General features: G+C 34.8%; 3 protein-coding genes across 6 annotated transcripts; 1 reads left to right on the top strand and 2 right to left on the bottom strand.

Moving 5' to 3' along the window:
- Nucleotides 1-5100: 5100 nt before the first annotated feature.
- Nucleotides 5101-8316, bottom strand: LOC113774160 (protein FAR1-RELATED SEQUENCE 5-like). The gene is made up of 6 exons (XM_027318727.1): nt 6199-8316; nt 5995-6075; nt 5756-5827; nt 5483-5590; nt 5301-5369; nt 5101-5172 (listed from the first exon to the last, which is right to left on the bottom strand). Exons 1-6 carry the CDS (start codon nt 8314-8316, stop codon nt 5101-5103), a joined length of 2520 nt encoding a protein of 839 aa, XP_027174528.1.
- Nucleotides 8317-16224: 7908 nt separating this feature from the next.
- On the top strand, nt 16225-27958 carry LOC113775304 (ABSCISIC ACID-INSENSITIVE 5-like protein 2). 3 transcript variants are annotated; one of them, XM_027320121.1, is made up of 7 exons: nt 16225-16312; nt 17373-17466; nt 21182-21319; nt 21625-21719; nt 21932-22931; nt 23014-23085; nt 27637-27958. In XM_027320121.1, exons 5-7 carry the CDS (start codon nt 22080-22082, stop codon nt 27715-27717), a joined length of 1005 nt encoding a protein of 334 aa, XP_027175922.1. In that variant the 5' UTR covers nt 16225-16312; nt 17373-17466; nt 21182-21319; nt 21625-21719; nt 21932-22079; the 3' UTR covers nt 27718-27958. The 3 variants fall into 3 exon arrangements, with proteins under 3 accessions (XP_027175922.1, XP_027175921.1, XP_027175924.1); XM_027320120.1 differs by lacking the exon at nt 21182-21319; XM_027320123.1 differs by lacking the exons at nt 17373-17466; nt 21182-21319.
- An 11395-nt stretch (nt 27959-39353) lies between these two features.
- LOC113776322 (mediator of RNA polymerase II transcription subunit 11) lies at nt 39354-44256 on the bottom strand. 2 transcript variants are annotated; one of them, XM_027321452.1, is made up of 5 exons: nt 44067-44256; nt 42201-42365; nt 41391-41475; nt 41188-41304; nt 39354-39808 (listed from the first exon to the last, which is right to left on the bottom strand). In XM_027321452.1, exons 3-5 carry the CDS (start codon nt 41460-41462, stop codon nt 39632-39634), a joined length of 366 nt encoding a protein of 121 aa, XP_027177253.1. In that variant the 5' UTR covers nt 41463-41475; nt 42201-42365; nt 44067-44256; the 3' UTR covers nt 39354-39631. The 2 variants fall into 2 exon arrangements, with proteins under 2 accessions (XP_027177253.1, XP_027177254.1); XM_027321453.1 differs by having other exon boundaries at nt 41391-41456.
- Nucleotides 44257-72089: the final 27833 nt, after the last annotated feature.

Here is a 72089-nt window from a genome sequence, read left to right as displayed (position 1 = left end):
GGGCTAGGCTGAAGATCGTGGAGTCACAGAAACCAACGAAGGGGTTGCTGTACTTCTATTGTGAAGGAAAAACTTGTGCTTTTTTCGCTTGGTGTCATCCAATAGGGAGGAATCATGAGCAAGTTCAGGCTAACTACTGCCCTCCCTCACCGAATCGACAAGCAATAAGTAGAGAAAGCTCCTTCGACAGTCCCGGAACAGTGCAAAATGAACCAAACTCTTTCCCGTATCATGTGCATCGAATCGAACAAGATATTCGACAAATGAAAACCTTCATGATGATATCGGTAGCGGTCGCCTTTCTGTTGATCGTAATAGCAATTTTTCACTGACAGCACTTTCAATTTTTCGCCCCATATGATATAAACTTCGCCTGTAGTTTGTCGGAGATGTATCCTTCATAGGCAAAGTTACACTGACATCCTAGTACTGTTGACTTTCCATTTTGGCAGGTGATCTAGAAGATAGAGTAAACAGTAGATCCAGTCGTATAGTTGTATGAAACTGGTGAAGTCACACTATTAGTTTTTTGTGGAGTTATATGATTGCTCTTTTATCTGAAATCACCTGTGTTGTTCAATTGTTTTGTGTTAATGACTCCAACTAATTAATTGTATAATGATGCACAAATGGTTACCTTAATTGTAAATTGTTACAATTCGTACGTTCTTACTTACAGCTTTGTTCGTCCTAAGTTACAACATTCAGTGAATTAGTTGTAAAATTGAAAATCTTTAATAAAGCATCAGGAGCAGAAGGAGGTGCTTATTCAGGTACTATCACATTGTGGGTCATTGAATGACCAACGCCATTCAGTTTTACACATCTGACTCTGGGCCAAAAAACTGACATTCATTGTGAGATTTTGTGCACAATATTTTGCGTATTACTGTGTATGCACAATGTCAAAATTAAGGTCACTAATGTGTAACTCAGTATTCACATCGGTACCCTTAATGTTGCAATACAGGTCTTACCATGATAAAAATTGCCCAATTGGTATTTTATTTTCTGATGCTGATTAGTGACACGACGTAACACTTATTATTTTATGTATCGATACTAAAAATATAGTTCAACAAATTTTGTCCATACGATTGACAAACTGTTCATATATTGTTACAATTCGTAAGTTATTATTTACCTCTTTGTTCGTTCTGAGTTACAACATACATAAAATTTCTGGTCGAATTTGAAATCTCCTATAGAGCATTGGAGCAGAAGGAGGTACGAACCGCTCATAGAGGTAGTAAATTTGGGTCATACACCGACCAAGGTCATAGAGTGTTACACATCTGACTCTTGGCCAAGAAACTGTTGCATAATTTGGGCTGTCATACCTCCCTTTGACAGTGTAACTGTGCATGCACACAGTGAAATGTACATGAATCTAAGGTGTAACTCTGTATCCACGTGACTCTTAAAAGTTGGTGGACAGGACCAAAACATGATAAAAGCTGCAAACATGTGTTGAAGTCTGTAAACGATTGGCAACAGCACGTAACACGTATATTCACTGTCGGTACAACAAATCTGGCCTGGAAACGTAACAAAACTTATCCGACATGGTTCAGGCACTGCATGTGGGTCTACAGTCTCTTCTCCCGTGATGTACTAGTTGCCCTCATATGCGTTCGTGAAGATCTCACTATTTTAATGAGATGTTCGAGAAAGTCTCGCTACGCAATGTTTTGGGGTTCGAAACGATCATCGTAACTATTCTCAATAGATACTTAATAAAGTGTCTAAGAAATTTAATGTGTCAGTGGGAGGAATTATCGTTTCTACCAAGGGCAATAGCACAAACAAGAGAAGAGAAAAGGTTCATCGAATATTAACTAGTTGTATTATCACTAGTTGTAATATCGGGGAATATTTAGTTGGAATATTATTCAGTTTTAAATAGAGCAAACGAAAAGCTGCTGATTGCAAATTCATTAGTTATAATAAATTGTAACACACAGCTAACTGGTTGTAACGCAATCCGTACATAGTGAAACGTACAGGTCACTGATGTGTAACTGTTTATCCACATGACCCTTAATATTGGTGTACATGTCATTTCATGACAAAAGCTGCAAAATTTGTTTTATTGTGTGAACAGAGAACCACTACAATTCAATGGCATGCATCGAACTCTACAGCTTCAACTGCAACGACAAAATTGTTTGGCCTGGAATGCGTTGTCCAGTGATATTTTACCACATTGTGAGGGTCCTGCGGAGTATAAAAGGGGGCGGTTGCAGAAGTATATCCCTCAACAACAAAAATTTTCCTGTCCACCTTTCATTACTACACAAACATTTTCCATTTTCAATAACTTCACACTTCCCATTTCTTTCTACTGAAGGGTGGCAATAAACCCGTGCATGAAATTTATTATTAGTATTTTCCAACCCTCCTTTAACCTCAATTGCAGTGTCATCAATAGAGGGTTCACACAGAAATCAAGTTCTTGGGTGCCAAATAGCAGCCAGTAGGTTGCATGATGTTCGAGAAGATCTCGCTAATTTAATGAGATGTTCGAGAAGGCCTCGCTACATCAATTATTTTGGGGTTCGAATCGACCATCTCTATATTCTCAATAGACACTTACTAAAGTGTCTAAGAAATTTTATGTGTTAGAGGGGAGGACTTTTTGTTTGTGCCAAGTGCAATTGCACAAACGAGAGAAGAGGAAAAGTTCATCAGATATTAACTAGTTGTAGTATCACTAGTTGTAATATCAGGGAATTTCTAGTTGTAATATCAGTAGTTTTAACTAGATAAGACGAAAAACTGCCGATTGCAAATTCATTAGTTGTAATGAATTGTAACAAATACATAACTGGTTGTAACTCAACATGTACATAGAGTAATCAAAATTTGTTGCATTTTAAATATTAGTTACCCTACTTTCAAATTACTTGTCCCAATGAAGTATCATGTTCTTCTGCGAAACTGTTACTTATTATGTGGTCATGTGGAACCAAACCAAGCCGCAAATTGTAAGTTCATTTCTGTACTGAAAGAGTAATACCTATTGAAGTGCCTGTAATACTATCTGTAATACTTATCGTTAATATAATTGTAAACAAATTGTCTAAATTTTAACATATAGGTAAATGACAAGGTGCCTGTACAAGCACATCAATAAGCGGTAACAGCTTATTAACGTCCTGTAACGTACATATGCTAGTGGCAACTTCTTGTTACACTTGAAAAGTAAGGTGACTGACGAATAATTGGAAATTCACCTGAACCAATTGTTGTTGGAGTACAGGTTATGACCCAATCAAATTAAACCATTATTTCATCCACACACTATACATTTGACTAAACGTTGAGTCTATTCTCTCGTTAATAGGTGGTTGTCATGCCTTCATCTAATCACCCAGGAGTACTATCCCATGGAGAACAACATGAAATGACATAGCAAGCAGTTGGTCAAGTTACCAGAAGAAACCATTTACTATGTATGGTCTCAAATAGGTGCTCTGTTAAAAATTTCTACCTCTTTTTTTCTCCCACCTAATTCTTTATCAGTAGATACTTCTAACATCCAACCAAAAAGCAGTAGGTATTAGTATAGTCATGCAATCCACAAACGAAGGATCTCATACAAGTTTACCATCAAATGTTCGGTAAAAAAGACGGAAAGTATCGTTGGATCCAACAAATGCCATAAGCAAGTACGAAACACCAGATGGGAGGGTTTTATATGGTACCAAACGCGAGTTCAGGAACGCTCCACTTAACACCAACAACTCTCTGGGACTAGCTGGTCACATTTTTAAAAATACCGTCAACGATCATCTACCGTCTGGCTATTTCGTTATGGACCATGAACCCATATGGGAGCCTGTTCGTGAGCGAAGAATGGAATTAGAGGTATTTTGTCGCTGGCATGGCATCCGCGTCCCGAGAACAAGGTCAGCGGATCTTGTTATAGGACCACAAGCCAATGATGCCAGCGTATTACATAGACTACAGCGAGAAGTTATGCAGATGGAGCGTAGGCTTCACAGGTTCCACGAGATCCAGACCGCAAAAATACATGGTATTGGAAAATATTTTGATGTTCAACACATTTTAGCAGATCCCATGCTTATATCGGACCCGGACCTATCTGACTTTACTGAATCAAGCGACGATGACTTTCAAAGGTACATACCCCATTGTCTAATGCATGACGGCGTTCCCAGGTGTTGTATGGGATACAACTGATAACAAGGGATGTAGTTCAATGTTTGTTAGGGTAGCGGTAAAACTATACTCATTATAATCTCTACTCAAATAAATTGCTTACCATATTTGGATATTAATAATGCCTGTTACTCAGTCGTAACTAGTTGTAACGTAACAGTAACAGATCCCTAACTGGTTGTAACCCATTGTGTACTGTTCGTTATTCCTTTTTGTTGCATTGTAAAACTTCATTTTAACGTTACAAATTAGTTCTCCAAGGAATCATTTTCTTATGCGCACCTATTACCTAGACGTGGTCGTGACCTGGTTTGATCATAATTTAATTAACCTAAAAACTTGTAATACCAATTGATGTGCCTGTGATATATCATGTCAATGGTGCACTAAATTCGTCAAGCGATGCAAAACAAATGGCCTAAATGATAATGTTTTATAAAAATAGCCCAATAATAATTCGAATTTATCATCATAACAAAATCAAGACAATTTAGACTTTAGATTGTGTTATCTTATACATCCTACCTTTGACGGTGCGATCTATGCCAATAAATATGTTATTAAGCTATGCAATTGAACGTAGTAGAATGATATACATATCACGACAACCATTCAACTGTTATGGTCGATTTAGTGAAAAAAATCCGATCACAAAAAACACGTTCAATTCTATTGTAAAATTGTTACTTCAATTTTCTACCAACTTTATAATTTTTTAATTGATGACTACTAACACTAGATGCGATTACAATTGTAATCCACTTGTCTAAATTTGAAAAGAGTGAAACATCAATGGTGCCTGTATAACCTCGTCAATAAGTTGTAACAACTTATTAACTGCTTGTAACGTACATATGCAACATTCTCAGGTTGGGACAACCACTTAATGTCTCGTTGAAAATATATAGTTACACATCATTCATCAACCTCATTCTGGGGGGAGGCGACGTCAACGCGTAGTTGCAATCCCTGTGTGTTATTTCTTCCCTGAAATGGGTAACGATGGAAAATCAGCAAATATTATTAATAAAACATACGATTAATGATATACGATGTCCAAGTCTCCAATTAATAACATTACATAAATATGTGCTGTAACGATAAAAGTTTATCACCTGAGGTGATGGTGCAAATACATGATATGCATCAACATCACAGTGTGTTGAAATTGCCCCACGCTCCTCCTACATTATATAGTATAAGTAATCGACTGTCAACAAATCATTACCAGTGCCTATATTGCTCACTTATAAAGTTAAATTGGACTAGACATTATAACAAAAATGATATATCAGACCATTAAGACATCTCTGATGGAGTTATGCTTGGAAAAAATAGGAAATCTGGGATGCATCCATTCTGTAGGGACACTTGCAGGAGGCCCCTGATTAGCCAAACGGTGGATCTTGAAATAATAAAAAATAATACGTTATTAAAGCGAGCATACGTTAACTACATAATTTGCATGATTTGACAGCCTTCGGGAGCCCACCGTTACAATTAAAGAAAATAAGGTAGCTCTACTACATGAACAAGAAGGTTTTATTTTAACTACTAAATGTATGCATACCGTTTGACTTTCATCGATATCGGGAGCAACAACATTTGGAGGACCGTTCACTGTCTGACTCATTGAATGCGTCTACAAGTTTCGTATGGGCCAAATCATTGTATAAGACAAACAAAATACGTATATCAGGAGGGATGACGGCCGTAACAACATTATCACACAATGTAACATCAATGTAACTATTTATGCTATTAGAAACATCCAAATAAAAGTAAGAGTCATGTCCATTTTATACTAACCGAAACAGAGTCAGTAGATGAACGGCATCCCATAAACATGTATTCCTCAAATGAAACCGATGTCGGCTCCGATTCTGAGACCTACAGTATTGACACGGCAATAATATTATTTCATAATGAATGTTACCTAAACTTTAGTTAATAGTACAACAATAACTTAGTTTTAGCATAAATGTTCCCCAAGTACCAAAATTTGATCCATACCGTAGTCTGTGTAGTTCTTGATAATCTAGATTTTCTTTTTACTCTGTCAAATTTATCGACCCAACTTCGCATCACTCTACTTTTCTTCCCACCGCCTCGTTTTTTAATGCCTCTTGCGACTACTGCCTCCCCCATTTCATTTACAATTTCAATTTTATCTCGTTCCTCCATATTCAGATTTTTTTGATTTTGCAAAGGTTGCTCTTCGCTTTCTGAGAGGAGGAGCTCAACTCTCTTTGACAAATCGGATATGACAGTGATTGCTACTTTGCTGGTGTCCTCCGACATTGCTGCTCGAGTTGCGACCTTAATCATGGCTGGAGCGAGCTCCCGATAACGAGTTGAAATCATTACTTTAGGATCAGCCACAACTTCCTGTCCTCGCCGATCAAAACAGTCTCCAGCCCGAGCTCTTTTTGTCCATCGCCTCTTAATGTATTCAGGAGGAATTATTTTTATGCCCACGGTATCAAACACCTTCAACGCGTGCCCACATAAAATGCCTTGATTCTCATATTTTTTGCAACTGCAATGTACACTTAGATCATTCCGATTGAATACTACTATTCTTTCAAGTCCTCCATCATACCTCATGACCGCAAACTCCACAAACATCGCTGCATCTTGTTGTCTCAATATAACCATAGCTGTTGACTCGCCATATTCATTTTGGAATGCAACAAATACGGTTGGTGAATACGTCTCTGATGCATGCACAAGCATAGGTGTTTGCCTTAACCCTACCATGGGAAGCTTTTGCCTCATTTCATATTCTGCAATCAGTTCATTATGTCTCTTTTCATCAACCACCCGATTGAAATGTCTAAAGAACTGCACAAGGTCATGATCCAGTTTCAAATGATTTTTAATTGCTGCATTTAGGCTTTCGCTGAGTTGGGTGCTTCGCATTCCCGCGGTCCATCTTTCTTTCATCATGCACCTTGCCCATTTATCACGAATTTTATACAACCCGGAGAGCCATTCATTATTTTCAAGATTGTGTTTCTTCACCATCGCCTCCCACACCCTATTGAATTGTTCCACTTCTTCAAACTCATACATGCAGGCACCAAACATGTATGGAAGATCACTATTTTCCTTGTAGTGATTGCCAAGATGTTTCATAAAATTACGCCTTATGTGAAACGTACATAGACCGTGAAATATTTCAGGCATAACAACTGAAAGAGCGGCTGCCATGGCATGATCTTGGTCGGTTAGTATGGTACTTGGATGCTTTCCGCACATTGCTTCTACAAATGTACCAAACACCCATTTGAAAGAATCTATAGTCTCATCATACATAAGGGCAGCATCGAATATCACAATTTGCCTATGTTGGTTAAAACCCACAAACACTCCAAGTGGCCGGTATTCTTTATTTGTTTTGTAGGTTGTGTCGAATGTGACTACGTCTCCAAAAAATTTGTAGTCAATTAACATTCCTGCATCAGCCCAAAAGATATTCGTTATCTGCTCTTCACAGTCCAGCTGTACGGCATGAAAAAACGATGGATTCTCGAGTGTTTGCTCTTGAAAATAATTCAGCATGCTACCTGCTTCTCCATATTTCAAACTCCTTTCCCGTCGAGTACGAAGATATCGTTTCAAGTCTTCCCGAGTATATCCCACATTTTCCATCCCATCTGCCTCCTTTTCCATAAGCTCATGGCTCTGTTTCAATGAAAGCCCAGCGTCCTCGCTTATTTCAGCTTGGAATCCTTGAGTCTCGCTCACTTTTCTTTGTGATGGCATCATGTGCGCACATTGAGCAATGTGCAACTCATGGTTATGCTCTAAAACAAGATCATGCACACGGTACTTCATTGTTCCTCTAAACAACACAATAACCATTTTAGCTCCACACCCTGTTTTCGTCGGAGCTCGTGTCCTCTTTGGCATCACATCACCTTCGTACTTGCGCTTCACACCTTCCTTGCAGCAACTATATCTCCTAGACGTGGTCACGCCGTCTTTGTCTTTATTCAGATAGTCTTTACGTACACTAAAACCCATTTTAAAGGCATATTTGTTGTAAAACTTGTACGCATCCTCTTCGCTGTTGAACTCCATTCCTAACTCAGGGGTCCCATCTTCTACCAATTTGCTGCAATCCATTACTTCTGATCCTACCAATTATGCATCAAACACCCTAATTTGCAACACTTCATGAATTGTATGTACATAAACGACAACATAAATGTATATTACCATTCATAATGTGTTATGAATCATACATTACTCGTATACCAAATTCTATTATTACGCTATCAATATGATTAATGATTCACATCATCTTACTTTTACTCTAAGACAATCTGTGTACAAATACAACTCCATGTACACTAACTTATACGGATTGTAATGTATTGGTCACACGATGTAAGTCTATTTTAACTGTATGTACATCCACGCTGGTGATTATATTTTGATTCTAGATTCTTTAGCTCACTGGACCTTATGTCATTCGTTAATAACAACCGCATAAGCCAACTCCGCATTTTCTACTATTTCTATATTTTGAGGGCCAAACAATCACTTTCTACTCATTGTAATATATTTTTTACATCATGTAATTTACTTACAATACAAGGTTCACCCATTTATTATTCACATATATGTCTTTTCCTCAGTTTCACCTCATTCAACTCTACACCTCTATTTTATACACACTACACGGTCAAGAGAGGGACAAACTAATATTACTCCATGAGCATGGACCAATTACTAGATGCACAATGATTCATATCAATTGTAATACGGTGGCTATAACATGTAACTAATTTACAACAAGATGTACATTCATTCACTTGTTAAATGTGACTTTGTTTCTCTCATCTTTCCCTAATTCCGTTCGATGGTTTATTTGAATACATACCCCTAGGTCTTCCAAAAACTACTATCCCTTTATAGTTCATCACTGAAAAACTAAATGGTCACACACACAGATACGGTACATATATTTAATATAGTACAACTTCACTATTCTTGTATCATCTTCATATTATGTCTTCAGTGACTCTAATTTTATCCTTCATTTAACAATTGAAAATAGGGTGACAAATTATTGGCCACAGTTACTGACATGGTTTAGTCATGTTACCTTGGTCTGCTAATACGCTTCACGTTTCACCGAAGTCGGAGAGCATAGCTGCATCTGCTATTAAGTTGAAGGACAAAATCTGGCTTCGTGAGATTTTGTCCTTTCTCTGTTTGCTTCTACCTTACCGCCTGCCTTGTGCGCATTCAAAATAGATACAATACTCTTATACCCAGTTGAAAACTACAGCTGCTTCTGCTATTCAGTTTTCCCTCCAAACTTTGGCTTCATCTCTCTTTGCTTCTTCCTTGCCGCCTGCCTTTCCACTCACTTTTCTGTCAATTGCTATTTTCATCAGAGTAGACTACACTCACTTCACTAGAAAGAGCTAGTAAGTCGAATTCTACTCGAACTTCAGCTTTCTACCTTCAATGAGCGGTCGGTCAGACTGTCACAGTAGAGCTCCTTCAGAAGCACGCCAAGACTCTTCCCTCAGTTTTGTTTTCTGCGACTAATTCAAAATTTCAACTTGAATTTCAAAATCTACTTCTCTTCCGTTTGCTCCGTTTGCTCACGTTTGGAAGTCAACATTTTTTTATTTGGAACGGTGCCGTTTTTGTGCCCTGCTTCAGCCTTGCTGACTTGGCTCATTTGTCTCCTCACGTTTTTTATTGTGAGGAGACCGTTCAGGAGCGGTCGTCTGAGGACCGCTCCTGCCCCGTATCCTCCGATCGATACCAAGAATGCTACATAATATGACTCCCTTCAACTTTGACATATAATACACTTCTAGCCTCACCTGGGAGATGACAGTGAGTCGGATACTCTAAAAAATCTCTCTTATCAGGTCCTAATTTATATATCTAAATTTTTTATCAAATTCTATTGGCTAATCCTATGGATTTTAACTTTCATTATCAAACTAGAATTTTACCCGTGACTTAGCTTGGTCTTTTTTTTTTATTTATTGTGAATTTATACAAATATGAATAATTTAAATACAAAAATTAACAACAATCTTATATGTTCATTCATTCATATTAACTTTAAAAAATTAATATATTCTAAATGTTCAATTATTTACTAATTTTTAAAAAATCGTTTACATATTTTCACTATAACATGATAGTATACATCAAATAATCTATCCCATATCAAAAACTTGGTAGATATTCTTTTTTTTATATATAAATATTCTTTTAGATAATTTAAATTTTTATAATGACCATAAACCTAGAACTATAAATTAACATTTAATTAAGTAGAAAAGATCCAGTAATTCATTTTTTTCATCAATAAATATTTAGTTTCCAATAATATTGGTAATTTTATCGATGTAGCAATTAATTCTCTTTCTTACGCTAAGTTAGTTCAAAATTGAATGAAGATATGATGAACAATTGGAATACTAATCAACGATATGGTGATGAAAGAAAGTAATTTATGAAATATGTAAAATTTTAATAATTGTAATTTGAAAAAAGTTTTACTATAGTTCTATGTAATAATTTGATGGAAAGTAGATATCATTAAAATAAGATTAGTTATTTTTTAAAATTAGGGATAATTTTTAAGTATATAATATGGGTAAAGCCCAAATGACTTATAATCCATAATTCTTTTCAATTAGGCATGCCACATAGGAGTGAAAAATACTCTAATTAAAATAGTTACTTTCATATACATACATATATATATATATATATATAGATTATTCATGGGTATCCTCTACCCACTAATTTAAATAATATTTAAATCAACATATTATATTAAATTTTAAACTTTAGTAGAGTCATACAACCTATATGAGAGGAATTTAGCAATTTATGAAGGGTAAAATACCAGTGTTATACACACACATACATACACAACACCAAATTCTAACAGATTATCCACCAATCGTCTAATTGAATCAACTATCGGGTTGAGTACTCGCGAATATCAGATTTTACTCTATCTATTGCCATCCTAGTTTCATTTGCTTGTCCACCGGTATTATTTAAATCCATTGTAGCTCTGGATAGAATTGTTTCATTTTTGTGAGGCTTATCAATTTAAGGAAGTAATACTCCTAATTATTAGGTTGATGTCCCCTCCATATTTTGCGTTTTTATTATTAATAAATTTAGAGCTGGTATCCCATCAACTGGGCATTGCCCAAAAAAAAAAAAACAATTACTAGTATAAAATGATTAGAGTTTTTTCATTTAAATCATGCAATCCAAGTGGAGACACACAACTATGGAGTATGGAGATTGGGACTAAGGTAAACAAATACGGCTTGTAACTTCTTTTTTTTTTTGAGGTAGAGTGTCTAACTAATACCAATAATATTTCGTGAGAAAAATCACTTCAATTTAGGCACATTATACATATCTGGTCTCATTTACTTGTCCACGACTAATATTAAGATTATTAACATTAGTTAACAATGTTGCAATTTTAACACCCGTTATGTAGTTTATGTTATTAACACGATTTATGATCAAAAGTAATTTTGTATAAAGTTGAGTAAGAATAATAAAATCGAATAGAAGTTATGTGAGAAAACATATAAAACCTACTTGTGGATAGAAATTTTTTTATCAACCATGCAATAGGCCAAAAATTAATCCAAAAATCCATCTTGAATGTTTGATGCCCCATATATCCAATGGTATTATAGTACCCATTATCTTTTCCCAACATTATTTAACATTACAACTATGCACTTCCGACTTCCCTAATTCCAATATTCTCATAGGAGTACTAATTAATTGTACAGAGAATCCTATAAACTAATCAGTTATCTTAATTTTAAGTGTTAATTACATTTACCTCCCTTGAGGTTTGACCAAATAACGAATCGATCCCTGAGATTTGGACAAATAACAGTCCACCCCTTTGAATAACAAGACACTTAACAATTACCCACCTGCTATTAAGAGACGTTAGTGATTCTACTTGACATCAGGAAAAAGAAAACTTGGAATGACGAAGTTGCCTTTATTGTATCCAGCTGTCATCAAGATTAATTATAATTCCAAAAATACCCTTTTCATTAAAAATATATATAAATAATATTGGGATTATAATTCTTTATCATTCACATCCCAATCACGTTTGACTTGCCTACCTTTATCTGTACAAAAAGAGAGAAGAAAAAGACTTCCCCCATTTTTCTCCAAGTTTAACGAGCACAAAAACTTCAAGATAAAATTGGTTAAATAGCGTCCAAAGGAAAACTAGTATGTTTTGTATTTAACATAAATTAAATATGTGAAAGTTAAAAAAAAAAAGAAATTACCCATAACATACCAGCTCTTTATGGGAAACTGACAGGTTTTGTATTTAATGCGCTATTTAACCAATTTTTCATATTTAAACAAATTTACGAAAATTAAAATAATGTATTTGAAATTTACGAAAATTAAAATAACATATTTGAAAATTTGAGTCTTAAATATGAAAAATTGGTTAAATAGCGCATAACATACCAGCTCTTTATGGAAAACTGGCAGGTTTTGTAGTATATTTTATACCAACTCTTTATGGGAAATATACCAGCTCTTTATGGGAAAAATTGGTTAAATAGCGCCCAAAGGAAAACTAGTATATTTTGTATTTAACATAAATTAAATATGTGAAAGTTAAAAAAAAAAAAGAAATTGCCCATAACATACCAGCTCTTTATGGGAAACTGGCAGGTTTTGTATTTAATGCGCTATTTAACCAACTTTTCATATTTAAACAAATTTATGAAAATTAAAATAACGTATTTGAAATTTACGAAAATTAAAATAACGTATTTGAAAATTTGAGTCTTAAATATGAAAAATTGGTTAAATAGCGCATAACATACCAGCTCTTTATGGAAAACTGGCAGGTTTTTAGTATATTTTGTACCAACTCTTTATGGGAAATATACCAGCTCTTTATGGGAAAAATTGGTTAAATAGCGCCCAAAGGAAAACTAGTATATTTTGTATTTAACATAAATTAAATATGTGAAAGTTAAAAAAAAAAAAAAAGAAATTACCCATAACATACCAGCTCTTTATGGGAAACTGGCAGGTTTTGTATTTAATGCGCTATTTAACCAACTTTTCATATTTAAACAAATTTATGAAAATTAAAATAACGTATTTGAAATTTACGAAAATTAAAATAACGTATTTGAAAATTTGAGTCTTAAATATGAAAAATTGGTTAAATAGCGCATAACATACCAGCTCTTTATGGAAAACTGGCAGGTTTTTTAGTATATTTTGTACCAACTCTTTATGGGAAATATACCAGCTCTTTATGGGAAAAATCGGTTAAATAGCGCCCAAAGGAAAACTAGTATATTTTGTATTTAACATAAATTAAATATGTGAAAGTTAAAAAAAAAAAACAAAAGAAATTGCCCATAACATACCAGCTCTTTATGGGAAACTGGCAGGTTTCGTATTTAATGCGCTATTTAACCAATTTTTCATATTTAAACAAATTTACGAAAATTAAAATAACGTATTTGAAAATTTGAGTCTTAAATATGAAAAATTGGTTAAATAGCGCATAACATACCAGCTCTTTATGGAAAACTAGCAGGTTTTGTAGTATGTTTTGTACTAACTCTTTATGTGAAACATACCAGTTCTTTATGGGAAAAATTGGTTAAATAGCGCCCAAAGGAAAACTAGTATATTTTGTATTTAACATACATTAAATATGTGAAAGTTAAAAAAAAAGAAATTGCCCATAACATACCATATCTTTATGGGAAACTGATGTTGGGATTGTGGGGGTTGAAGTGATAAAGTCTCTGTCTATATTGTTTCCCGCCTAAAGGCTAAAATAGTAAGTACATATTTCTATTTTTATGTCTTTAAAAATTGATGGAAATCAATAAGGGTTGTTCAGACTTTTGGCTATTTTCGTTCCATATAACTAACAAACTTAGCGTGGGAGAGTAATTTGTTATTTGTCAAACCTCAAGGGAGGTAAATGTAATTAACCCTAATTTTAATTAACTTTTCTTTTTTCCTTTTATTTAATTAACTATCAACATGTAGTATTAAATCATTTTATCTTTTGACGCCCTGCCCGGTTGCCCCCCACCGGCGCCCCTCTAAGTTATGGCTTTTGATCAGCGCTCAACACCTCAGCGTCACGCAGGCACGCGCACTAGGCAGCATTTTGTTTTGGGTTAGTTTCATTTTGTACCCTTTAACTATATGCTAATTGTTATTTTGGTACCTAAATTCTAAAGTAAGACGCTTTAATTCTTAAAGCATGTCTTGATTCTTGCTTTGATGTCTAAGCTTTAAGTTGAGATATTTAATTCCTAAATTATAGCATTGAAAGAAGAACCAAAGCACTTGAGACTCAAATCAAGTTTGGATAAGTAAGAACTCATTCGCGTTTGGTTTGCAAATTAATCAAACCAATATTGAACATCATTTTTTATTTTGTAAAATGTTAAACTTGGTTCAGGCTTCAATCAATTAGCATAAAACTAAAATTTATAAAAATAACAAGCTACTCAAACAAGATTCAAGCTCGATGTGGTAAAAATTTATTTGAGTTAGGCTTGACAAAAAAAAAACCAAAATTGAACACAATTCTAAACTTGTTAAAATAATCAAACAACTTTAAAAGATAGGTTATTCGGTATAATTAGACTCGTTTACACTATTATTAAATTATACCCTAATTTTCACTTTAGATCCACAAAATCCTTTTTTTACTCTAATTTTGAATTTTTTTTGTTATGATTTAATTTGATTTTCTTCTATGCCGTTGCAACATGCTGCTCAAATGACTAATTTTCATCCATTAACAATTGTACTTAAATGAGATGATCTTAATAGTTTAGGAACTCAATGCATAACTTACTGGCTGTTCTGTTCTTTGCTATGAACGAAATAGAACACTTGTTCTATTTTTAAGTAAAAACAAAACATAAATGTGTTTGATTCATAACATTATTTTTTTAAACAAAAGAATACAACTATATTTGATTAGACATTATCATTGTTGTACGAGATAAAATGATTAATGAGGTTTAAATTTAGCATAATATTAAAGTTAGCGCATAATTATGGATTTGTCTTGACCAAGTTAATTTCAATTTAAACTGTGTCTAACCCAAATAACAATATCAAATTAAATATTTCATATGTTTAATATTTGTACGTGTTCAAAACAAGTAAGAATGTATAAACTAATTGTTTATTTGTTTATCTCAAAGCATTGTTCTTGTAATTGAGCAATACATAATTAAAGTACATAAATCTAGTATTTTTTTTAGTTGTAATACATTAGTAAACATTTTGAATTTTTAAACATATACAATTTTTCAAGAAATTTGAAGCTAACCCAATTTCAGCTTGTTAGAAAAATGCGTTGAGATGCAATCTTACATGTGTGAGCTTGAGTGCTTCAAATTTGGGGTAAAAAAAGAGAGATATATATATATATATATATTTCTTGTGTTGGATAAAGACTTGTTGAAACCCAATTAAGAACCAATCATAAGTTTTAAAGCCGAGAAAGGCTGAGTCGGACTAGGTCGAGTTGAGCCGAACTAGGTGGTATTGAGTTAAGTAGGTTGAGAAATTTAGGTGGGATATACGATGGTAATTGAGTGAACATGAAATGAAAACAATTTAAAACATTCATTTATTGATTTTCTATTTTAATTGTTTTTTAAATAGCTAAAAACAACAATTTTGGCCTTTTAAAAACAAGGCAAACAAAAAGTGAAATTAGGTATGTTTAAAGGGTGCAAAGTGAAATCTACAAACAAAAACATAAAAACAGCAAACATAAATGTTACAAAACAGAGAGTAAAAAATTAGGTATGGTTAAAGGGTGCAAAGTGAAATTAACCATTTTGTTTTTTCATAATACTCCACTCCCCACTCAGGCGCGCGTGGAATTATCAATCGGACGGCCCGCCTTTCCTTGTACTTTATCACGTGGGGTAATAAAAAGTGCAGAGAATTTCCCAATTTTCCCCTGTTCTTTCTTCTCTCGTGCCGGCTCATTTTTTCACAACTCCCCATTGAAAACCTCTTCTTCATTCTTCTTCATCAACCAAAAGCTCAGGTATATTCCATTTTCATTAATTTTTATAATTCTTTCTTCTCTTTTGTGCCTCATTTACTTATCGAATTCTGTTATTCATGCAGCCTTTTAGTTTCACTTTGATTTTTAATTTCACTGATGATCTTTTTTTTTTTGTTTGGGTTTTGCACAAGGGTTGGAGGACATGCAATGGGATGGTTTTGTTTAGTGTCATTCTTTTAGCTTAGATCTTAGCTTTTCTTTTTATGGGATTTTTTAGGCATTTCTGGAAATCCCCTTTGCTAGTTAACAAATTTGAGTAGCTATGTATTGATCCGTTTGCTTTGTTGGGATAATGCTGTTATGGATTTCGTCATATTTTTCGTCCAATTCGTTTATTTCGGGACTCTTTTTGTCCCCACTTTAGTTGCATGGAGTTTTTTTTTTTTTTTTAAATAAACTTTTCTTTTTTTGGATTTAATTTTGGTTTTGCATGTTTGCCTGTGTTTCTTTATACGCTGCTTGACACTTCTGTTGAATTTTTTTTTTTATTGAAATCTATTTTGGGCTGAGGTTTGGTTTTGCATTCCGCATTTTTATAGTCTGATTTTACACTTATGTGGTTTGGCTTTCAGTATGGGGAGAACTAAGGGCACACTTGAAACCTTCATTTGTAAAGCTGGCTCAATTTTGAACTGTTAGGAATAAAGGGCATTTGTATTCATTTATGTACATATTGATTACTACATTTACACGATAAAGTATTCGTATGGACATAAATCAGTAGAAACTAGAAGTGCAGTAAATAGTTGACATTCTGCCTTATTATTATTTAGGACTACATATGCTCTCTTTGCCGAAAGCTTCTCTTTCTTACAAATCACAGTATATAATCTGCTTGATGTATCCCTTTTTACCATTCTTCTGGAATTCTGAGTTGGATTGCTTGTAAGACCTATAGGCTTGGTTTGCTGAATTATTTATTTTGCCTTCTGCATTGGACTGCTTTGTATCCATAATTTCCAAGCAATTCATTCCTTTTGGAGAGCCGTGCATTTGTTAGGTTATGCTGAAATAACATTAATGATTATATGCTGGTCAGGAGAGGAGTATGTAACTGAAATGTCAGATCATGTATGGGACAATCAAGTGCAACCTAATTAAAGATTCAGTGCTTTAATCCCTGTGACGAAAAGGTAATGGCAGTTTCCAAAATATGTGGATTCATAGTCTGGAAATTAAATAATTACGTCAAAGAGAAAATAATTCCTCCCTATGTCGTCAACTGCTTTTGTGTTGTCAAAGTAGGTTTTGATCTAAATCTGTGGTTCAATTCTTGTGCTCAATCAGATTTTGTGGAATAATTTTCGTTGACTTGTATTTTTGAGGATATCATCTTGATAGAAATTCTTGTGTTTGAGGAATTTTATTAACAATAGCTTCTCTTGTCTGGGAGAGATGAGGCCTATTGCTACAACTGCTGACAACTGGACATTGAAGATCTCCTATTATAGAGTTTTAATTGTTAAAAAAAATAAATGGGATATTCATATTTGCGAGTGAAGTTACCAGTGTGCAACACCTAAAACAGAATTAGGACTTTTAAAGGATATATTGGTGCATCTCTTAATTGCTTCAGTATATTGATTGTTTAAATTTTGGGAAAGCTAATTTTGCCTGTGGAAATTTTTAGAACAAATAAAAACACAGATTAAACATATTTTTGTTTTTGGAGTTATCATTCTTTTGGCTAAAAACCTATATTGGATACATTATTGAACACATGAGTGCTTTGCGTTCAGTTTGTACTTGTTTGCGAATTGCGGCATAGGTGATAATGCTAATTATTGTCAGTTGGCAAATTCAAAGTAGCTTCAAGTTTGTCTGCATTCTGACCTGACTATGCTAGTGGAGACAACTGTAATTGATATGGCTACTGCTAAAAGGTCGTAGTTGTCTTTTCCATATTGACTTGAATAGCAAATTTGCAAATATGGTACAACTTCTCAAAGTAACGCGCGTGGAATTAAGACATAGTCTGGCCTACCCAATCAAATATGAAAAAACACTAGTTGAACAGTTGTCCAGGCTGCATGGCCCCTAAAACTGGCTTGGATGAAAACTGTTCAATTTATTGCCACCTAGGAAAAAAATGGGCAGTTAGCTAAGCCATTGAACGGGACTAGTTTAAGGCCACAGTGCAATTGATAGCAACTCTTCAAATGTGGTTAGTTTACTTCGTTAAATGATGGCCCAAATTGGAATGCAAATAATTACCATTTCGTTATAGTTTCTCATTGAAAATTACGTCATGAAGTGGTGGCCAAATGTGGTGCATGGTGGTGATGCCATCAGGAATGGCAACGCAGCTGGGGGATACTTGTAGACAATGATTTCTTAAAGTTGAGGAGGATCCTTTTTTATTGATTTGCTTGAATGAAATTCTTGTTTTGCTGAAAGTTTCATTACATCCCTTTTAAAAAGTGTAAGTTAGGAGCAAGTAGAGATTCATTTTTTATTTTTATTTATTTTTAACTTACTCAGACCCGGTTGGCATACAAAATGCTGCATCTGAATATTCCCTTGACAATGTGGCTTGGACCTCCCACAATAGCCTGCTAAGTTATCAATTCAAACTCCAATTAATTCTAGTTGCTAGTTGATGATGATGCTAGTGCTGTAAATAACATATCCTCACTAAGAAATGCTCTAGAGCTTATATTATCGGCGATTTCTATAGCTTTTTCTGCAACCATCTAATGAACTTTGCATCCACGAATGCTCGAGTAAATTCTCAAATAGTGGTATTTTTCAAAAAGACTTCTCAAATAGTGAGGGCTCTGAAATAACGCATTCACTGAATACATCTTTTAAACAACGCATTTAGTGAATGTGTTTTTTAGGGAAAAAATGCCTAGCCAAATAAAAGAGCGCATTCTGTGAATGCGTTGTTTGAGGAAACAATGCATTTACTGAGTGCTTTTTTGACCCTTTGGGAAGAAGTTTAAAGAACACCACCTTTTCGGAAGTGATTTTAGAAAACCCTACTTTTTGGGAATTTACTTGCGAATGCTCAATTGAACATGTTATAGGACAAAACATTTATATTGTTACCATATTATGTGAAGTGGCTCAATGGGGCAGGGGAGTCCTCTTATTCATTGTGCCCTCAGGGAGGGGGGAGTACTCGTGGGAAAGTGGCCCCATTGCCATCCCTAGATGCCACAGTGCCACCCCTCCTTATCTTACAATTCTTTGAAAATTTGACATAGTTTAGGGATTGTATAGTAATTTAATTTTCATTCAAGGCTTAATGTGCTTATTTTGTCCCCAATGATATTTATTTATATTTGCGGATTGAAACCAAAAGTTTAGAACAGTTTTTACTCAATTCCTTCAATAATCTTTGTTTAGCTGATGGATTTCAAATTCTTTTCTCAAATTTTTTTGAAGTTTCCCAAAGAAAGTGATCTGTTTAATGAGGCTTTGAAATCGACAGTCATTTAAAATTCCTTTTTGAAATCAAATCCATTTAAACACCTTAGGTTATTCCGTGAAATATAGTATACTATCTTTCTCGGTATGATTTCCTTGAGTTTTATCATACTTTATTCCGAATGGTTCAAAATATAGACTTTGATTGATTCACTTAAGGTTATTTTCTAATTTCGATACCTACTCATCACAAGGGCTTGGTCCTAAAATATAGTGTCAAAATTGGTTCAACCATCTTGTCACGATACAGGTGTTGTGATGGTTACTGGATGTCTTTTGTAGAAATTTCATGTTTCTCCTGCTGTTATGGACATTTAAATGCATACACTTATGTAGTTGCATGCAAATCCTCTGCATATTTCAGGGTAACAAACTAGTCTAAGAGAATTTTAAGTATGAATTTGGGTGATGCGATGACATTTCCTTGTTAAAGATCACATCCCTCTAGCATTTTAATCTTCTTAAGTATCACAAGAAGCAATATTTTTACTTTTAATCCCCTCAAATTATTTTTCTCTCCGTCTTTTAGTGTGGCACCAATCAGTTTATAGTGGTGTTGTGGGTAGATATCTAAGTTAAGCAATATCCAAAAGGATATGATGCTCTGAAAGAAAGGGAATGAGGAAGATTCCTGTTTGCAATCAGCGAAGTCTATTGGCTGCAAATTGGATGGTTGTAATAGTATTAGAGGCAAGGAAAAAGACGAGGAAAACTTTGATTCTTAATCATTGCACAAATGTTTAAAAAGAAAAAGGGAGGTAATCCTCTGCATAATAGGACGACATCTAAATTATTTAATTTCCACAAAGGGAAATTCCTATCTTGAATAGTCTTTTCAAAGAGTTGCAATTTAATGTTCACAAGGGCTTGGGTCCAGGTGCTACATACTCAGTATCTTCTTCCCTTTTTAGAAACTGGGTAAAAGTTATGCCTTATTATCAATTTTCAACTCTTCTGTCTCCCTTATCACAAATCTTCCTGTTTTTTTTAAATAGTATGATAGAAAATGGACATTACCAGGGCTTTATAGTTTCAGTTACAAAACTAACCTACTCACAAGTACTGTGGCACATCTCAGGGCTGTAAGAGTTTTTTTAGCTGCTAATTTTATGTGCTGATTATAGGATGCAGATAATAAATACCTTATGGTGTCCCCCCCCCCCTCTGGGGGGTCAGACATTAAAAAAGTAAGGGTTTACTTCTTAAAAGTGAAAAAATTCTTTATCTCCGAAGCTCTGGCTCAATAAAACCAGATGTAGCCAATTTATTGGGGCATAAACTTGTAAGTCCAACTAAAATTTGCTTATTAGAAATTTGAGAGTATTGACTGCATATGGCTGCTCATGAATGCAGCTTTTCAGCTGGATTTAGCTACAAAGAAGCTAAAATATGCATTACTCTGGCTGTTGTCTACAGTGAAGCATACGGACATTACTCTATAATCTTACCATCAGGCGAGTATGAAGCCAAAATATGCTTTACTACAGATGCAGCCCAGTGGTGAAGCTTGTGCATAAGTTACTGAATCAGCCTACAGCAAATGCCGCCTAAGAAGTAAAATAAATCTATATCAGCATCAAATTGGTCTTTCCAAATTTAGGTTTCTTATCTTCAATTATTTTTCAAATCTTCCTGGCATTTGTCTTCACCATTTGTATTTTTGACGATAATTAAACTAAAATGTGTTCTATGTGCAAGATGCATAGTAGGAGTGCAATAGTTTAGTTTTGAAATGCATTAGCATCACTTTTATGATCAGAAATAGGGATAAGTCTTTTGCATTTCCCACAGCCTCATGCATATGCAGATAGAATGATTCTGTTCTTTTCAGTGAAATTGATGCATGTTTTCTCCTGCAGCATGGTGCCTGAGGTTTGTATAGCTTTGTGGATAATGATGTACCTGTGGAGAAGTATGCAAGCTGAATGATTATTGCGATTCTTTCTCTTGACAGGTTCTTTTGAATTCTGAATTGTTGATCGATATGCATCTTCTGTATCTTACACTTGTTCTAGTTTATAGGTTAGCTGTCCCCAAGTGCATGGTTTTCTTTTGTATGCTATTATCCATTTGTTTATTCTTTTTAAGGGGGTCAGGGAAGTATGTTTTCATTGACGTGAAGTTGAAAGAGTCTTTTCTGACTTTTTCATCTCTAATTGGGCATAGATGTGACAATTGGCATCATTGAGCTTTCCATTTTGGAAATAAGAACGTGAATTGCTGTTGAGTAAGGCTGTGTGGGATCCACTACCAAGCCTTACCAAATACTTGATTGAAGTATATTTAGAAAGGCTGATAGATAAGAACTGAGGTAATGGGATCTCAAGGGGGTGTTGGTAAGAGTACTGTTGGTGGAACTCAAATCCATGAGCCCAAGTCAAGCTCATTGGCAAGGCAAGGATCTTTATACAGTCTCACTCTTGATGAGGTTCAGCACCACTTAGGGGATTTGGGGAAACCATTAAGCAGCATGAACCTTGATGAGCTTCTTAAGACTGTCTGGACTGCTGAGGCTAACCAAGGAACTGGAGGTGTTGATTATGGGGTACATCAGCATGGCCAGCTACCTTTGGCTTTAAATCGCCAATCAAGCCTTACATTGTCTAGGGATCTGAGCAAGAAGACTGTGGATGAGGTCTGGCAAGATATTCAACAAGGACAGAAACACAATTATGAGAGGAAAGCTCAGGAAAGACAAATTACTCTTGGTGAAATAACACTGGAGGATTTCTTGGTTAAGGCAGGAGTGGTTGCTGAACCAACTCCATCAAAGAATTCTGGTTCAAGTTTAGGGGTTGATGCTGTTGTACTTCAACAACAGAATGTTCCACCACAATCTCAGTGGACACATTATCAGATCCCTTCAATTCATCAGTCACCACCACCTCAGCAGCAGCAGCAGCAGAACATTATGCCTGTTTTTATGCCTGGCCATCCAGTTCAACCGCAGCTTACAATTGGTTCAAATCCTATGATGGATTCTGCATATCCTGAAACTCAAATGACCATGTCCCCCTCCACTTTGATGGGCACTCTCTCTGATACACAAACACCAGGAAGGAGGAGGGTTGGTTCTGGTGATGTGATACAAAAGACTGTTGAAAGGAGACAGAAGAGGATGATCAAGAACCGGGAATCTGCAGCACGTTCACGAGCAAGAAAACAGGTGATGTTTAAACCTATTCAAATGTGTAATTCTCTAAGTTGAAAATATTCGATGGCTATAGTATGATTCTGTTCATGGACAGGCATATACACATGAGCTGGAGAACAAGGTTACACGCCTTGAAGAGGAGAATGAAAGGCTTAAGAGGCAGAGGGTATGGTTTATAGTACTAAATACAACTTATTGATGTTCTGTAGTCTGATTTTCAATCCTTGCTGCCTTCGGGTGGAGAATCTTATATGATAATTTCGGACAGAAATTATTTTTACCGATTTCACTCTTTAAATACATCATGGTCTAATCAGTTTCTGCGAGATATTGGCTCATAATGTCTAAATTCTTGTTGATGCATGAATTGGGGAGTTTTTGGAAATTGTACGGGTAATTCTGTGTTTGGGAAATGGAAACAAATTGAGCAGCACCAAAGCTTTTTAGGCCAAGCACCGTGTGAATTGTGATAGATGTTTTGTAGACTTAGTACTTGCACTAAATCACACTATTATAGGAAATTATTGCAGGAATGGAGATCAAATAAAATTAGAATAGAAAACAAAAGAAAACTGCTTAGAATCTGAGATGAAGAACAGAATTAGGAAACTCTAGGAATCATTCCTAGGAACCTTTAGGCATTACACAACCTGAAGAAGATAATGTGTCTGCTGATTTTATTAATGCATTACAGTCTTTGTATAGCCCTGAATCAAATCCTATTACAAGGATTTGCTACTTAACTAGAATATGAACAAGGCTATTCCTAATTAGAAAGGATTCCTTATTCACTCAAGAATGAAAACTCAAAAACTACTTGCCAAAACCAAAAATTTCTGTGACAAGCTAAATTATTAGAATGCACCTAACAACTTTTGTTCAGAAGATCTGAGGATTCTTTAAATTAATTGTGTACTTGAATGGAAAGTAATAATCCTTTTTAAGACTCAACCCAACTCCCAAAGAATGCTTTGTATCTTTGGATTAAGCAAAATTCTGGAAATCCTTGAATCTTGGATTTCCTTGACTCATTTGTTGGCTGCATCCCAAATATCTAAAACTCTTAGAGTGCAATAGCTGGTAGAAATCATTTTTTGTTCTTTGGAGTGGCTATTAGTACTACGTCCCCTTCCTCTATACACACACACACGTGCGTGCGCGCAAAAATATTGTATGTAAGAACTCTTGAACTCTCCCATGTTTTGTGCTATGTTGATAGCTGGGTAGAATATGCAACTTCTAAGTGGATCCTTTGATTTGTGTAAGAATCTCTTTGTTCCAAGTTCGCAGCATCTTCGAGAAATGTCATTCTACCCTGCCATTATATGGATTTGCTTGAAAAGGTATATGTTAAAAGGTAAAGGCACTTAAACAAATTGGTAGGTTTACTATGATCTACTTTCGTGTTGGTTTGGTGCTGTCTTTGGTTAGGTTTTTCTAATGTTGGCATTTTTTTAACCATTTCTTCTGTATTCTAATTTGGACATATTCCCCCCGTCCCATTGTTAATGTTATAGTTTCACTTTTTCACTATCCCAAAATTTGAGTCACAATTGAATCAAACCAGTTTCATTAACTAATTTCCATTTACACCCTTCAATTAGTAATGACAGGATTCTTCAAATTACACTAAGCAATTGTATTGGTCCACCATGGCACATCATCTCAGTCATCTATTACTGTGACTTCTGTGGGTTGCAGAAATTGTTCATTGTAGAAAGGACATCCCATCAGCAAGTCCATATGTTCAACTAAGGGCAAGACCGGAAGAAACTGAAAACTTGAGCCCCACTAGCTACAGTACATAAAAAGTGCAGTTCCCAAAAAAGTCCCAATTTTTGGGACAGAGGGAGTAGTATTTAGTAATGGATTGATTTGGCTGATCTAGTGACAGAGATACGTACGACTCAAATATCTTTTATTGAGATTAAGGTACAGGATTAATTTTAGGTGTTAATAATCTAGAGTTGCTTCAACAATGTTCCTTCATAGCTACTATGAAAATGAACCTTGGATTGCGAGTGATTTCTTGAGAAATTATAATTGCTCTGATGCTTTTTGTTTGGTGTTGGATGATGGCCTCTATTTGAGGTTTTGCAAACCTTGACCCTTTCGATGAAGGTTGGGATCTCACTTCTCCTAGTGTAGTCATTTTAACTGAGTTAGTTTTTGTGCCAACTGTTTTATTTTACTGCTTACTACTTAACTGAATACAGCATTACCGGAGCAATCTGAGAAGCTTAGTGTCATACACCTATTTAGTAAATTTGTTGATAACATTTTAAGTGCGGTATGGCTTGTAGCACCTACCTCCAACAGAGTGCAAGTTATACATTTTATTCATAGAATCTCTTTTACTTAGATGTGAACTGAGCATGGATATTGATTGATTGACCGTTATTGATGGAGGTTATGCTTTATAACACGTGTCTTGCATATGCATTTGGATATATTGATCATATATGCTGCTTTGTCCTTTTTCTTATTTATGCTTCTTTATGATACGTTTTCTTTCAGTTGTTATTATGAACCTAAAAGGTTAGTTGCATTTCATAACTGTCCAACTTAATGTGGCTATGCACTTTAAGGCCCAGTGGGGCATTGGCGTATGTCCTAGATGTGCTTACTATGGCTTTCCATTAAACCGTGTTGTAGTGGAGGCAGTATTATTGAACTCAGACTGGAGCTGCCAGTTTGACTGATTGAACCAGGAACCTGCTGGGTCTCCTGTCCGAGTTAATACTAAAACTCAGTGGGGGAAAAGACCCAGTCAAATTCGTGGTTGAACTGGGAACCAATAAAAAAATTGGGTTTCTGTCCCCCTTTGTAATTTTTTTTTTCTTGCTGAAGTTTTGTTTTTTTTTTTCTTGGCCTGATTCCATTGTCCGCACATTGCCAGACACCGGTGCTTGTCATCATCTCCACCTTCTCCAAGTCTGACTCCATCTCAAAAGCCACTCATGCTAGTTCAAGCCTTAAAAACTCTAAGATGAACTAAGAGAAAGAGAAATAAATAAATAAATAAAAGAGGAGAAGACAATAAACAAGAGAGAGAGGGTTTCACACCTCTGTGTGTTTGTGCATGTGTGTGTGATTTTGATGAAATAAAGAAACTACAAGGAAGAAGGTACGATGTCAGCGTGCAGAGAAATAGACGCTGACCGCTTACAAAGATTTAGGTTTCATTATTTAGTAGTAACTTTTGATGTTCCTTACAATCTTACTCTTCTATTTTGATCCCTAATGTTTTGAGAAACTGTAAATAGAGCCATAAACATTTTCCAAGTTACATTTCTGGCCTTAATTTCTTCAATTTTTTTACTGAATCCTTTGTATTATTTATAAAGTCACCAATGAGGGTAATTTTCTGTATTTTTTTTGTTTTACATATAAAAATATATATGATGTTGCAACATCTTCCTTTTCTCCGGTTATTTGACCTTGGTCTAACTGGTTGAACCCGTTGATACCTGACCTCGTGACCCTTGCCTGAGCTTGGCCAAGCTGCTGCCTAGTCTGAGTTTCAGTCTGAGTTCATTTTTTATTTGTGATATTCATTAATAGATGTAGATATGATTATTTTGTTCTGCTTCTTTGGCCCTTGTGTTGCATATGCTGTGCACAACAAATAGCAAATCGAGTGAATTGCTTATGCGCCACTCCTAATCTAATTATAAATTGTTGATTTAGCCATAGAAGGCTCAAAAGTTTCCATGTCTGGAAGTAATGATGTGGGGATTTAACATTTAATTTAATGATGTTGGCCATTGACATATAGAAATCAATGAGATTGGACCCTTTTATGTACAGGATAATTTTATTGCTACAATTGCTAGCTAGTCATATTCACTTCGAAGGAAATTAGGCCACTACTATAAAAGTCCTGTGTTGAAGTCTCAAGTAATAATATCCACTGGAGACCTATGAAAAAGTAATAGCTTTTGTTATTTTTATGGTAGGTAGTATGACTACTTAGAAGTGGTATTTGAGTTCGTGAAGGCCCTAAATCATTCAAACATTTTTCTTCATCTTGAGATTGGAACTAGAGTTGGAATGTACATGACCAAAATTGAACATACTTCAATCATTTTCTGACAACAGGTCAATGTTTTCCAAAAGTCAATCCATTACTATTATTTCCTGTCATAATTGCTCTCAAGTTGTTTTGTATATTGTATTGTAAAATTTGCTGGTGGAATTAATTGATATGGTATGGCATTAGATACCTTTGCAATGATATGCCTAACCTGGACATTGAAGTTGAAAGTTTGTATTGGACTTTGTGGTTTTTGTGAATTTATTTACGCATAGAAGTATGATGCTTGTTACCTTGAATAGAGGCAGCAATAGGCACATCAGAGTGGAGTGCACTGTGGAGAATGAAAGCTAATGCATAGCATAGCATAGTGTCGACAATTTTGATTAGGTAACAGTTAATGCACAGTATTAGCATACCGGCATACGTACTTGGTTGAGCAAATTACAAGTGGAGTGCTGTGCATAGTTTCTTGCGTTTTGTATGCTTAGCCTCACTAGACACATCAGAATGAGAGTCAACTTGTAACAAGTAGCTTCTACATCAGATTTTATTTCGTGGGTGGAATTGAAATCAATGTGAATTTGAATTCTGGGCAATGCTGTTACAAGATGAGTTGCAATTATTTACAACTTTCTCTTTGGGTGTTATAACTTTATAATCTTACTGATATATTTGCAGGAGATGGAGAAAGCATTAACAACTGTGCCACCACCAGAGCCGAAGTATCAGCTGCGAAGAACAAGTTCAGGCCCTGTTTGACACCAATACATCATCATACAGATATTTGTTATGACATTGGATTTGCAGTTATGCCATAGAGATTTTGCTTGCAAGGTGTTGTTCATACCATCCTATGCAAATGCTGGCCTTTGGAACCGTCAGTGCTTTTTTACCCCTTTCTTTTTTTTTTTGTACATTTTGTAGTTTTTAACCTGGAGAAATTTGTTCCTTTTTGGATGATTACATGGAAATATATGACCTTGTAGTTTGGTTACTTGCACCCTTTTCGTATTTTAATAGTTTATGTTTCCTATTCACTAATTGCATTGCCATTTATGTTATCCTATAAGAACTATGTTTGGTTATGCAAGCATATGCTGCCAAATCTTGAACTGTGTTTGAAGACCAAAAACTAAAACATTCCGGTTAAGCAATGTCACGGGCCTTCTTGTTAACAATTCTGCTGGTTTTAACTTTCATAAGACACTATAGGAGGAAAAATGGTTGCTAGTGTCTGATTTCTTCATGAACGCCCCAAACTTGGAGGCGTTGCTGGGTCAAAAGGCAAGCGTTCGAGGTGTTTCGAAGAGCATAACAACGGGGTGCGGATAGACTGACCCAAATTCGGATGGATGTTATAGAGCCAGCTATGAAAAGGTGTAATCTAGTATCGTAGTTTTAGGTTATTGATCCAGTTTAGCTTGAGAATTGCACAATAAAAGTGGACAGCCAGGGCTGTTGGGAAAGAAGAGGGAAAAGGAGCCGTTTACGCTCATGGGCAAACACACTAGCAAATCAGTTCCAGAAACCGACATTAATTACCAATGAGGGGTAAAATAGGTAATTGGTGGCAACGTAGCAACTTCGTGGCACCGGCCTTTTTGGGCCAAGGATAGCTAGCAGCACTTTCGACGGGTGCAAGACAGCACATGCATTTTCACGTATGGACAACTGAAGGCGCCCGACTTACTACTGGCCTGGAAACGCTTTAATCATCTTAAATTGGTGATGTTGTGAGGTGGGAATCACGCCTTCCAAGTATTCATCATTCGAGTGTTTTTCTGAAGTAAAGTTCTCTTTCTAGCATTTTCTTCTCTTTATGATCTACAGAGACTACAATTAAATTATTGATTAGGCCAATTAACATAAATTTTGATGTACATAATCAGTGAGATTAGTTGGGCTAAAACAACTTGTAGTAAAGCATCTTTTTTTTTTAGTATAAATGGGAGGACTCGAACTTGTCCGATACTGCTCAAATTTGGAGATCACTATGCCAGTGTATTTGCTACGAGTGCGTGATTGAGATGAGTTCACAAAAGGATATTTCTTTTTTATTCTGAAAAAATGAAAGAAAAAAGAAAATTGCAAGAGATTATGTGTAACAATTTTTTTTTTACAAAGGAATGATGGGAGAAGAATTTAGAGCTTAAATCCCCCTCAGGATTTAGAGTTTCTGGGTTCGAATCCCTCCTTCCCTCTCCTTGCTCCTTAAATTTCACTCCTCTGTTGCTAGATTTTTTTTTCTAAGAAGAAAAGAACATGAAGCTTAAAAGGAAAATTCAAGGAGTAGAAATAACATATATAGGAGGAGAATTTTTATTATTAAATTATTTGAAAGTTCAAATAAGGTTGAACTCCTGCCTGAAAAACCAGAATTCAATCCTGACTAGCAGGTTTAAGGTAGGGAAGAAATAGGGGAGTGGGAGAGGTAAAAAAAAAAAATCACTTTATTTAATATGCACGTCAGTATACATCCATTGCAGCCATAGAGAAATTGTCCACAGATGGGTTCATTCTGTTAAATTAGCATATTAGCATATGTATCAGATACAATCCCATCATAGACATGAAAATGTATCTTTTCTCCTCTTTTGCTAAAATTTCATAAAACTAGTTCTGTATAGTCTGTGTCTAGCTATGATTTTTTTTATCCTATATATATATATATATATATATATATCATCTAGGTGATTAAAAAACGCACTAATATAAACTATTTTCTCATAACCAAGTTATTTTGTACATTCTCCAATTTAATCAAGAGAATATCAAACCTATCTACTGCTTCGAGTCCAGCAATTCTTGCTGTTTTTGGCTTTGTAATCTCAAATTAATTTATGTCCTGGTTAAAGTTTCAACAAATATGTATTTGTTTAACAGGCGCACGATATTTGATGTATCTTTGGAGAAAAAAGGAAGTGAGTATACTCAGAAAGAAAATCAAGAATAGCCAATTAATTGAAACATGAGCAAGAAAAGAGCGAAATAGTTTTAGATTAATTTTACTTGCGTTGATAGTGTATACATTGTCAACTATATACTATCAACCTTGAATAAATGATAATAATGCAAAATTTGAATTTGAAATTCAATTTTTATATAAATTAATCTTATATATACTATCACTATTAGTTATATGACACATGTGCAAAATTGGAATTTGAAATTTAAAGTTTGCTTATATATCATCCATCCAACTATAATAGTGTATACATTGATAGTGTATATAAAATTTACTCTTTTTATACATGTGTTATGAATTTAACGATAATAGTATATATAGTGTCAGTGCATAAGATTTATTCAATAGTTTTAGCATCTGCAATTCTTTTCCAAGAAATAACTCAATTTGTCTTCAATTATTGATTTATTTCCATATGCACATGTATAGAAGAATAGATTCTGTTCAAGATGCATGGTAGGGGGAAACCATTTAGGCTTGGTCTTGTGCAAAAAGTTCTTGAAAGGTAAATGGAACTTCCAAAAAGCTGGATTTCCTTCTTCCGCTAAAAGGAACCCTTCATCCCAAGTTCCGCGACCGGTTTGCTACTCATCAGAGATGTAGGAATCAACGATGACTCTTTCATACTCGTTCGACTCGACCTGAGTCGACTCAGAGATTCAAAAAAATCGCCCGCAACCATCTGAGTCAACCCGCTTCAACTTGGATCCAAGGATGCAACAAACTCTCCGGTATTCTAAAACCCAAGAAGAGGCAACGATCATCAGAAAATAACATGTCAAAAACATTGAAAATCCATGGACAGTAATCAAGAAAAATACAATAACAGAGATATAAGGAAAAAAAATAAAAAGCATGAGATGGGTAAATAAGGAAACCAGGGAGAGGAAAGCGGCGAGGAAAACGAAACCAAGAAAGTTTGGACTTGAGAAAAAGGAATTGGGTTCTGGCTATGGCAATCAACCCAGAATTAAAATAGACGGGATTGTAACAAGATTGTAATATTAAAATAAAAGTTATAATGAAGACTTACTTGTATATAGCATAATATTGTTGAAGATATCTCGAAACTTGATAAAACTTCTAAAGAGATTCTTGTTTAAAGAAATTTTTACAAAAGAGAGGTTTTGAGGGTTCTAACAGTACTAGCATCACACACACCCCTTTACAATACATAAGCATGTATTTATGGTAGGCTAGTGTAATTATATTTTAAATTTCATTTACATTTCATGTTTATGTCGACATTATTTGAATATATATTTTATCTTCATGTTGACACTTCTTTCAAAATCTTGAATTTGCTGTCAACTATATGTTACATTTTATTATGACCGACAACTTTTGAATTATTGTTGCATCTTTTATATCTAATTTGGATCTTGTGCGCATGGGCCACCAAATGGATCTTACATCATAATAGATTCTGAAGATTTTGCAATCTCCTTTAACTCCTCTTGTTTGCTTTTGAGATGGTCCATATACTGCTTGAGTATGTCTGGATCTTCTATAATTTTTGCAAATAAAAAGTAATGAGTCGATCTTGATAATCCATCTTCTTTAATTTTTTTCATCTCTTTCCTTCTTCTTTTGAATCTCCTTGGATATTGAATGTATTTGCCATTGGAGTTTTTGTCCCGTTTGAAGAAATCTTTTAACATTTTCTTGCAAACAATAGTCCATGGTAAAGTCTGTCCACCATTTGATTTTGTATTGTCTAATCAATGACATTGGGAATGGTTTTGGAAGTTGCTGTATAATCTTGTAACTCCATCAAAAAATCCATAGAACTTTGAACTCAAAATGGAATAATATTGGCTTTGTATATTCTTCTCCTGGTGCTTTTCTTTGATATAATTGGAATTCCATTTTTGCTTTAGGGGGAAAACTCTTGAGTTGCGGACCAAAATAATTCCACCAATGGTAAAATTAAATTGAAAATTCTCGATCACAATTGGTATGAAATGTAAAGAACCATGAATGATTGAAGAGACGAAAGAGAAAGGCTCTACACCAGGCCATTCTGTAATCCTGGTATTTGTAGCCATCTAAAATGTGTCTGATTGAAAAGGTTTTCTTTGAATAGAGAGATACCCATTCATCTAGTCAGCACACCTTTTTAATTACACATTTGGAATGAGAAATTTTATTTGGATCTTTTTTGTCTGGAACTGAAGAAATTTCGACGGAATTTGTGTCCAATAAAATCAATTCATAAGATTTGATAGTCTTCGATACACCATTGGCATCCTTCTGGAAATATTCTATTAGTAAGGGCTAATAAGAACTATAGGGTGGAGGTTCTTTGAATTTGGTGAGAGTAATCTGTTGAGTAATTGGTTTAGTGAAGTAAGAGTTTGAATTTTCTGGGATTTTTTCTTCGGTGTTTTTCTTAGAGGATGAAGGTGGCGTTTGAGTGGTTTGAGCATATGATAATGGATGAAAGTCTGAAAGGACTTGAAATGTATTTGAAGTAGAGATCTGAGTGGTTTTCATCTCATAATCTTTGACTAACAAAACTTTTGAAAAGTTTCCTTTGCTCATTTTTCTACAGGATGTCAACAGATAATGTTATGCATCTCTCGTAATTCTTGTTTTATCCATTTCTTGTAACGGGAAGCCTTTTTTCTGCGTTGAATAAGGAAATGATGCATTATCTGAAACCTTTGAATATTCCTTCTTTTCAAAAAACATTTCTCTAGAATGGTAGTAATTGCTCTGAAGGATTTAAGAGATATCTAATCATATTTGAAAATGTGTTATGATTGGATTCTCTGACTCTCTCCATTTGGCTTTATAATATAACTAGTTTTGTACCTGCTTGTTGAACGGGAATCGTAGAAAAAAAAAAAACTATTTAGTCAATTTTATAAAAATGTCGATATAAAATACAAATTTAATGTATAATCTATTATAACTTGTTTTAAGTATATTACTATGTGCGCATTGTAATATAAAGTATTCTTATAATATAAATTTGAACATCTAATTCAATGAATAATAATTCAAAAATGGAAAAAAAAACATTCAACAATACCATAACATTCAAAAATTTGACAATAAATAAAAAGTGCAGTAAATAGTATCAAATAATATTCTATTCTTCAGAAACTTGTTTTTGTTTTTCTTATGTTTGAACATTCTTCTCAATTTGTCCGTGCAACTCAGCATTTATTGATTTTTCATTATCACTGCATGATAGCAAAGCAGGATAACTAAGTATAAAAAAATAAATGATTTATCGCATTCAAGGTTATATATAACAATATGTAAAGATTATAATTTAAGAAAATAAAATAGTATATTAAATCTACCTTCTCATGCAAATCTTTTTATGAGGATTCCCTTTCTCTGTGGTTTTTGTTGAACCCTCTGATGAATGATTCATATGAAGTGTATTGAAATGCTGTTGATTAGAATCATCTGTTATACTAATTGGGATCTGAGAAGAAGATGCTTTAGGTTGGTATTTGTTGTCGGTTCTGCCAATCTGATAATGATTTATCAAAATTAAAGGTAAAAATATTATGTGAGATATAGTATGTGAAACATAAGAGAAATTTATTGCACATTACCTGTGAAAGCATGAAATGCGTTTCCCTCCCGAAATCACAGTGGAACCATCTAGTCACTATAAATCTATTACTACCTTGTTCCATATTGTAATTGTTCAACTTGATTTGGAATACAAAAGGTTTCCACGTGATCTTATTTATAATTGATGATACGATTTCATTGCTAAATCCTTCCTGGAAATGAAATGCGTAATAGATTTTTTTTGTTAGAATATTCAACGGCTGAGATAAGTGTCGGATTGTCTACTATTATTAAAAATATTTTAAAAAATTAGATATAAGTTTACCTTGTTAAATTCTTCAAGAACAAAAGAAAATTTGTGTTCTATTATTCTTTCAGTCTTTTGATCAAATATAACAAACCAAACACTACTGGTTGCATCACTTGCTAAGACTTTTAACATATACCTGTATAAATACACATATTCTAAAAGTTATGTTTATGTAGATATTGTAGCAATTAAAATGATAAAAAGATTAACACCTACGACATACCTCAATTTAGGATACTCCACATTTTGATTGCAAGCATTACACAGTATAGGATACTCCATATTTTTCTTACAATACAGGGCCTTGGATGTCGACTACTGACAGCATTGATAGTGGTAGCTAATATTCTGAATGTAGATAGAATTTGCTTTTAAACTTCTTGATTATGGGAGCAAGGAATTGATGTATTCTGCAAAGCACTTTCATGGCGCTATTTATGAAGCATAGACTATAAGTGTATATAGCCAATAGTTGCCGGAAGTTCATGTTGTTTAAGTGATCAGGTTCCTGACCTCTCTTCTATTTAAACTATGTTGATAAGACATAAGGCTGGATATTTTTTAAAAAATCATATGAAACCATTCTCAAGTGGATGAATATTCTCAAGTGGATTAATTAAGTAAACGGCCAGAGTCTTTTAATTAACTAATGAATTTGCAGATATATCTAATAGAGATATTTATGTCTATTGTATTTATATCGCATTACTTTCCAGTGCCTTTTGTTTTTGGTTGTTTTTCCTAAAGGTAAATTAACAAACATCTTAGCATATGATCACAAAAATCAATTAACAAACATGTTAGCAAGAATCTTACAAAAATAACGATGAAAGTACTTGTTTAAATCCTATATCTTCATACAAAACAAACAGAAAATAAAACAAAAAAAAAAAAAATTCAAGATATGTTACTAAACTCTTACAATTGAAGATCAACATGCCTTTATAAAAAATATATATATTGAAAGAAGATGTACCTGACAATCAAGAGGAGTGGAAACCCAAAATCAATACTTTAATGTGCCAACCGCTTGCACTGAAAATACCTAACCATGAATTTGATGTTTGAAATCAATATATTAGAGGCTATATGTAGTGTAGGCATAAGAAATAAGAATTGATAAGGATATAAAGAAATATTAATAAGAACATTAAAAGTAGGTTTATCTTGATTTAAGTTGTTTAAAGTACATAACTTTGGGTAGGAAATAAAAATCCTATAATATTAAGAATTCTTATAGGAAATATAACCACAATCGTCCAAATAACTTTTTTTTTTTGAAGAAAAGATGATTTATTAATTGAAATTAGTTACTTTTCTACTTCTTGTAGTGATAACAATTCTTATTTATTTTGGTTCCTTATGTAGTACACAAATTATTGGCATGAATTTGGAGATATATCTAATAGAGATATTTATGTTTCTTTTATTTATATCGCATTACTTTCCAGTTCCTTTTTTGGGTAGGAAATAAGAATCATATAATATTAAGAATTCTTATAGGAAATAAGAATTGATATAAATCCAAACAAAAAAAGGAGCAAGCCACGTAGGAAACTACTTGACGTCTCGTTAAGCCACGTAGGAAAGAGAAAACATGAAAGGATAAGAATGAGAATACGACTTTATTATATATATATATGATGGATCATTTTCCGATTTTGATAAAGGATTTCTTTTTTGCGCATTGGCTCAGGAATAATATTGTCTTCTGATATACTTTATAGAATCATTTTGTTTATCCATGACTCTGTAGAAATTCTCCAGTTAAAAAATTAGGTAGAGAGTTATCTTCTCCTTTATAAATTCTATTTCGAAATAAAAAACTGATTATATACCTTGCCATTGAACAAATATTTGTTTTGAAACTATATTTTCCACATCTTTTTGTAAACTTCTTTTGCTGATTTACAATCAATTCTCAGAAGGAACTTTTTATTATATAAATCATCTTGAAATTTTGAAATGCAAAGAAACTATAGACAAAATTTCCTTTTTAACAGTGGAGTAAATCTTTTGAGGACCATACTATGTTCCTGAATGATATCTAACTAGTTGCTCTGATAGATTTTCTAATTTTTGCTTTAGTATTCCTCCATATTCTAATTTAGATGCGCCTGTTTCTACTATCATAAATGTATGAGGGTAAGGAATACCTAGCCATGGTAATGACTTAAGTTTTTCTTTAAGATAATTAATAATTTTAGTTTGTTCATCCGTTCAAGTTGATGGATTCGTTTTGAGTCTCCTCAATAATATTGAAGGGTTTTTTTTTTTAATTTGTAAAGAAATCTGCTATATAATCAAACATTCTAGAAATCTTTGTAATTGATAATTTCTTGTTCATCTCTTTGTAATTGATAATCTTTGTAATTGATAATTTCTCGAGTTTTCTGGACTTGACAGCAGATCCTAATCATGCTACCACCAATTTAATTCATAACATGCTGGAAAATTGCCCATTCAACTACTTTTTCGCTCCACTTAGCTACAATTTACATCAATCACCAAATATAAGTAGAATCTACCTAATAATGCAATATTTGGCAAATATCAAAGGAAAATATTCACATATTTAATGGCAATTATGCATCCTATCATCCACTTTTTGCTTGATCGAGTTTCTATAATGTACTCTTGATTCAAGAACAGTATCTTTTGGCCTGCATAAAACTACCCGTTTGGCAAATGGATTTTTTTAAATATTTATTTAAAATTTTATTGTAACTTACAATAGAAGTTATAGGAAAAAATTTTAAAATGGAAAACTTTTTTTTCTTTTCTTTCCTCTCTTCTTCTTCTCCCTTTCCCCTCCCCCTCCCCCTCTCCCGCCACCTCTTCCTCCCAGTCGGAACAAGCAGCAGCAGAAACCTTTTTTTTTTTTTTTGCATTTTTATCTCTCTCTCTCTCCTCCCCTTCCCTCCCCTGTCACCCTCCCTCTCCTTCTCTGCCCAATCTGGTCCCGCGACTAGATTGGCCAGAGGGGGAGAGGGAGAGGGGGGGAAGAGAGGTGGTGGGGGAGAGGGGAAGGGAGGGAAGAAGGAGAGAGAGAGAGGAGGAGAAGGAGAGGGAGAAGAGAAAGGAACAAAAAAAAAAAAAGAGTTGGGCGGCACGGGCTCCGGTGCCATTAGAGGAGGTGGTGGTGGGTTGAGATGGAAGAAGAAAGGAGAAAAGGAAATTTTTTTTTTTGTGTTTTGGGTGTTTTGAAGTGTACAATTTATAAATTTTGAAGAGTTTTTTGATTTTACTAAAATTAAAGTTGTTAAAAAATTTGTAGAAAACAAACTTGGTCAAAAACCCTTTTGGCAAACAAGCCCTATACTCGATCCAGACTTGACCCCTTATAGCCCTGACATCCCGATCCATACTTGACCCCTTATGGCCCTCAAATCCATGCTTGGTAGGAATTTTTTATTTGATATTTTATTAAGTTGTGTATACTTGTATTAATGCCAAAAGTTTCGGTAGGTATTGATCCTAAGGGCATCCACAGTGGATTACACTCTATTATTACACTCTTTAGAGTCTAATACAGTATAATCCACATGCTACATTAGCAATCTACTATCTCGTCTTTTTATTATATTCTCATTCACATTGAATTACACTCCACATGGTATAATAGTATGGGTCCATAATCAAATCAAATATTTATTTTAATAATGCACAACTCATATCCCGTAAATAAATAAAGTAATTTTTTAAAAAATAATTTCATTATTCTTAAAAAATAAATTATTAACTTTCATTAAATTTTTTACCTTTTTTATTTTTTTATTTTCTAAAAAATAATATTATTAATTTCTGAGTTTGAACAATATATCTTTTTCTATCTCTCAAAAAATAATATATTGTTATTTTCTGAAAAATAATTATGTAATTATTAAACAAATATGTGATACGTCAAATGTGAAAATATCATAATAATCCATACTTAATTAATAATTCTTTATATAATTAATTGATCTCCATAACATAATATTACATAATTTAAATCAAATAAAATACAAATAATAACATAATGAATACTAGTTTTCATTGTTATTGCCTTCGAACCGTTCACAAAATAATGAAAATTTAGAAAATTGTACAAAGAGATTGAGGAAAATGAGTGAGGGAGTAAGAGAAATAATAGAGTAGGATAATGGATATGAAAAAAAAAAGGTGTCTTGTGTGTTTATAAAGAAAGAGCAAAAAATGACCGTTGAAAAAAAAATTAAACGTAAACTTGCATCATGAAATTATAGCTGTTGTCCACGTTTAACCAAATTTATTTGTTGCAAAAAAAGGATCTGCTATCTCCTCTTTTACAATAGCATTTACACGTATCATTCTTATAATGCGTGTAATGTTCATTATATTGTGGCCGTGTAATGAGTTTGTGAAATGGGAGGTATATACCTCCCATGAACGCCGCTCAAGTAGAGCTGTTAATCGAGCCGAGTCGAGCCGAGTATTTGGCTGCCGAGCTCGACTCGAGCTTAATTCGAGCCGAGTTCGACTCGAGCTCGTTAGGCAAATGAGCTTTAAAATGTGTTCGAACTCGACTCGTCAAATATACATGTGGCTCGAGTTCGAGCTCGAGCTCGTGCAAATTAATCTCAATAAAAATCTATAATTTTCAATTTTTATACTTTTGACTTCTAAAATGACAAATATACCCTTTATTAACGAGCTCTAATGAGCTACTTGGATATCAAACGAGCCGACTAAACGAGTACATTTCTAGCTCGAGCTCGGCTCGTTTACCGCAACTAACGAGTCGAGCTCGAGCCTTATCAAGTCGAGCTCTAACGAATTTTCGAGCTACTCGTGAAGTTTAACAGCTCTACGCTCAAGTTGCTCTAATGAGTTTGGTATAATAGTGTTTAACTAATTTTTTGTAAGGAATGTTTACTCACCCATATCTCATATTTTTTAATAAAAATAAATCAAGTTACAAAATACTAGAAGAATTAATAAATTAAAGAAAATTTAGAAGAAAAAGAAGTAGAAAAAGAAAAAAAAATGTAAAAACTAATGCCTAAAATTTCGTTACCAAACACTCTATGGTTTTCAACAAAAACCCATTATCATTAAACAGTTAATGATAGCGATAGTCATTGATGAACTTCTACCAAACGGCTCCTAAGATCTCATCCAAAAACACAAAAAAAGGTTAAAAAATCTAGAAATGTTAATACCGAGAAAAAACTTGAAGAGTTTTGGTGAATATGAAAACTAACTATTGGCAACAAACCGTAGAAGATCAGAGAGAAGTAATTGAAAAAGCTAAGAAGACGGCAGCTTAAACATTATTTAAATCTTTTTCTTCAACTCCTGTATGTGGAACAAAATCAGCATTCAGCACCAACCAGAAGATGCCTTTACCCACAACAATTATCATATTACAGACCACGCGCTGTAAGGTTGTATAAAGAGCATGTTTCAGTGCAGCGTACCATTTAAAAGATGGCAGAAATTCATCTATCCTGTACTAGTGGTAAAAACATCTCTAAAATTAACTTTTAGAATGGTGCACAAGACCAAGACGCTAGGGATTTATGGAATAAACAACAAGATCACACAATGCCATATGCAGCATGTAGTAATCTAAGGCTAACCGTTGTTGCACAACAGATTCTGGAAGTGTTTCATACCAAGCATTTTTAACGCAAAAATATATACAAAGCTCTGTAATACAATTTGTTTACGTCGACCCTAATCTTACTGAAGAAGCGAATAGGAAATCTACTTGCCACGAGCGTACATTCAGAGCTAATCAAATGTCCTTGCAGACCAACTAAATCCATTATCCTAACCTCAAATAACAGGAATCCTATAAAAGCAACCTAGTGGTGAATGCTAAAACATACAGAGTTTCAAACTGCAGCATGATACCCTTCAATTGTATGCTTCATTTCGTCTAACTGTGCAATGACATGTTCCAGTTTCTTGCAACAGATCTCGTTAGATATTCTTGGAACGTAGTCACACTTCTCAAAAGGACGATACTCACAGGCACTTTTGATTTCTTCTCGCAGTGTCACTTGGATGTCCTGTTTAGAAAGATGAGATGCAAAATGCCATCTGCTCAGCCCACGATTGCAGTTACTATCATAACATATGAAGCCTATACCAATGCTATTGAGGAGGGACAAGTGGATAAAATGCCCAATTACCAAGATAACAAAGGATCCACACATCTTAATAATGGATATGCAGAACTACAATCTTTTTTTTTTTTTTTTACAGGGCTTATAAGAACAATTTTACTTTTTCTTCAATATGCCAGAGGTATTATTTGTCAAACCCTACATCTTCTTGCTTGTAATTTCGTCTTTCCAAATGACAACACAAACAAAAGAAGATATGAAGCAACAGAACAAAATCTCATGTTTCTTCTGGTTGCAGAGAAATGCAGGAATTGTTAACAATCTGAATCTCAAACAAGAAGATTTCCATCCTTTTAACCAGCATTTCCAAAACAAATCCCAAAGAAACAACAAAAGCTAACAATATGACAAAAAGCATAGCCTTTCCTTGGACAACAAAACCATGTGCAATTGACTTATTGCAATAAATTGCAATGACTTGATCACTTACAAAAACAAAAAATTGTAATTCCATCCTCATGGTTTGGTCATTAGAGCGAAATAAAACTCCAGAAAACAAAGATGTAAACATAGATATACCTTCCAGAGTGTTACCCTTGAACCCATGGTATAATTTGCATGTGGTAGTCTAGTCCCCACATGAACTCTGAACTCTTGGTTACATAAATTGCAGAAATATAGTCCACTCTAATTCAAAAATTTCTAACCATTTTTTTCTTTTCGCTTTGTTGACAGGGAAAGAAACTGATTCAGTTCTAACTCAAGTATTTCAGCACTCTGTGGCCATAAATTGAAACTACCACCATTACCTTCTAAGATGACGTAGGTGTTTACGACAAGCTAAAACCTTTCACAGAACCCCAAAGCAACCCTACTTGTAACTTTTAGACCTTACCAGCTTAAGGAAAAAAGCATACTGCTGGTAATAACTAATAAGAATTACCACATTCCCTTGCCACCACGACTAGTCAACCACAATAGCATTTGACCATCTCTACAGGGACTTGGGATTAATGCTTCACAATATTGACACAGTAATTAGATTCGCAAAGCAAGCAAATCGTACTACAAGGTACTTCTACATTGTCAAAGATACTGCTTTGTTTTGCTTTTATGACAAACAGCACACATTTTATAGATGAAAATCTTTATGCAATTGGATGAAAAGTTCTCAGTTCACTCTGTTTGGAAGTTAACTCTTCCCCTTCATATAAACATCCTAAAGATATCCCCTTCTCACAAATCATGTGTACATACAAGCCTATTTCGTGACAGCAATATGCGCATATCGTATTGAAATTGATCAGGAAGAAGATCATGACCTTGATCAATTGCATAAATTCACTGCAGTGACTATTAACAAGCTCCTTTCTTGGACTGCTAGGGTTTGCCAGTTCGTCCATTACGCTGCCAGCTAACTCCAATACCCTAACTATTCTCTGTGAAGCCAAAAATCAACAACATAGCCATAGAAATGTTAAAAGATTAGGTGTTTGAGGAATAAATTCTCTAATTTATTGATTACCTTTTCAACATTTTGAAGCCGTTGCAATGATGTGTTTTGGCTCTGTGGATCCATGGCGTACGTCGTCTGCATCAAATCCACTCGACTAGTCGAAGTAAGACGTTAATGGAGTTAGGATTCAAGAAAGACAATGATTTTACAAAATTTAAGGTGCAAGCAATTAGGTTTCTTTAAACCCATCAATTTCTGATCGAGCAAACCTTATGTAGGTACAAGGACATAAAATGAGTCACTTATTGAGCAAATGGCAAAATATGTCACTCAACCTTTTAAGATTGCACCATTTGATCACTAAACTGTTTTTTAAGCCAAAATGGTTACCAAACTCATAAAATTGTATCTTTTTTGGTCATTTCGGGTGTTAAGATAGCCAAAAATGCATTCACACGAGTAGTATGCTTAGATTTTTAAGGGCAAAAATATCTTACAAACTTAGGCACACACTGAAAAAAGACATAGGACCCTTTTAATTTCCAAACTTTAGTAATTTTTTCCAGATTATGATAATAATTTTTAACAGTGCTTAGAAATTTTAGTCAATATTTGGAGAGAATTAGTAAAGCCTATGACCTTCCATTGCCATTTTTTAACCTGTGTTAGTGGAACAGAAATTTCGAAATGAAGTTAATGCCAAGCCAGATTTGAAGCTGAAGTTCGAACGGAGAATCGTTATACTTTTGCTGCTTAACAGCAAATGGAAAGTGTAAGGAACACCAATTACTTCCATAAAAGCACAAAATTTTGGAAGAAGTAAAACATGAAACCAAAAAATACCATCTCATTCGAATGCTCAAAACAATCTTTTCTCACCAATCAGCTTGATTGCAGTAATCTTCAGGTCAATGCTTTCAGATTTAGCTTGAAATTCATGAAGGTGCATCTGTCTGCACAGATTAAGGCTCCAGTACCCAACGGGAAGGGGCAGAACACAGAAGGGTGGAGGAGTCTCGGATCCTTAATTCAGTCACTTCAACTCTATCCTTTCACAAATACAAGAATCCAATCATGAATACCCGACGGAATACAATAAATATATAAGCACGAACAACCAAGTTAGGAGGATCAATTAGTCTAGTAGCCAATATACCAGAACCGTTTTTAACAGATAACTGAGTAGTCTATGATTAATGAATATGGGCCAGATAAAGCTCACTCATTTTTTGTTGGTTGAACATTGGTTCAAATAGTCCAGATGTCATGTGGACCGGACAGCGGATATGTAAACAGCTTCGAATTGTATAGCCTACTTTTTTATTTTGGACATATTATTTACACTTTGTTTTCGGCTAATAAACAGATTTTAATTTTGACAAATAGCAACATCTATACATCCAAACATTTATTTTCAAACTACCAATCTTCGTCTCTGGTTCAGGTGAAAAAATGAAAGAGTTTGATATTCTTGGGCAAGTATTTGTCTTTATAGCCAGATAATGAACATCCAAACAGACCCACAAAGAAGCTGAAAAGAGGCAAGAAGCCATGGAAGTCGGAAAATATTGGGCACCAATTTTCTCTTAGATATCAAGCACAATGTTCTAAATATAGCAGAGACAAAGATTGCTAGTCGAATATTGTTGCTATTGTCTTTTTTCAGTTCACATTCACCATATGGGCTTCCTTCTGGGGGATTCCAGAGGCTAGTTCACAACATCAGATGTGGATTTTGTAGAAATCCAAAAATAGATGTTCGGAAAACTTGGAAAAATCATATCTTAAACTGGAGATCTGAGACGGCCACCTTAGATTTGACTAAAATTAGAGATTTTGTTACCCAAGAATAAAGAATTTTAACACTAAATGCTTGAAATGAGCCCAAATTCATGGTAGAAAAATAACCCACTTAATAGCAGTATATTACCATTATACCTGAAATTTCTAACCCTAATTTTGTAAATAAATTCTCAACAAAGAAACTAAAGCAAGAAATGGAAAAATTGAGCAAGAAAAGCAAATAATTTTCAAATATCAAAGATAGTCTAACCGTTTGGCTGCCATTACAATCTCCTCTTCCTCTGGTTTCAAATACCCCGATTACCATTAAGCCTTATGAAAATTATTGCGATCTCTTCACACCTTGATGTACGCATCTGAGAGTTAATGTTAGAGAGAGAGGGAGGGTGCAGTAAGGGAGCGAAGAACGGACATGAGGCCAGTATAGAATAGAGAACCGACATTAGGTCAGTGATGGAGTAGAGAACGAACATGAAGTTTTCTCTTGAAATTCCCATAACAATTTACCAAAATTCAACCCAAAAAAGAAAATAAGGGCATTTTTTACCTAACAACAATCTTCACTAAACCTTCTAACTTATCTAATTTCTTAATTAAACCCCCAATCACCATTTCCTAATTCCCTCCCAACCCGGCACCACTTAACCCACTATTTTCCTCACTTGCAACCACTCACCGTCACATCTGCACCATAATCACCTCTTACCTCTCTTCCACTCCGACCACCACAGCCAATTAAGCCTTCACTTCGCCCCGCACCCAACCCCAAAACCGTACCCACACTCGAACCCCTCAAAATTTGTACCCACAACTAAAATAAGGATGACCTGATTTTACCCATAACTCAAACAACATCCAAAAATATTGGGCAGAAATTTTTGACAAAAAAATAATTAGTGCAAATAGAAGGGAAAAAAAAAAGGAGAGACATGACAGACCTACCCTTTGCGAAGAGTTGGTAGAGAACACCTTTTGTTTAGCGTCGCAAAAAGGACATGATCGATCAAAAGTAAAAGGAGGAGATGCTTTTTATGTTAATCGTTTGTATTGATGTTGAGAGTGTGAACTGAGAGAGTGAGAGACGACGGGAGAGCGGCTTTTCTATATGGTTCAAAAAGATTTTCTATGGAATCGTCGGGATTCAACTAACCAAATGGTTGCGCAACACTCCACATTTTTTATTTATTCAATTTGAGTGAAATTTTGGCTCACTAATTTCCCTTTGTTTGGTGTTATCGTTTGGAAAAAAAAAAAAAAATTCCCTTTGTTTGGAAGCAAAATAAAATTTTCAATCTAAGTGTTTTAGTTTTAATTTTAGTTGTTCCTAATTTTTTTTTGTCAAAAATTTGTTTCTAATAATTTGATCAATGGCATGGTTTTAGTTATAATATTCCTTGCAAATTGCTTTTAGTGACCTTTCTTTATACCAAGTCACCAATTTGTGACCTTTGAAATGTCTGAACTTTTTTACTCGACGATTCTCCCTAAGTGAGAGCTTATCTCTCTAAATGAGAGCCTCTCTTCTTGGTGTGGGAGGGAAAAATCCAAGGACACACTTTTTCAAATTTCAAGCATGAGTTCAACCACCATCTTTCGAGCCAATTTTCAAACTCTTCAAACATTCAAACATTCGTAGATATCTTCCAAACTCTCAATTCCAGATCCAACCAGCACTCACTTAACTGTATCTGTTGATAAATACTTTGAATAGCTAGTATACTTTGTGTGGAAGCATTTATTAGCCAATTGTCATGAATCCTACCTTCAAACAGCAAATTTCTTAGCTCAAAACACCGACCTCAACCTAGTTACAGCTTTGTGTTTATGAGCTCCTTTCTAGTATTCTCATTTTTTGACTTTTTTTTTTCTTCATTTCCATTTGGTTCTCTTTCATCTTCTGATATCTTGTCTTTGATCTCTCTTGTAAGTAGTAAGTACTCACTGAAAATCTGTTTGGTTTACCCTCTCATCTACAGGTTAAACCAAGGTATCAAGTCCATTGTGGAATTGTACGGAGAACTCATAGTAAGTTCACAATGGCTGAAGAAATAATAGCAGCTTCGCAAAGATTCGATCAGTCAGAGGGTAAAAAGGAAGGAGAAGATCTAAGTGTGGATGACATTGAACAAGGGATTGATGAGTGCAGACTAAGTTTGATTGACAAGATAATAGGGAAGAAGGTGGCAAACTTTATAGGAGTAAAGAACTTTACTTCACATGTGTGGATATATCCAAGGCAACTAAGGATAACAGAGCTAAGAGCAAATCTGTATCAATTTCATTTTGAAAATGAACAGATCAAGAGAAAGCTCTCTTTGGGAGCCCATGGATCATGGATAACCAGATTCTGGTATTGAAAAGTTGGGAAGCAAGAATGGAAAATAACCCAACAGCTTTTAATATGGTATCTTTGTGGATACAAGTTTGGAATCTATCAATTCACTGGCTATGCAAAGCGGTGGGTTTCAAGTTGGGTGAAGTTTTCAACTCGGTGAAAGAAGTTATAATCCTAGTGGGAGAAGGAAAGAAAGGAAGACATATGAAGATTTTTGTAGAGCTAGATGTCTCCAAACCTTTAGCCAGGGGAACAAAAGTTAAATTGAACGGAACACGACATTGGGATGAGTTTAAATATGAGAAGTGCCTAGACTTCTGTTATAGATACGGAAGAATTGGTAATGGGGACAAAATGTGCAAGGATGATAGTGTGGGTGAAAGTAACGAAAGAGATGAGCAATTTGGAGCATCGATGAAGGCTGGAAATATTATGGCATCACCACTATGATCTATAATTGGGCTCCAACACAACAATAACAGTAGGGGGGACAAGAAAATGGAGGATGGAAAAGTCACCAGACCCCTTAATGAACATTCAAACTAGGAAAGTATGTGACAGCCCCACCTTCCCCTAAGGCGAACCAAAGGGGTTAGCGGATTGCCTGCCCAACTCTCGCCAGGACTAACGGTGCAGTTTAGAGCGATCTATTGCGTTCCGGAACTTATAACGCGCGTAAACGAGTCAAAATGGCAAAATAACCCAAAATAAAAAAAAATGAAATCCGGAGTCGGTCATGAATAGTAACCGACCCGTCAGAATCCAACCAAATAGCAAGCAAACATTCACATCTTGAACTTGAGCAATTACAATCCAAAGTGACATACAAAAGTTCTCAAAAGTTAATATATACACGGTTTGCCAACTTGAAAGTGAAAACGGCCCTAAAGATACATTTAGGGTTTCACTTCATATACAAAACAAAAAAAGATATACATCTAGTTCATTCGGCAACCATCTATCAAGATTCATTCCAAAAAGAGTCATATTCCTGTAAGGAAAACAAAAGGAACGGTGTGAGCTAATTGCCCAGTGAGATACTATCACTTACGCACCCCAGTGCATATAAGCATCAAGTTTTCATTCAATATAGTAAAAATAAGCAAATGCACACGTCAAATATGGTGATAAAAGGATACGGATGGCTCTCAAGAGCCCTTTCCTCGTTTGCATTTCTTGATCGGACGTCATTGACTCTCCGTCAATGTTCAAAAGTACCAACCGTAGACTCCACTTTACTTCCACTCCTTCCACCTAACATACCCCTACCGGGCCCGAAATCCAAACACGTGCACTTTGGTATTACTCGAGTAAACCGGAATCGAGAGTCTCTCATACTACAAGATTCCAAAACATTTCCCCAAGGCACATCAATTGGCACGACCAAGCCCTCGCCGGCTCGATTCAATCAACTACCAATGGGGTTGAGCTCATTGATAACAATTGTAGTCGTTGGATACTCGTCCAAACGACACCAAGTCATGTATTTTCATTTCAAGTAACACTTCGTGTAACATTTCAATCACATGATAGCAAGGATATAAGGCACATAGTGAGAGTGATAAAGTACACTTTCACTTCAAGCAATTAACATTCAAAGCACCAAGTTCAAGTATCAAAGCCATATATTAACATACAAGTGAGTAGTACACTCACCAAGCTCGCAAATGTGGTTTCATGCACTTCCGTCAAAAGAACGTTGTGCACCACGGTCACGCCCTAAAACATGCAAACAAATACAATGAGACTCGATAACGAGTCATAAACCAAGGCCAAACATGACCCCAATAGGGTTCCATAAGCATATACAAACATTAGAGGAAACCAGAAATTTCGGAAATGCAATTAGCTTTGGCCCTGAAAAAAACAGTTTTTGTCCTCGTTTTGCGGTAATGGCACCAATTTCACTACGATTATCGGATGAAGGTGTACGACCCACCGATTCGAAGCTAAAAGATAGGGCTACAACATCACAGAAGGTCACTCAACCCAGTTTTGAGTGCAAACAGGTCAAAAATGCAAGATACTACATCAAAACCGTAAAAACAGATTCCCAAAACGCATTCTAGCGGAAACATCATAACTCAGGCTCTCTAAGTCCAAATATAGAAATTCCAAAACCAGCTGAAAGCTAAGAAACAGGGATAAATTTCATCAGAAGGCCTCAACAACCAATTCGGAAGCAATTCCAGCCAAAACAACCAATTACAGGCGCAATTCTTACATTCGGGTAAAACCAGAACAGCAATAGTAAGTTCGACTTTTCTCATTCTACACTACTCCGATTGACCTAAAATTTTGTAGGCACCTCTAAAATGTCATTCCCTACAACTGTCATGTTTTAATCCAAGGCCAATTCGGCCTCTAACTATGAGCTAAAAGCAGAATGCTCCCACAAGAACCCTAATTTTCTGAAATTTCTTCCAAACCAGAAATTGGTTGCAATTAATCACTTTTTCCACCTCCTAGAGTCATTATATACCATTTCCAATCATCATAGATAGCCACACAATCATGCTTATATTAAAACAGAAAAATCCCCAAAAATAATAAAACTTCATCACTTCAACCACAAATCAAGAAATAATCCATAAACTTGCATCTCATACTACCACTAAGCATGATTTAAGCATCAATTAAAGGAGGAGGGTGGTTCTTCACAACTCACCTTAGAAACAAGAGAGAGAGAGCAAGAGGTCCTCCTAGCTTTCCAAATCACTCCACCAAACAACTTACTAACACTAATTGAAGAGGTTTTATGGAGTAAGTTCAAGTTTCAATGGTTGGTTTTGATGATTTGGAGCAAAATGGAAGCAAAACTTGAAGAGTTTCTTCCTTTCTTTTTAAGAGAGAGGGTCGGCCAACAAGGGAGAAGAAATGAAGAATTTTTGGTTTTTTTTTTGATTTAATTAGTCAATTGGTAAGACCATGAATAGTGGTCTTAATGTGACAGCCCCACTTTCCCCTAAGGCGAACCAAAGGGGTTAGCGGACTGCCTGCCCAGCTCTCGCCAGGACTACGGTACAGTTTACGTCGATCTATAACGTTCCGGAACATCCCATAGCACGTAAACAAGTCAAAAGAGTCAAAAGAAAAAAAACGAAAAATTTGCCGAAGATGAATAGTGCAGGCCACGTCAGAATCCGGCCGGAGATGAATAGTACTACTTGGAGCTTGCTGAATGACTATTAGATGAACTTGTTGTTGTGTGTGTACCTTTGGGACTGGCTGAGGAAATAATGAAGCCTTGATGGCTGGAAAAGTAAAGAAATTTAGGGGAAATGCTGTCCGAATTTTGAATGGGCTTGATTGCTTTGCGTTTGTGCGTTAGGGCTTGGACTTGAGTGAAGTAATGCAATATGATGGATGGTTTCTGAGCCATGGAGGTGAGTGACCTCAAACTATTTCCAAAGTACTTGTGAAATGTTTCTTGCATTATTTATTCGATTGCATCTCATGCGTGCTTGCATGTGAATTCATGATATGATTTTGGCTTCAATGAGTTCTGGAAAAGTCTTGTGCTGGACACCAACGTCTCCACTCTGTTTGTGGTTCATGTTCATGGTTATTTGGAGCTCAAAAAGGGGCTTCCTCTCTCTGTTCGTGTGTTATGATCTATTTGAGCGTTGGGTGTTCTAGTGCAATGATTTCACTGGCTCACGAGAGCACTAAACGGACATTTGATCTCTGAATCATGACATCATCGAAATCATCGAAATGCAACATTGTGAAATATATTTGCTTAATGATTTTGCTGGTTACTCGCTGAGCTTCTAGCTCACCCCAAAAATATTTTATTCCCCTCCACAGGGCTCAAGGCTAAGGAAGGACTTGTAGTACTTGTGCACGTGATTGGATGGCCTATGTTTTGTACAATTTGAATTTGGAATCATTTTATGTATAGTTGGGAATTGTTTCCGCTGCAATTGTGACATGTAATTATTGGAGAATTTGATGTAATATTTGAGTTTTATCTTGTAATCTGTTTGAGGAATGTAGTGAACGACTGAGTCCCGGCGAGAGCTGGGCCGGCGGCCCGCTAACCCCTTTGGTTCGCCTTAGGGGAAAGTGGGGTCGTCACACTTAAGGTATGAAGCAATCACATGGTGACACTTGTCACCTTTTATTAAATACCTACCTAACTTGTCTCTCTCATATCAATCCAAATTGCAACCTCTACTTATCTCTTAACACCCGGTAAATTAATTCCAGTATCCAAAACTTAACCTGGTTGGCCGAATTTTTCCGAACTTTTCGCACTAGTGGGTCCCACGTCCGGTATACGCTCTTAATTTCTCAAAATCCATTTGATACTAGAAAAAATCATCTAAAAACTATATCTGCTCCTTAAAAATATCTAGAAATTTTCCTACTCACGAAAATGCAGAAAACAAGCCATGAAAAATAATAAAACCTAGAAAATGGAAAATTACGGGTTCTCACAAAGTACATATAAGAAATTGGGATCTACAAACCTCTCTGATGATATAAATGGTAGGGGGAGAGATAAGAAGGAAATGAACCAACAGAAGGAACCATCAAAAGAATGTGAAAGACAAACAATCTAGAAAATGGAGGTGGTGTGAGGACCCAAAATTTTCTTATTTTATATTATTCTACTAGCTTAATTAAGTATTTATTCACCCATTTTCTCTGAATAATTTATTTCAAATCTTTTAGACCCAATTACATGGAACTATGACTTACTTATATTTTTAAAATGACTCGTTTCAAAAATTTAATTTTTGAAAGCTCGTTAAGTAACATTAGTGAATACGCGTTTGGAAACAATAATCGATTCGAGGATACAATAAACTTGGAAAATTGGAGACTTGTACATTAGTCTTGAAATAGGTATTTTTATGTTTAAGTATTCGATTATTAGTTAGTGAAGCTATCGTTATAAGAATTTCTTGGAGATTTCGCTTTATCGTGCAAAAATAGGAAGTACGCGTTTTACGCGCGCGATTAAATTGAGGAACTTAAGACCATTATTTTTAAACCATTAAGAGTGAATAATAATAGTATGAATATAAGTGCATTAGAGGTTTAGTGCACAAGTGAAACAAACCTGAGAGGATTCGAGCACAAAACGCACGGGGAGAGAGTTGACTTTTGCTTAATTTTGGGCCACACATTAAAGCTACTCAAGGAAGCCTCACTTTTGATCAAACACACACTCTCTCTCCTCACTAAGACAGCCGGCCATCAAGCTTGAAAAACAACTCAAGAGTTCTTCAAATTCCTTCATCAAATCTTCATCAAACTTCTTCCAATTCACCTCAAATTTCACATACACTTAGTTAATCACTTGGTGATCATCTTAAGCTACAAAAGGGGGCTGCTTTCCATGGTTTTCTTGGGCTTCATTGGACTGAAAATTCTGTCTTAGTTCATCTAAGAAGGTAAACCACGATCAACCCTTCAAATCTTGCTTTGTGGAAGTAGTAGTGCACATATAAGCTCATGCATGCATGTGGGTAGCTTGTTTATGTTGAAAAATTGTTGTGTGGGCTCTATGAACTCCCACTTTGGTTGGATGGACTGATTTGATGAATGATGATGCTATTAATGTTGGTTTAGTGCTTAATTTAGTGGAATAATGTTGTGTTGTTGGTGGAAACTCAAAGGGGAGTGAAGGTGAAAATTTTCCATTTCTGCCCCTATGTTGTCCGTGACCTTTAGAGTGATTTTTCGTGGTTCTAATGACTTGGTTATGATGTATGTATGTTGTGTGGGTGGTGTAGAAAGTTTCATCAAAAAATAACGTGATTTGGTTGGCCAAATGATGTGTTTTCGGAAATCAGCAAAACTGGAAATTTTTCCCATAACTGCTCTGGCAGTGTTCTTGTTTTGGTTATAACTTTTTACCCCGATGTCGAAATTGAGTGCCGTTTGCTGCACTGGAAACTAGACATTCCCAGATTTCCAATGGTATAAAATGCATAATCGGATTCCACTTGAGCAGTCTGTACCAATCATTTAAACATGACTGTCCTGTTTCACGTCTACACTGAGAGCTCTGTTTTGAGCAGCAAATTGATGCTCAAATGTGAGCTAGTTGTGGACAGATTTTGAAAATGATTTCTTTTAAGAAATTGTAAACTTATGAATCTAGTTTTCAATGCCACAAACCAAGCTCAATTCCGAGTTGAATTGAGTGATTTATGACCAGAATTCGAAACTGACTTTGTGGGAGAAAACCCTCATGTTGGACAGATTTGTAACCAATTTTGATTTGAGACTTGCTCTTCGAAATTCTTGGTTTAAATCACCTACCAAATGTATCTTGGATCCTTATTAGACCTGGTTAGCATAAATAAGGCATGTTTTAAGCATTTTATTGGCCAAAGGTTTGAGAAAAAGAAAACTAGTGGTGCAAGGCAGCTTTGCCTTGGAGATTTAGGAATTTTGATGGTTTTGTTAACCAACTTTCCGAATGAATTTTCAAATGAAATTTGGTAGAGGAGTAGTCCTCATATGGAAGTTGAGTTGTACCAATTTTGGTGTCAATCTAAGACCATTTCGATATACAAATGATGTCCCAAAGTTGCTCTTCGAATCTGGAAAATTTTCCTTTTCTCTTGGCCGAATGGTCAAATCTGATTTGGGAAGTTATATTTCGAAAACCTTGATGTCAAGTACTTCTAAATTACTTATTGGATGTTTATGGAACATTAGTTTCAATATTTGAATTAATTAAAGTTGATTGTGTGGAACAAAGCTTTTAAAAAGGAAAACGAAAGTACAAGGCAGATTTGTCTTGGAAAATCTTGAAACTTCAATGATTTTGTTAACTGACTTCCCGTGTGAATTTTTGTACAAAAATTAACAAAAGAATAACCCTTATATGATAGTGTAATACTGCCAACTTTGGTGTCATTTCAAGTCCGTTTCGATGTTTAACCAAAGTCCCAATATTCGTGAATTAAATCTGAAATTTGGCCTAACGGTCTCATTTTTCAGCAACTTTGAACCATATATGGTGCTCGAAAATCAATTCTGGGTTCCTTTTTGCGTTGAAAACTTTGATTGTAACTCTAATTGATTTCCAAATTTCAGAGTCTAGCTTGAATTGTATGAGTTTTTCTGAATTTTCAAACTTTGTCAAAAATCAACCCAAATCTGTCTTGACTTTCTAAAACAGCAACTTTAGGCTAAATTTCAAATATCTTCCAACTGGAATCATGGAAAAGTGTCTTCTAAGAACTTTTAGTACTTTGGAAGTAGTTTCCAACGGTACCAAGTTTTCCAATTTTGGACTTGTAGAGAATAAGATACAATTTTTCAAAGTATGGGTGACAAATCTGAAATTTCCGAACTTAAAGGAAATTGAGGGTTGCGAACCCTCTATTTTCCTTCGATATTGCTAGACCGTTTTACACTTGATTTCAAAGATGAAAATCAGATTTCGCTTTTGTTTTAAAATCCCATTTTTGACCCTTGATTTATGAGTAATTAAAGCTCATTTTCGTGAAATTTTCTTAGATTGTACAAGTGTGCAATCTTCCTCGATAATTAGGGGTTTTAAGCGATAGTGTGTAATAAACAATTACTATTTGCTCAGGTGCTCAAGGAGACCTTCAAGAGGATCTAGAGGGGAACACCTAAAGACTCGTTTACGCACTTACTCTCTTATTTCGATTGGTGAGTGTCAAGTGCATGAATTTGTTGCTAAGTGGTTAACTGTTTCTTATCCGTTATACGAATTTGAACTTTGTGAGACGAATGTGTACTTTACCGCACTCGTTCTCCTTCAAATGAAATTATATTCGTATTTGGTTATGTGAATTCATATTCGACTTGTACTTAGTAATATGGATGTGATTCGTATTTGTGATTCGTATATGTGATTCGTATTTGTGATTCCTATTTGGAATCGTCGATTTGAGCGTTGCTCATCGACTTATATTCGTATTCGTATTCGGGGGACGCCCAAACTCGTTGGCTAACTTTGAGAATCGAGCCAGCATGGGCTTGGTCGATAAGCTTAGCAAACCATGAGATATTCGTAGAGCATGATCTATTGGAGAGATCTTGCTCGGCATTACTCGCGCAGTATTGCCATGATATACTCGAGTATTATCAAAAATCTTGATGAGCGGTCCCGGTAAGGGGGTGTAATGGTGACGGGATTCGAAGTAAAGTGGTGTATCTACGGATTTGATACTTATGTGGTTGACGGAGTGTCAACATGAGATGTGATCAAGACTTCGACTCGACTACGTGGAATTTAGCTCCTGAGAGCTACAGTATCCTTGAAGTGTTTCTATTTATTTTTTCTATTCGAAATGTGAATTATTCGAACTTATAGCTTTACTTACTATGTAAATTGTGGCTACTTGGATTACATGTTTGCATGTGTGTTTCTTGGCCTCACTGAGTATTGGCTCATCCCATTAGTTTGTTTTCCTTAACAGGAACCCGATTGGATGGAGTTAAGCAAATGCCGACTTGAGACACTTTTGTATTAGTGTTTTAATTGTAATCGACTATACACTTTTGGATGTTGTATATTTTGGGGAAAGTGATTGTAAATTTAAAATTGTGATGTAAGACTGGATATTTATGTATGGAAATGATTTCGTACCTTTATTCCGACTTTCATTGTTAGTATTATATTAGGTTTGAATTGAATTTGTCTCGAGTCCTGGCGAGAGTTGGGCAGGCGTCCCGCGGATACCCTTTGGTTCGCCTTAGGGAGAAGTGGGGGCGTCACAGTTGGTATCAGGGCTTAGGTTTCAAATCTTTGTAGTGTATCCTAAACTTAAAAGTTTAGGATGCCGGACTGTGGGACAGATTTTAAAGTTAAGTGACTGCTTGTAGGGATAAAAATCAGAGCCGCTTCGCGTGGTATTTGCGCGGGATGAGTTTGGGCCAAATGGTGTTATGGTCCTTATTAAGTGAATGAGTAAAAGCTTAAATACTCTTCTAGATCGTAAGTTGTGATTCATGAATGTGATAGGTATAAACCCTTCATCTTGATACTTGAAAAAAAAAATTAGAGATGTACGTCAGGTAGGAATCTTAAACTTTATTAATTTGCACTTGGGAGCGTACGGCCTGAGTTGTAAATTCTCTTAGTTTTGGATTCTTGTACTTGAGTACTAAATACTTTTCCTGAGGGAATACTTGTGACTTAGGAAGGGATATAATCTCGTGTATTACGATGTGAATAGAAATCATGAGTGGTTTTGAGATAAGTTCTGATGGCAAAGGTCAGAGCACGGAGGATTTTTGTATTGGACTTGAGATCTCCATCTGTGGGGAATAAGAACGGGTTAATGTTTTGTGAGAGCAAATGTAAGAGGTCAACGGACGTCTAGTTCGGGTAGTAATAGAAGTGAGACATCGGATGGAGAATATGTTAATCAAGTGTAGGACAATATTGACCAGAGAGAAGTGGAATGTAGTTGAACTTGAAATGAGACACTTTTGCATTTCTTTTGGTTTGACTCAATACCCTAGCCGGTATAAGAATTTCATCTTGAATTTAGTAAGGAAATCTCGTATTCGTTGGAAGTTTAGACTAAGGATTTCAAAAGTGGCTTAGGTTTTGGATGGAATTTGGAATTTATAATTATTCAAATAATGTGGCTTGGTATCATGGATCCTTCTGGTTTTCCCTTAACTAGGCTTATGGTTTTCTCCTTTTGTTCTTGCCTATGATAGTAGGGGTGGTGCATGCCGTGAGGTCTTTTGTAATGTGAATTTAGCTCCTGAGAGCTACAGTATCCTTGAAGTGTTTCTGTTTATTTTTCCTATTCGAAATGTGAATTATTCGAACTTATAGCTTTACTTACTATGTAAATTGTGGCTACTTGGATTACATGTTTGCATGTGTGTTTCTTGGCCTCACTGAGTATTGGCTCATCCCATTAGTTTGTTTTCCTTAATAGGAACCCGATTGGATGGAGTTAAGCAAATGCCGACTTGAGGTACTTTTGTATTAGTGTTTTAATTGTAATCGACTAGACACTTTTGGATGTTGTATATTTTGGGGAAAGTGATTGTAAATTTGAAATTGTGATGTAAGACTGGATATTTATGTATGGAAATGATTTCGTACCTTTATTCCGACTTTCATTGTTAGTATTAGATTAGGTTTGAATTGGATTTATCTCGAATCCTGGCGAGAGCTGGGCAGGCGTCACACGGATACCCTTTGGTTCGCCTTAGGGAGAAGTGGGGGCATCACATGTGGACTTGTACAAAGGCACCTCATCTGATTCAGGTTGGAGGATACAGAAGACAGGAGAAGAAAGGGATGCAAGGGGGTGGAAAAGAATTAAGAGATAAAGGCCATGAATGCAGAAACAGTGCAGGGAGAAATTATAGACAAACTGATGGGTTAACCAAGAGCAAGTTCACATTCAAGGGGAGATAAGATGGAAATGATGATAGGAGGAAGTAAGGAAAATGGAATAGACTAAGGGTCCGTTTGGTTGGACTGAAAATATTTTCCTTGGGAAAATATTTTCCATCAAAGTCATTTTCCTGGAAAATCATTTTCCTGGAAAATCATTTTCTTCCCCATAATTTTGCAGTGTTTGGTTATTAAGTGAAAATATTTTCCAAATTCCCTTTTTCATAATTTTTCGGTGTTTGGTTTGTCTATGAAAATATTTTATGATATGTTTGTTGATATGTTGCAAATATTTTTCTACTCTCAAAACATTTATTTCATTACAAGTTAATTTTAGTTTCTATCCATTATAATCATATTATCATTTCTATAAAATATTTATTCATATTACATCATGAATTCTTAAATGGAATTATTAATGATAATATTTATTCATATTATCATTTCTATAAAATATTTATTCATATTACACCATGAATTCTTAAATGGAATTATTAATGATACTAATGAATTGGCTGGGAAAGAAGAGTTAAAAATCAAACGAAAACTAGCTGTATTATATAACTTGCATCATAAGATTATTAGCAATTCTAGTATCCATAATAAGTCTCACAATCATAATACAATTCCAAGAATCCAACCAAATTTGATAATTAGACAATGAAACATCAGCCTTGCATATCTGATTACAAGAGAAAGGGACTAAACTACCCAACTAATTACTCCAACTAAAGTTCACACACATGCAATCTCTTTCCTGGCTCTAACAAGGCCAAACACGATGATAGTCATCTTCATATATACAGCATCACCCTCTGCAAAATGTAAAACACAGACGGGTAAGTGACTTTTCATGTAGTAAGCAGTCTAGGTATTCTGCATGTTAGTATGACGTAGTACACTTCGAAGGCATTCTCAGAGAGCATTTATCATATACACATACATAGCATGTGGTCATCCAAACGGATGAAAGCATCAAAATTTCAAACACAATTCACGGATTGATATATAAGCTCCTGACATACTTGTTCCCTATTGATAGATCGACAAGACAATTGCATAATTCAGTTCACGTACTTTATTCGACGCCCCAATCTTTCTTGAACCTCTCGAGAGAAATCAAACGAAGTCTTTGACTCTTCGCCATAAATGCTTTTCCTAGCTTCTCATTTTGCACCAAATGCTCGAATACCAAGTCCAGAAATTCTTCGCTATAGCCTTCTATCTTCATAATCTCATCATGTAGTTGGTTGACATCAAGCTTGTTTGTTCAAAGCAGCTGCCACTTCTCCAAGTTGTTGAGACATCTTTTCAATGTCTTCATTGCTGCGATTTCTTTTATGATGTTGTTTGGTTCCCGATGATGTTGCTCTCACTTTTGAGGATCTTGCACTAGTCACATCCTTTTGTTCTACACTTGTCTCCACACTTGTCTTAGGAACAAATGGAGTTTCCAAATTCACATCGACAAATGATTTTGCAAAAGACCCAGTGGCCAGATCTTTCCCAACCACAACAGCCATTTCATCATACAACTCGATTTTATTATGGATATACTTGTCATGACCTGGATTTTTCTGCGTAATCATAAACCAGAAATTTCAATCAACAATATAACAAATCCAGGTTTAGTGCAAAAATTCAAAAGAACAAGAAGTCCTCATTTGACATTCCTAACTCCATTAAATTACCTGGATATAGGCATGATACACACTAGGACTGGCCGTTATCATCTTCAAAGTATCATCCCAGCCAAATCCACTTTTTTCACGAATTTTTACTATGGTGGACCAAGATGATCGCACTGTTCTTAGATGATTTTCCACATGTTCTACCGAGCACGTAACCCCAAACTTATCTTTCATGGCATCTACCACACGTGTAAATGAACTTGATTTAAAGCTATTGTTAGGCCTATTCCCAAGTTTCACCTCATCGGCAAGAATCTCAAGCATCAAACGCTCCATAGGTCTTGACCACCTAAACTGTTTCTCTCCCTTCTTGCCCATCTTCAAAAAATTAATCAATTTCAATAGTCATCACCAATAAAACAAACTTATAACAATTATAGCCAACTATTTGCAGAAACATTAACAATTGCAACAAGAATGAAAATCATGACCCTGGAGAGCATAAGTTAGTTCTCAATGGACAATCAAGGTGCCAGTGTTAAACCTCCTATCTTGCAAAAGCAAATCCCCCTGTCTATCTATCCATGTTTAAAGCAACTGCAGTAGATAAATTCAATCCATAGAGTAGTCAGAGTATATTATTCTGTCTTGCAGTGGTTTCAAGATTGTAGCAAAATTCTCAGTAGTCTTACCGTTTTACTACAATACAAAATCACAAGAAGCATTAGAAGCCTATTTCCAGGCCAACCGCATCAAGGCACACATTCAAAAGACAAAAGAGGATGCGTCAAACATCAGTTGAACTGGCTATCCGAATGTTACAAATAAGTAAATAAAAGTCAAAAGTTGAACTGGCTATCCAAATGTTCTAAGAGCTTCTTGTCAACACTATAAGAGTTTCTAAGAGCTTCAAGTCATTCATCCAAAGCGAAAAATGAAAATAATCACAATCAGGGTTGTAAAAATTCTGCAATCTTTCAATGATCAGGCAGATTTATTCATATATATGCAGGCAGAACGCCGAGAGCTCTACATAGATAAATAACTCATATAGAGCCAAAGACAACCTTACATGGCATCCAACGAACCAACATTATCATAAGACAAAACAAAACTAAAAAAGAAACTACAACCACCGTCTAGATTATCTACTTTGTCTTCTTTGCATGTAATCTACATACATAGCATGTGCAATTGCGTCTCTTTTCCTTGCCCATTCTCTATTTTCTGCTCGTCTCTCACTTTGTGTTTGATAATGCTGTGTGTAAGATGCTTGTTCAGTCAGAACATTTGGAGTTTCAGATTGTTCCTCTTGAATGACCTCTTCCATGAACATGTCATTTGGAGCTATACCCATAATGTGATTATGTATGATACAACATGCTAGAATCACATCTACTTGGGTTTTAAAATCCCAAAAAGGATCATTATCCACCACCTTAAATCGTTTCTTTAAAACACCAAAGCCTCGTTCGATGGTTGTTCGCAATGAGGAGTGACGAAGATTGAAAAGCTCTTTTTCATTTTGAGGGGGATTGCCATCATACTCCTTTAGGTGATATCGAACTCCAGAATAAGGAGGAATGAACCCGTTGCGAATGCCATATCCAGCATCTACAAGATAGTACTTATCTAAAATTGAAAAAAAAAAGTTACTTTTGCCTAATCTAACGATGTTGCATAATTATAAGACTCACATAAATTAAGACAAGTACCTTGCGGTACTTGTAGACCCCTTGGTCTTGTAAGAGCATCTTCAAGAACACGAGAATCGTGTGCCGATCCTTCCCAACCAACAAGCACGTATGAAAACTTGAGGTAGAAAGAAATAGCAGCTAACACATTTTGAGTTGGGTAACCCTTTCGACCTCGAAATCTTCCTTGAATTCCAAGGGGTACACTTGCAACAACATGTGTCCCATCTATAGCCCCTACACAATCCTATTTTGTGATATCAATTAGATATAAAATAATTTCTATTATTTGAGTTAATTAATTTTTATACAAAGAACTGGACTTACAGCAAACCAGGGGTAGTATCTTCGACTATTACGGATCTCTCGTGGAGTCGCACCATTTGGCAATTGTATTAAATTTGGATATAGTTTCAATATGGCATCAAGTACAATGGAAAAATAGCGGTGTATGGTTTCAGTTGACCTATACAAGTACCCCCCAACCACTCGAAACCTCAAATTATAGCCAACTATTTGCAGAAACATTAACAATTGCTCTCTTACTGACATATGAATGGTAGGTTGTAATAATCCTCTAATGGTGAGAGTATTTAGTAATTGGAAAAATGTAGTTTGGTCCATTCTAATTTGGTCTATACAATAGGAACTACTTCCATATAATATGCTATCCATGTAATCCTCTCTAGCTCGCTCCCTATTAACATGAGGTGGTTTAGGTATAACAACTGGAGTTTTATAGACTTCAAGAGCTGCATATCCTGCTGCTAGGACTGAAGTGGCAGCACCAATTACAATAGCATCTTCATCATCATCACTACCGGGATCCATCTATGAAAATTCACGTAGCAGTAGACTATTAGTAGTGTACCAGAAGGAATCCAAGACAGAATTCCTCCATATCCCAATCAGCAACATGAAACACAATCATCACTGGGCAAATGGGAAGTAAATAATGTCACTTGTTATCAGCGGATATTTACCCACAAGCAACAAACTTAAGCTAGTTATTGAAATCAATCTAATTCCAACATCAAAAGAGGGTGCTTAATACAATTATATCCCTACACTCGAGACGGATTTTTTTTTTTTTTGGGTATTTGATAATGCCTTTTCCTCTATTTCTCTCTTCTGATAGTTACTCTTACTAGAACTAGTTTTATTGAGATTGGAGGGCTGTTTATGAAATTTCTTTAGTTATCAAGGAGTAGATGGGAACCTGCTTTTACTACAGGAAACAGCTTTTTACGAGGCTTTTTCTTTCTTATTGAGATGATGTACCTTTTCTGCAGACACTCATTATATAGGATTAGTCCAAATTTTGTCACTATAGGTTATGAATGGGTTGATGAGAAACAAGTGCTCATTTCGGGGTTACTGCATATGCAATATTTCTTTTCAGTGAGAATGTTTTACATTTTGCATATTTATGAGAATCCCACATTTTGCATACATTTGCCCAGTGGTTTTGGGAAAAGAATTCAGCAGTGACAAGAATAGAAAAGGAAGCGTCTACTTGTAATGTAACCCATCTACCAAGGCCTAAGGGTAGCTGCAAAAGGGGACAGGCCATTCAGGACATGGACAGCCATACCCCATTGGACTACCATCTTCAATATGCTGTTCTACTGCAAATAACAATTGCAGATGATAAAGGAGGTCTTAAGTGTGGCAGATGATATAAATCCACAACAAACTTCTTCAGACAGTTAATTTCCTTCCATCATTCATAGACTGTTTTAGGCGGAAAAAAGAATAAAGTACATGATAGGCCACATCATCTAAGACCAGAGAAGCTCTTAACTCCATTAGCAAAACAGTACTTTAAAGTTAAAAGAGATAAAGAATAGAAATATTTCGAAACTGAGCATTTACTATGATCAGATTATGTTAATCAAAATATATATATTATGATCAGATTATGGACATAAGTTTCTAGTAATGCATTTATTTGAGTACGTGCTTGCCATATACCATGTTACTTGACTAATTTCTGGGTTCGAGCAGGATTAAGCACCCTCGTTATACCTAGCTTGAGTAAGTTCGGATTGACTGATCCCCCACCCCCAACTCCTCTTACTGCAGCACCATTCATTGCTCTCGTCTGTGATAATCGATTCATGAAAGTTTAATCTCTGTCTGTGAAAGCACAAACCAAACACTACAAAGGGCTCCTCCAACTATTAATGATTTTGACCACACCCTTCCTATGCTGACCTTCTCCCTTTCCCCTTTTTCCCTTTCTTTTCCCTTCATTAGCATCAATCAAATCAGATTTAACCCTAATCAGGTAAGAACAAACTAAAACAAAAGCAACCCACAAAAATTCATTCAAATCCAACTTCGAAAGGAAACAGACAAAATTTGTGTGCAATTGTATATACAGACGCAGTGAAGGTGTTTGTGCGTGAAGATGAAAAACTGAGAGTTAAAAAAACCTGTCGAATGAAGATGACTTGTGAGTATATAGATTATATGTTGGTAGCCGCCGAGATAGTATCGCCGGAGGAGGTGATCGCCACCGAGGACTGACGCCGGAGGAAGCGGGAATGAGGGTTCTTCGGGAATGAAAGGAAAAAAAATGAGAGAGACAGAGAGAGATGCCGGAGTAGTTATTTTCCCTTCCGAGGCTGTGAAAAGAAGCGGAGGAAAATAACTTCACAGAAAATAATCAGGAAGTTATTTTCCTCCGGTGGCTGTAACTTATTTTCTGTCAGAAATTATTTTCCCAAATTAATTGACAACCAAACAACCGAAAATATGGAAAATGTTTTCCTGGAAAAGATTTTCCTTCCAAACAAACAGACCCCAAATGCAGAACAAGGTGGCAAAGAGAGACACAAAAACAAGACGTCTGCCAAACACAATCAGGCAACCTTTAGCCATCCTTAATACAAATAAAACTCAACAACTGTAGCCTGTCAAAAGGAAAGCAGCATGGGAAGATGAGGATGTGTAAATGACAGGAAATGAACCTGAGATGCAAAGGAGCAAAATGCTGAAGAAAACTGAGGAATTGAATTGTAAGGAGGGGAAATGGGGGCTAATCCCCAAATGCCTCCACCATCCAAATGAGATTTATGGTGTGGAACTACCAAGGTGCAGGAGGCCCCTTGGTAGTTCCTTAGCTCAAGAAGGTAATAAACCTCCACTCTCCTGAAGTTATTTTCTAATGTGAAACTAAAAATCAAAAGAGGCACATAGAAGTAGGAAGGAAAAGCTTAAAGTTTGATAACTGTTATGTAGTGAACTCCCTAGATAAGTTAGGTGGACTAGTAGTTTTTTGGAATAAGGATTTAGAGGTGATAAATGTGAGAGATGTTGGTTTCTTTATTGAAGTCAAATTGATGACAAGGAGAATTAATGTAAGTGGTACTTCATAGGAATTTATGCAAGTGTGGATGATAGAATCAAGAAAGAGTAGTGGTTAAAAATTCAACAAGAAAAAGAGAATTGGGGAGAGCAATGGATCATTGTTGGAGACTTTAATGACATTGAATCAAACGGGGAAAAATTTGGGGGAGGGAGGGAGAAACAGACCTGAGAATAGTTTTAAAGATTTTAGATACTTCATAAAAGGCAACAATCTCATAGATTTAGGTTTTTAGGGAAGCCTTGGACATGGTGCAATCAATGGGAGGAGAATGGTGAGATTAACGAAAAACTGGACAAAATTTTGTGTAGTACTGAGTGGTGTCAACAGTTTCCAAATGCTAAATGTCAACACATTCAGAAAGAGGCCTCAGATCATTGTATCTTGATGTTATATACTGACTCAAGGTTGAACATAATCTGGAAAATATTCTGTTTTTATAAAAAAATGGACACAGGATGAGAAGGTGTGAGATGTCATAAGTGAGGCCTGGTCTGGACACCAACAAGGATAAAAAATGTTCAAAGTTACAAGGAAGACAAGGGCATGCAGAATGGTAGGGTGGAACAAAAAGAGGAAAAATAACTTAGGAACTAAGATCAAATAATTGAAGCTACAATTGGAAAAAGCAAAGGAGCCTAAAAATCCTGGTAACAAAAGAACTATAAAACAATTGAAGGAACAATTAAGCAAGTCCAATAAAGAGGAGGAAATATATTGCTGCCAGAAAGCAAGAAGTAAGTGGTTAAAAGAAGGGAATAGGAACACTGCTTATTTTCATGCATCTGTGGGAGCAAGAAGAAAGAAGAATACAATTTCATGCCTCCAAAGGAAAATGGAAATTGGTATGAAACCATGAAAGACATGGAAGAGGAAATATGCAGCTTTTATCAAAACATCTTCAAATCCTTGTAGCCTGACAACTTTGATGAGATACTGAATGAAGTCCCCTACACAATTTCTACTCAAACGAATGAGAACTTGGTTAAACCAGTGGAGGAAAAGGAAATCAACGCTGCAGTTTTTCAATGCATCCAAATAAGGCCCCAAGTCAAAATGGTATGTCTTCTCTTTTCTTTCAAAAATATTGGCATATCAAGAGTTTCTTTCATAGTGGATATATGCTTAAAGATGTTTATGAAACTTTTGTTACCCTGATTCCTAAAGTGGCTACATCCACAAAATTTATCCCACTATAGACCCATTAGCCTTTGTAATGTCCTATCCAAGATCATCTCCAGAATACTTACTAATAGGCTAAAAAAAGTTCTGACCAGATGCATTAGCAACTCTCAGTCTGCCTTTGTTCAAGCATAAAAATCTTAGACAATGTCATCCTAGCCCATGAAGTCATGCACTACCTTAAAAACAAAAGAAGAGGAAAGGAAGGATTCATGACTATTAAGTTTGATATGTCCAAAACCTATGACAAAGTAGAATGGGTTTTCCTAGGTAGAATGATGTTCAAATTGCGTTTTTTTCCTCTCTGGATCAAATGGATTATGAATTCTATTTCTACTGTATCCTATTCTTTTAACTCGAATCATCATCAACTAGAGTATCTGACAGCATTAGATGTCTAAACCATCGTCGGATGGAGTTTTTGACAGCAACAGAGAGTTTATAGAGAATTTTGTGAACTTGTCAGACATCCTGATAAGTGAATATTTAGCGTACATTTTGTACAAATTTGGCATGAATTTTTGGTATGTTTTGAGAAAATTAAAGCCATATTTGGACTCTTTTGGTGATAATTGCTTAAATATTGTTTAAAGGTTCAAAACTTGATAAATGAGTGGATTAATGCGTTAATTTGGTGAAATTGTGAAGGTTATTGATGTATGAAATTCATGCACAAGCTGAAAGAAATGTAAGGGTTATCCAGAGGACAAAGTACACAAGAAATCGGGAGCTGAAATGTAGAAAATGGGAAGAAGTGAAAAACTGGAAAATTGCTCAACACGGATCCGAGCTCGGATCCGTGTGTACAAGAGAGATCCGAGACCTCGTCTGTACTTCTGGCGGAGTGTATCCGAGGTCAGGACGATCCGACCTCGGATCCATCATGGGAAGTCCTCGGATCCACTGATCCGAGCTCGGATCAATTTTCAACCCTCGGATCAGAGGCTCGGATCTGTCTCTCTCCTCAGCAAGTGGCACAGCCGTTTTTCTTTATCTTTCTCACAACTTTTCCAGCTATTTTGAGGGCCAGAAATCGGTGGCACATGCTTCTGCAACAAAAGAGAAGACCAAATGAGTGTAGAAAAAAAAGAAACATCATATCTTTGACTTCTTTTTACAAAATCTGAGTGGAAGAAATTATGAAGGAAAAAGAATAGACTTTCTATCACCTTTTATGCAGAAACACAGAGGAGAAGCAAGGAGGATAGGTAGCTAGTTTTCCTTCTTGTAACAAGTTTTCTCTCTAGCTAAGAGTTCTTAGAGAAGCATTTGGAGTTTCACTTGTAACCATCTTGTACAAGAACATAGCAGGAATTGGAGAGCTTTACCTTCAATTGGCTAAGCTTTCTTTTACCTTTCTTATACTTGTACTTCATGATGTTTTGCATTAATAAACTTGTGAGTTTGATTGTTAAATCATTCATGAGTAGCTAATTTTCTTTATCTAGGGAGTAGATGAAACTTATGGCTAAATAATATGAATTGAAGGCGATGTACACTTGTTAGATCTTTTATTAACTTGTCTACTTATGTAGCTGTGATTACTTGTTGTTGATTGATCACCAATAGCTTGTTATTAGTTGTTATTGTTCAATGAGGATTGGTAATAACAATGGAAACACATGAGTAGAGCTTGAGTTGTATGTTCATGAAAATAGAGATACACTTAGGTGGATTATTTAGCATTTCATGAAATAAAACAGAGTAGTAGTAGTATTTCACCATGAAAATAGGGAAATCTATATTGCTCTAGGCCATTTCATCATGAAAATTAGACTTGGTAATTTTGGAAATGAATCTCTGGTTAAACAAGAATAATAGCAAGAAGTAAATCCATTAATTTGTGTTGTTTATTGCCATAAGTGGAATCTACATCCCTAGAATCTTCCTTAAGTGAAATTTCGCTATTTGCATTCAGCATTTGTTAAACTAGATTTGTAGATCAGGTTTGTAGATTACAGCATTATATTTTCTCTGCTCAAATTAATTGTAAGTCTAAATAATAGAGAAAACAAGGGCTTAGTAATTGTTTAAATTGCTCCTCGTGGGATCGACCCGATACACATCTTGTATTGCAATTGCGACCTGTATACTTGCAGTCCAACGGGAGTAAATTCAGAATTAAACTTGCATTGATAGTAAAAATCCCGTCACATCCGATAGGCATGTTGTGCATCTGTCCCATCATTTGATCATCCTTGGCATTTTTTTTCATTCTTTGGACGTTTGATTCTTCCAACTAGTGTCTGAAGTTGCGTTCAATACTGAGCGACAATCTCCATTCCTTCTTAGTTTTCATCCTTTCTTTTCTCAAATGTTTGAGCATCTATTTTAACAAAATTCTCACTAAAAACATTAGACCAAATCATCATTTTGGTTTATTAATCATCAAAACCAAGGATTGATTAACTAGATCTTCAATCTCCCCCTTTTTAATAATGATAAATAAAATAATAATTTCTTTGATCAAATGAATTTAAATAGACTCTTCCTTCTTCAGGTTCATCTATTATGTATGGGAGTTCTACTTTCAAGTTGCAAATAAGTCATTTGAATACATCAAAAAATTTGGTATTGATTTTGAAGTTTGGCTCAAGAAACATTGCAAGACTGATGACTAGATTGCAGACATCTTTATGAAAGCCTTGTCCAAAGCAAGGGTCAAAAATTTGAGAAGACAATTGAAAATCTGCAGCAAAAGTGGCAAGGAGGAGTGTTGAGATATGCCAACTTTTCCTACAGATTTTATCAGATTGAATTTGATATCAAAATAATTTAGTTATCAGAAAAATAAGAACATTTGTTAACCAAAGATCATGTTGATTTGTTAACAAATATTTTAGCTAAGATTTGCTAGTAGAAGAAGATTATATTTTGTTGAAATTTTTAGGATAATTGTTAGTTGAAAAAAAAAAAAGACTCTTCCTACGCACACAAACCCAACATTCAAAGAAATATCATTCAATCTACTCCCCCTTTTAGTATCATAAAATAAAGCATGTAAATGTGAAGGAAAATTGTTTCTGAAGAAATAATTGTAAGAAGCTCCACATAAAATCAAACAAATAATATTTTTAAGTAGCATAACAAAGAAATTCAAATGAATTCCACCTAAAATAAAGCATTGGGTTTTTGCTTAATTAAGACAATGTTTTCAATCTCAACACTCTCCCTTAAAATAACCATGTTGATCAAATAAACAAAAAGAGATAAATTAAGATCATAGAAATATTTCCCTACAAAGGCATGCTGTCAAGCACATACAAGGAAATTCATATAAAAAATTATTTTCAAATCAATTTTTGGTCATTCTTACAATAGCTCCTCCTATTTTGAAAGATTCATCAATAAGAACTAAGGAGTATACAAAAGTATAATTAAAACAGGACTTGATTAACAATTAAGCACATATAATTTAACAATTAGAGTTCTCATTCAACAAAGTATTTAGTTTAATTTTCAATTCTTTATTCTTAGCATAACTATCATGTAATTTAAGCATAAATACTTCAACATTATCATCATCATCATCATCAACATCAATATCATCTTTATCAATAGAAAAACAGCTAGTTGTGACCTCATTGTCTCCAAAGGCCATAACTGTCATTTAAACTCTTTCATGTTCTTCTTCAAGTTTATCATCCACATTACAATTATTTCATGAGATTTGGAAGTTGTTGATATTTTATCTTCTATTTCCTCTCGTTTTGGTGAAATTTAAAAATTGATTGTTGCTTGGCCCATCTCTTCTAAATATTCTCTCATTGTTGAAGAGTTTTTTGATGGTTTTAGTTCATCAACCTTCACATCTTTACCATCAAGTAAAAATAGATCATCTTCTTCTTGAGAAATTTTGAGTTCATTGCTTTTCTTGATTCTAGCTTTATCTTTATCTTGCACTTTTGATTTTAGTTTCAATTCATAAGATGTTAGTGAATTGACAAAAGAATCAACGGATATAGAATTTAAATTTTTTGCTTCTTCTATGGCCATAACCCTGGTTTTCCATTTCTTAGGCAAAACATTCAAGATCTTTCTATTTTTTTTCACTCAAAGAATATTTTTTATCAAGCAATTTAAGATCTTTAATAATGTTACTAAATCCATAGCACATCTTATCAACGTTCTCATGATGTTTCATTTTGAAAGATTCATATTTAGCAACAAGTAAAGATTTCTTTTGTTCTCTAATATCTTAACTATTTTCATATATTTCACACATTTTATCTTAAAAAAAAATATTTTATCTCAAATTTTCTTAATTGATTTACAACCATTAGTCCTACTAAATTTTTAAATATCTAAACCATTATATTACAAATTCATGGTTTTAACATTTAAAGAAAGATATTTTTTATCCTTTTCATCTAATTCTTGTCTAGCTTTTAATCTACTCAAATTTGTTGTAGTGTCAATTGTTCTAACTTCAAGGAACCATTAGTAACAATATACCAAAGTTCAATGTCAATGGATTGTAAGAAAACTTTCATTCTTTATTTTTAACTACTAAAATATGAACCACTAATTATTGGTGGTCTAATAATAGATTGGCCCTCTAAAAATAAAACTTTATTGGTTACCACGATCTACTCCTAAAAGATTAGGTATTTAAGGAAGAAATTCTCTAATTCATTGATTACCTTTTTAACATTTTGAAGCTGTTGGAATGATGTTTTTTGGCTCTGTAGATCTATGGTGTACGTTGTAGGTATCAAATCTACTCGACCAGTTGAAGTAAGATATTAATGAAGTTAGGGTTCAAGAAAGACAATGGTTTTGCAAAATTTAAAGTGCAAACAATTAGGTTTCTTTAAACCCATGAACTTCTGATCAAGCAAAACCTACACAAGTGATTATAAAAACACAAAGATATAGGTATGACATACCATTACAGTATTACTCAAAAGTAACATAATTTTTATCCAAAATGCAAAGAGAGAAAAAAAAAAGAGTCCAAAAATTGAAAAATCAGAAAAGAATTGAAAGAGTTTTGACACTACCATATATTCTTTATCAAAAGAAAAAATCTTGTGCAATATAAAGGGAATAACAAGAAGCACCTACTACTATATATTCTAGTAACACTTTTCAAGGATCTTAGAACACTCAATTGTTCTCTAGATAAAAACAATGCTTAACTATAGTATAGAAATGGATATGACAAACTAATAAGTATGTTTTACCTCTCACCATGTTGACTGTTATCAACAAATTCATATACTAGCTTATTACTACTCCATTTGATTTCAATCAGATTCAATATTATTTTGTAAAACAACTAGCTCTTCTCAAGCCTATGACATTACAATTAGTTCAACCCCAAATGCTTACACTAAGTAGCCAAATAAAACATTGAATGCAAAGCAAAAGTAGAGCTATACTATGGGAACATAAACGAAACATACCAGTCAAACGAAGCATGCATCTAGAGCATAAAAGAGTTAGTATCTGATTTTTTTCACAAATAAAATGGATGCCCAAAAGTCAAATGAATAGAATCTAATAGATGCAACTACTCCAAGCCAACATCCACTAAGTTAAAATACCAAATTTGTCTAGTCATAAGCACACCTAGATTGTTGCTAACTTCTTGTCCTAGAGGAACATGTGGCCAAAAGTTGATTATTACCAATACTAATTCTACCTATTACCAAATGATCGAAAGACCCCACAAGTTCCAAAGAATCACAGTATAATAATTCTTTGCACTATTTATTATTGTTCATGAATGCACTGAACCTTTTATATATGTAAAATTTAGTTTGATATTGTAGATTGGTTATTCAAAAATGGGTCAAAATAGAATGTATACAACTTTAGAAGAGTTCATTATTGTTCATGAGTGTATCGAGCCTTTTATATATATATAAGATTTAGTTTGATATTGTAGATTGGTTATTCAAAAATTGATAAACCGGATCACCTTGTTGATCAAAATGGGAGATAATATCTTAAAGATGATTTTTTTCTCCATCATAAGCTCTAAGTTGAACAAATAGTGAAGAAGGATATTGGACGGGAATTTGTATCATGGAAATGGTAAGGAAAACTCTAGATGAATTAGGCTTTAAATGAGAATGATTGAATCTGATAGAGACAAATCCATTAGGACTCTTAGACATTTCTGAATTTGTGGACTCAAGGGGAATATTGGCTACTTGATGAAGCTTTTTATAATCAGTAACCCAAGCTTCAGGTAATAGCTGGACCAACTCGGCCCTTGAAATCTATCTGGGTACATGAGTACAAGTGGCAGAATGCTTTTCATCCACTTAGATAAGCAAGGCTTCATCACCACTAGTCAATCAAACCTACCACCTATTAACAATGCAACAAAGAAAAACACACACACACACATGCAACTATTACAAACAAACCAAGCAACAAAACAACCAACTTAGACTACTTTATGCATAGCTTCAGGGCTAAAAAGCTAGTATCTACAAAATCCAACAATCCCTATAGACACTAGCTTTAACACATAACCATATCCATCTTTGCTATCTATTTATCTTTTTCCCTTAACTCGAACATATATGCACCAGTACCTTTTACATCCAAAAAATTGGTGATAGCGATTTTTGAGATTTAATAGTAATATTTCATGTAAAATTCATAAAAATTAAAATAAAAAGAAGAATAAGGAGAAAAAATGCTCTTCAATAAGAAGAGATCCCTTATTTCATGTTGATGAACTGAGGAGTTGGTGGAGGTCGTCAAGATAGATTTTTCTGCACCTTCTGTACATAGATTTCTTCGCATCAAACCTGAAGTTGAATGCTGTAGGAGACAAAGTTGCAGAGATGGTGTTGGTGTTTGTCTGTTTTCGGCAAAAAGATGAGACAGAGCTGTAGAGATGAGGTGAGGTGTAGCCACTTGAGTTGAAATCTGAACTTTGAAGAATAAAATGAGTAGGGATTTGATTTTTATTTTTCCACTTTATTTCATTTTCTTTTTTCAGCTATTAATCAAAAGTGGGGTGTTGTGGATCCAAATTTCAAGCACAATTATTTATTATGCATGAAAGAATTGCTTTGTACTTTCTTTGATAACCAATTTTATTTTATGAGTGCTTCATGCTAACCAAAATTCTTTATTATTAGTTTATATGATTTTTGTTTTACTTGCTTATTTTTAACTAGTTTTCTTGTCCTATTTCAAAATTTGTTTCCTAAATTACCTTTGATAAAAAGTTCCTCACATACATTCTTATCCAAGTAAAGATTTTCTTAATCATTGCTTTTATTAATAACTTTATATTTGAATTATTTCTTAATTTTTTACTAGCACATTCAAATCTTTAAATATCTCTTTTCCCATATTTATCACTGGTATGAGTACTCTTAGACATAAGATTGATTCAGAGGCCCTCCAAAATTAATCTATATCCTTCAAAATTAATCTATATCCTTAGTGTAAACAAATTTAAACAAAAGCAGAAGAAACTTTGGATAAGTTTCAGATATTGCATTATAATGAATTAATACAATATAAAATTTGAAATATCATGATGAGACAAAATAATTTATTAATGATGAAAGTTTTCATCAACTGAAATACTTACAGGATTGATGGACTTCGTATAATTGTTGAAGATTTGAATTCTCTAAACTAGAGATTATATGCTTATTGGGTATAATTCTAATATGGTACAATTCTAAAGAAATTGAAGGAAAAAACAATAGATGTTTTTCTATTCTAATAATCCAAAAGTAGTTTGAATTATTACCTAACAATTATTGTCTCGAGAGTTGAGACTTGAGAGATGCCTTGGAGTTTTGGACAGAGATTTTCTTCATTTCTCCAGACCTGTTTTTCTTCTTGACTCAAAGATCCTTTTATAGTAATTAGAATCTCCTACTGCTTATTGCTATTTGATAGCTATTTGATGCTAGCTAACTCATTTCTCCACTTTGACAAGGTATCCAATATTTGCTAGTACTGGCTGACTCATTTTGATAGGGTATCCAATGAATTTCTTACAACAGTCATTTATTATAGTGAATATTTTGATAGGGTATCTTATTATAATGAACATTTTATAGTGAAATAATCCAATAAATGTTCTATTTGTAATGTTCTATTGCAATAGTCTTTCTAAGTTTAGGAAATAATCCAATAAATTTTACTAGTAAAATTAGAATGATTTTATTAAGATTTGACCCAAGCAAAGCAAAAAAAAAAAAATACAAATTTGATGCTTTCTATCATTTAAAATGCTTACAATAGAATATTTTAAATGACTATTGCAAGAAATTCATCGGATACCTTGTCAAAATGAATCAGTCAGCACTAGCAAATATTGAATACGTTGTCAAAGTGGAGTAATGAATCAGCTAGCATTAGATAGATATGAAATAGTAATAAGCTATAAGAGATTC

This window comes from Coffea eugenioides, chromosome 6, assembly GCF_003713205.1.
Source record: "Coffea eugenioides isolate CCC68of chromosome 6, Ceug_1.0, whole genome shotgun sequence".
In the NCBI taxonomy this organism is placed as follows: Eukaryota; Viridiplantae; Streptophyta; class Magnoliopsida; order Gentianales; family Rubiaceae; genus Coffea; species Coffea eugenioides.
Note: the sequence above shows the minus strand (reverse complement) of the source record. Positions and strands in the feature narration are given on the sequence as shown.

Coding starts and splice junctions, on each gene's coding strand:
- LOC113774160 (XM_027318727.1), bottom strand. CDS start 8,316: ATGGATTGCAGCAAATTGGTAGAAGATGGGACCCCTGAGTTAGGAATG. Junction 6,076..6,198: donor CAAGAACTACACAGACTACG/GTATGGATCAAA, acceptor TCAATACTGTAG/GTCTCAGAATCGGAGCCGAC. Junction 5,370..5,482: donor CCATCAGAGATGTCTTAATG/GTCTGATATATC, acceptor TATATAATGTAG/GAGGAGCGTGGGGCAATTTC.
- LOC113775304 (XM_027320123.1), top strand. CDS start 22,080: ATGGGATCTCAAGGGGGTGTTGGTAAGAGTACTGTTGGTGGAACTCAA. Junction 22,932..23,013: donor GTTCACGAGCAAGAAAACAG/GTGATGTTTAAA, acceptor GTTCATGGACAG/GCATATACACATGAGCTGGA. Junction 23,086..27,636: donor AAAGGCTTAAGAGGCAGAGG/GTATGGTTTATA, acceptor ATATATTTGCAG/GAGATGGAGAAAGCATTAAC.
- LOC113776322 (XM_027321452.1), bottom strand. CDS start 41,462: ATGCAGACGACGTACGCCATGGATCCACAGAGCCAAAACACATCATTG. Junction 41,305..41,390: donor GGCTTCAAAATGTTGAAAAG/GTAATCAATAAA, acceptor TTGGCTTCACAG/AGAATAGTTAGGGTATTGGA. Junction 39,809..41,187: donor AATTTATGCAATTGATCAAG/GTCATGATCTTC, acceptor CTTTCTAAACAG/GACATCCAAGTGACACTGCG.